We start from the raw sequence: 55,950 nt of genomic DNA on the forward strand, positions 1-55,950 counted from the left end.
CACGACTGAAAATCGCCCTTAAGCACTCTCATGTGTGATGCAGGTGCCATGACACCTGCTCCAAGGCTGCCCCCTCAAGGTGTGTTGCTTTGTCTGCTTCCCTTCCTATGCTTTAACACCTCTCGCCTCTGCTCACTTCTTCAACATCAGGGTCCTGCTCAGGGTATCTATGCCCCCAGCTGCACATGTGGCGCCCACAGAGCACTAACTAGGAGCAAAAGTTATAAATGCAGGACAGGCATGCCATGCAAGCTTTGTACCCAAAAATCCTATAGGGTCCTAGAACACTGTCATTGAACATATGCTAAATATCTACCTCCAGGCTTCTTAAAATGGGGTCCAGGGAAACTTAGACACTTGGAGGTAAATTTTATTTTCTTAATAATACTAAGATTCAGTTTGCCTGTGTCACTCCCATGCATGGACAAGTATAAGTATGTAAGGGAATATTCTACAAATTCTATGTGATGTCATTTCGATAGTTCAAATGCAGAAACAGATATAAGAATCCAGCTATCTTCTATTAATATTACATAGTTGGTAAAACTCTAAATCAGTACTAGTCTTCTTAGTAATTCTTTTTGCTTTGGCAAATAAAGTTGATTTTCATAAAGATGTCATTTCTGTTTGTGTAATTGTTTTATTATTTAATATGAAATGAATTTTAAAGTTTATAGTAAAGCATCTATCAATAGATATAAGCCATACAAACAAAAACTCTTTGAGACTCTTAGTCATTTTTTGCAAGTGTGTATCAGTTCTAAAACCAAAAAGTTTCTTTGTGAAACACAGAGCTGCCCCAACAGTAACTTTTACACAGATGGTCTTATGCACTTATGACCCTTTCCCCAGGGCCCACACAGCAAGCCCATGACTCCCCCAACGCCTAGTTAGGCCCTTTCAGGCCCACCTTCTATCACTCCCTTGGCCACCAGAGCCACAGTCCTGCCTCTTCATCCCTCCCCAGTTCAATGCAACAGCCTCGGTGATGGGCTGGTGCCACTGGCATCAGGCCTCTCCAGCTCAGAGCTGGCATTGTATTTCGAGAGCAAGCCAGACCACATCACCCCCTGCTTAGAAATGCCCTCAAGTGGAGCTGGCACTGTGACATGCCAGGCTCAGCTTGCGGCACCAGCATCCCATTATGGGCGCCAGTTTGTGTTCCAGCAGCTCCACTTCCAACCCAGCTCCCTGTCTGGGAGCTAACGGTCTGGGAAGATAACAGAAGAGGGTTCAAAACCTTGGGCCTCTGCACCCACATGGGATGCCCTGAAGAAACTCCAGTTTCTTGGCTTTGAACAGGCCCAGTTCGGCCATGGCAGTCATTCTGAGAATGAACCAGTGGATGGAAGTTCTGTCTGTCCTTCTCTCTCTGTAACTTGTCTCTCAAATAAAAATAAAACAAACCTTCAACAATTAAAAAAATAATAATAAATAAACACTCTCCACTCTACTGTGGACCACAAAAAGACCCCGTTTCCTGAGCGGCTGACAGTCACCTGAGGATGCAGCTCCGAGCCAACCCACCTCACTTCCCTCACTGACCCACCTGACCCTCCCTGCTCCCAAGGCATTCCAGCACCTTCTCATCGCTGTGCTTCTGCATTCACAGGAAGGCTCTTTCTGGCTTGGTCAACTTCCAGAATCAGCCAGTGCATCTCAGGAGTTTAACACATTCCTATTTAATAAACGTCCGGTAATGGAGCTATCCTCCTGTCTTGGATATTTTGTCCTTGGGTTCCCAATGACATGAAAGGGCAGCAGCCCGCTGAGGCCCAAGGAAGAAATGTCGAGGTCATTTCGACTCCTCTCTTCCCCTCACTTCTGCACACCTTGGTCATGGAGCCTGTTTCCTGACATCTCCCAGAACCATGGTCCTGAGTTCTCACACCCCACTGCCCTAGTCCATCTAATCCTTTATGGGAAAAAACCCTTGAGCAACATCTATTTAACACCAGCACTGGTGTGGCTGCCCAGAGTAAAAGAGCAAAATGACACCCCATCCAGTTTTAACTCATGCAACCACCTGTTGAGGAAAACAGCAAGTGTAAACAACAAGCTGTAAAGCACGAACATAAGCACAAGACTTCCTGCGAGAAAACAGTGCTTCCCAAATCCAGGAGAGGAATGACGGAATCTGCCTCCGAGGGCAAGGAAAGGCCAGAGAGTCCCTCACAGAACTGGGCAATGAAGGACAGCTAAGACTTGCTCCAGGCCAGAAAAGCATCATCACCCATGGCTACCAGGGAGGTCTCCCTTGAACATCACAGCACCCACCTCCAGTACAGTTGCTGCATACACCCCCAAGGACATTAACTGTGTCAGTATACCAGTCCAAGACTCCCATGTCTCCCCTTCCCAAGCTCCCACGTGCACCTGTTCTGGACACAGAAAATGTCAGATCCCTCCAGCAGGAGCATGAAGACCTACTGAGTTCGGCTGCTCTCCATCCTGCAGCCCCATAGCCCTGGTCCAGCCTCACAGCCCTGTGACCAGTCCCCTCTCATCGTCCCTGGGGTCTGGGGTCCAGCTGTGCTCCAACACCATGGGGGAAGAGGATCCTCACCCTACCTGGGGTACAGTCCCATACTTCATTCAGGCTCTTGGCTCCATCCACCAGGCCAGCCCTTCAAGTCATATCTTCAAGCTGGCTCCTGTCACACCCTCCATGATGCTGTCCCAGTCCCAATAGTCCCATTCCATTCTGGTGACAAAAATACCAACATTTCTCAAAGGAAAAGCCTTGTTGTGGCTTCCATCTGGCCTGGGGGCAAGGCATGTGGACCCAGGCAGCACCCCAACCAGAGCCCACAAAATGGTGGCCGGGTCTCGAGCCTTCTCTGAGGAGGCTTTTAAAAGGAAGCCACCATGGCAGGAGATTCCTCTTCAGACCTGACACACTGGAAGAATTCACCCAGGGTGGCGGTATTTTTGCCCCTTGGACTTTAAAATCAACTACATTTCCTTTAAAAACTTTATGGGGGAGGGGAATGGGACGGGGTGGGAATGGATCCTGGCCGCCCCCCATGGGCCTTCGCATCACAGCCCTCCCCTCAGAGACCTAGCAGGGCTCTGTCGCACAGGCAGCTGCTGCTTTTTCTTCTATTTTTAAGACTTGAAAGTGCAGACGACCTCATCTCATTTTCTTCCTCAGCCTTGACTGGAAGTCAGCAGCGGCACAGAAGATTAGTAATCTGTGGAAACCCTCAGAGCCGTCCCATGAGCACCTGCGGTGGCCGCGGTCACGTGAGCAGACTTGTTGTTGTTGTTGTTGTTGTTGTTGTTGTTGTTAAATCCCTAACAGGCTTTTCCCCTTAACATTTCTTGTTGCTCCAAACTCCACAAATCTTTTCATTCCATTTCCTGTCGCCATCGTTGTCATCAGGATCACCACCAGGTGGGATTGAGGAGTGAGAGGTGGCCAAGGTGGGCTGAGGAGAGGGAGATGGACCACCAGATCAGCTCCACTTCTTCTAGAATTAGACCATTCTAGAAGGTCTGCCTGCTGAGGAAAAGGAAACAAAAGGCTGTGCCAGGTTGCCAGGGGCTTAACCTCACCGTCCCAGAGAGGTGGAAAGTGTTACCTCATCCCTCACGTTGTAGACCGAGGAAAAGCGGGTGTGGGGGACGCCCCAGCACCGCAGTGGGAGACCACACGCACTCCCACGGAGGCCATCCGTGCAGCCCAGACGTGAGGGCGCCCTCAGTGGTCACGCGCTGTCCCCGTACGGATGCCTCCCAGCCCGGCCTCAAATTCAAGGTCCTTCCAGCTCCCAGAAGCCACCCCTTGGAGAGGGATGGCCGTCCTTTCCAGACTCCCCGAGAAGACCAACCAAGCAGAAGCTTCGTTCCGGTTCCGCTGCCCCTGGAGGCTGTCAGCGGCGATTTTGGTTCGATTTTGAGGAAGTCACGAACTTCAGCCCACAGAACTTGCATAGACGGGGGAGAGGGTAAGGGTGGGCAGATGGCATTTTTTTTAAGGAACTTAGTAGTTTTTTTTTAATTGTGGAAAAATACACATAATAGAAGTTACCACTTTAGCCCATTGTGACAGTTCAGTAGCATGCCAGAGTTCTCTTCATCTGCAAATTCTGCCCATCAAACGCTAACTCCCCGTACCCATGCCCCTCCCCAAGCAGCCAGCAGCACCATATTCCTTTTTTTTTTCTTTTGCCCCTGAATTTGATTATCTGATGTGCCTCCTAGTGAAATCGCTGTCCATGTCCTTCCAGTTAACTCCTGCTTGCAGGAGGCTGCGCAGTATTTAGCAGTATGCGGAGGCCCCCTTGGGCTGGGCCTGTCCTGCAGACATGAGCTCTTGGGGTGGGGCTGGCCCCAGACATCCATGCCCCTGTGAACACTGACATAGTGGCCGTGGTACCCCTCAAACCTGTTCCCTGCTTTGTAGTTCAGCTGTAGTTGATCCAGGGGTGGGAGTCACAAAGTGCTGACTGCCCTACTTCATATCCCAGAGCAAGTCTAGGCCACATCCCGACCTGGTCACACCAGGCACGCTGGGCATCTTGGGACCCAAGCTGAGGTGTCTAATGACTCAAGGAAGTCCCCCAAGTGGGCTCTGCTGCCATCCGATGAGCACCGAGTCCTCTTCACTGTGAGGCTGCTCCTGAATTTCCTGGCCCGCATACTCAGCCAGGAAACTGGACGTGCACGAAGCAACATCTGGCTCAGAAGACCCTCGCTCGCAGACAGAGGGCTGTTCCACTCCGGCTCGTTTCCCCCAATCTGCAAGTACCACCGCAGAAGTTTCACTTCCACCCAAGCACCTCCTCCACTTCATCTTTCCCTCACATTGACCGCCTGGAGATACAATACACTTTGCTAAGAGCGAGCAAGGCTTGCACCTAAAGGAAACTAAAGATGCTCTCGCCTTATCTTTCTTTCTTCTTCCTTTTTTTTTTTAAAAAAACCTTGTGCACTTGAAGTAGTTGCAGGTGTGATTGGTCACAGGGTTGAGGATGCAACCAGCCCACTCTCCCTCTCTCCCACCCCTTCTTACATACCCCTCCCACCCCCCACCTCAAATCCTGCACAGTATGTGTCACAGCTGGCCAGGGGACAGACACTCACCGGCAGGGTTTGTCCCTTGGTCTTCACAGTGGACACTGGCCCAGCTGCCCACGGCCTTTACCGTGACATGCTCCTGCTGGCAAGAGGCCAGGCCAGTACGATGGCCCTGGCTGGAGTTCAGGGATGGGCAGCGGGTCCCAGCCCCAGCCACGCTGCAGCTAGAAGCTCCATGCCAGTGCTCCACTTCCTGCACGCCAGCCAGCAGCACCTTCAGCTGCAAAGGTGGCTGTGCTTCAGGTTTGAAATTAAAAGGAAAGGAAGAGCAGAGAGACTCGAAGTGTGCGCCGGAGTATGAGTCATCGACTCCAAGCTCAACAACCTCATGCAAAGTGAACTCGGCAAGAGCAGGGCACGAGGTAGCCACAGGAGAAGAGCAAAAATGCATTAACTTCTGTTTCCGAGTTCTGTTCCTGCTTCCAGCTCCCAGGTGCCACTAAAGAGAGGCGAGCACCACTCACTCCCCGACAGAGATGCAGCAGGCAGGAGGGAAGAGCAGCAGGTGAGAGGAGGTCCCCAGGGCTGTGGGCACGGAGGGCTCTGTCCCTTCCTCCTGGGCTGGAGGCCCTGGTACAGGAACACCATGTAGTATGTTACTGGTGTAGTGTATTAAGCCTCCATCTGACTCTGGGGCTCCACTCCCTCCTGCTTTGCACAGCTGCTTCTCTCTCACTCTGCCAAATGCAGGGGGCCCCCAGCGCTCCAGACCACAGCCTGTGGCAGCCCATCTCACTGCCAGCTTCAGCAGGGACAAGCAGCAGAGCCAGAACTCCATGTTCATTTCCTGAACTTGGGGCTGTCCCAGGCTAAGAGGAAAGAGCACCGCAAAACACAGAGCCGCCCTCCTTCCAGCTAACGAGGCCTTCACAGGCGCTCGCCCAGGGACTCCCAGACAGCCAGGTGGGCAGGCTGCATCTGTTAGTGCTGATGAAGGAAAAAGGGCATCTGTTAGCTGGGATTGTGCTTCATCTAATTTAGTTCCCTCCCCAGAGACGTACAGTCTAGACTATTAAACCATATGAACAGAGGAGGGCTCTGGGGCAGAGTGGCTTACACCAGCGCTTGAGATGCCCACATCCCATATGAGAGCACCTGTTCAAATCCTGGCTGCTCCACTTCTGATTCAACTTCCTGCGAGTGCACCTGGGAAGGCAGCAGATGATGACCCAAGGTAGGTTCTTGTCACCTACCCAGATGGAGCTCCTGGTTCCTGGCCTCGGGCTGGCCCAGCCTGGCTGTTACAGCTCACTCGCTCTCTCGCTCTCTCTCTGAAATAAATAAGTAGGTCTTTTTAGAAACACATACAGAATAGAACAACTGAAAAGTTCGGGGTGTGGGGGAGGTATGTCCACTTGTGATGCCATATCCCATCTCAGAGTAGATGGTTCAAGTCCCAGCTTTGCCTGGCAGGCAGCAGAGGACAGCTCCAGCAGCTGAGTTTCTGCCTGCCAGCATTGGATTGGCTCAGCTCCAGCAGGCACAAGCATTTGGATAGTGATTCAGAGAATGGGAGTTTTTTCTCTCACTCATGCACTCTCTCCTTTTCAAATAAATAATAAAGAAAGTCACTTTTTAAAAATCAAAAAATGCCAACAAATCATTAGATGCAAAAAGAACATTGTAACAGAAAGCCAATTTACATGAACCAGTGCACTGGAGCCCTGCTTGCTGTTTGAAGTTTCTGGCACAAAAGGTTTTCTGATAACAACTGCCATTTTTAGCCTCTACAAAATAGCTAGTTCTTTATATTAAAGTCTCATAAGCCACCCCCCAGCTCTACAACATAGGAATAATCACCCTGATTATGTCGCTAGGGCTGAGAAATGGTGCCTGGGGCCAAGTTCCAACTCTGTTCCAGAGTCCAGCTTCCTGTTACGGCACACCCACACCCGGAAGGCAGCCAGTGACAGCCCGGAGCATCGGAATCCCTGCTGCCATGGCGGAGAGCGCAGGGGAGCTCTGCGTTCCTTCTCCGCTTTGGCCTGGCCCAATCCTGGCTGTTGTAGGCATGGTGAGAGAACCTGTAGACAGAAGATTTCTCTGTCTCCCCCCTTTCAAATAATCAAAAATAAATAGTTAAACACACACACACATATAAAACATTGGAATCGGCTCAACTTCCAGACAACTCTCTAGTGGAAACATCCAAAATGCTATGTCTCAAAACCTTGGTGCAGTAGGTTAAGCCTCCACCTGCAGTGCCAGTGGCCTGTATGGGTGGCAGTTTGAGACTTCTCTGCTCCACTTCCAATCCAGCTTCCTGCTGATGTACTTAGGAAAGCAGCAGCAGCAGACCCGAGCCCTTGGCCCCCTCACCCATGTGGAACACCTGAAAAAAGCTCCTGATTTCAGACCAGCCCAGCTCCAGCCACTGAGGTCTTTTGGGGAGTGAACCACTGGATGGAAGATCTTTCACTTTCTCTCTATACCCTTAAATAATACATAAATAATTTTTAAAGATGTATTTATTTTTATTGGCAAGTCAGATTTTACAGAGTGAAGAAAAGATTGAAATATCCTCCATCTGCTGGTTCACTCCCCAAGTATCTGCAATAGTCGGTACAGAGCCAGTCCAAAGCCAGGAGCAAGAATCTTCTTCCGGGTCTCTCATGCGGGTGCAGGGTCCCAAGGCCTTGGGCTATCCTCTACTGCTTTCCCAGGCCACAAGCAGGGAGGGTGGGAAGTGGAGCAACCGGGATACGAACTGGTGCCCATATGGGATCCCAGGCATGCAAAGCAAGGACTTTTAGCCACCAGGCTACCGTGCCAGGGTCCTAAATAATACATAAGTAACTTTATAAAACTGAAAATATTAGACCAAAAAAAAAATAGGTTCATTGTCACCACTGAAAAAATTAAAATCCACATGTCCTTTTATAGAATCTTAGGTAGAGAACTCTCTTCTTGATTTGTCCCAGCTAAAATGACATAGTTGTCATAATTCTAAGAGACAAAAAGAGGTCAATGACTGTTCCGGTCACCTATTGCCCACTTGGACAAGAACCAAAGCCACTGGAAGTCAGCCCGGCTGGAGATTACAGACCCAAAGCGAGACTCTGTCTAGCAGACATGAAGAGAGGGCAGCCTCGCTCGGGGAGTTGGACACCTGCCCACGCACCCCCAGGGCTGTTGGCTCCTGAGAAAAGATCACACAGCAAGCCTGGTCACTGCCCCCTTCCACTCTGCTGGCCCACAGCGCTGGATGGCTATTCCCACACACTCAGGCCCTTGTGGTAAGATGGGGGTCTGCACTTTAGGAACTCAAACAGTAGGGAGCACATGGACCCAGAGCAAGAAAGACACAGACAGAAAACTTGGTCATGACATCAAGGAAGTCCCCCGGAATAAGCCACAGTGTGGAGGACTGGCAGGTGCAAAAGCTCCACCTAGAGGTGGGCACTGGGTCTAGCAGTTAATTTGCCTGCCTGCCTGCCCATCAGAGTGCCTGGCTTTCCTCACCAACTCCAGCTCTTGACTCCAGCTTCCTGCACACGTGGGCCGTGGCAGGCAGTGGTCATGCTGCAAGTGCCTGCGTTCCTGTAGTCCTCTGGGTTTGAGTTAATGGCTTCCTGGACTGGCTCAGCTCTGGCCGTTACAGGCATTTAGGGAGTGTACCCATTTTTGTATGCTTTCTCTGTCAATGTTTTTAAATGTCCTTTATTTGTGTTGGAAATGCAGATTTACAGAAAAGGAAAGACCAAAAGATCTTGGTTCACTGCCCGAGTGACCACAATGGCCAGAGCTGAGCTGATCTAAAGCCAGGAGCCAGTGTACCTTCCAGGTCTCCCATGCAAGTACAGGGTCCCAAGGCTTAGGGCCGTCCTTGACTGCTTTCTCAGGCCACAGGCAGGGAGCTGGATGGAAACTTCAGCAGCTGGGACACGAACTGGTGTCCATATGGGATCCCAGTGCATGTTAGGTGAGGACCTTTAGCCAGTAGGCTACCATGCCGGGCCCAAAAACAATCTTAAAAAAAAAATAAAACACTTTCCTTAAAAAACATTTTCATCTTCTAAATAAAATGATTCTGTCATTTACTACATTGTCTAACATGAAGGTGTTTGTGAAGGAATCAAAACAAAAGTTTTTGCTTTTGTAGGCCATCGCAGAGCTGTCAGTGGCAAAAGTGAGCCTCTGCCCTTTGGAAAGGGCCTGGTTGGGGACAACCTCGGGCCTTGTCAGCCAGGAGGAAGAAAAACAGTGACCTTCCCAGGCACTAGTTACCATACCCCATTCTCCCTCCTACCGTGGCGACTCACATCACTGTGCCGTTGTTTCAGATCTAGTTTACCCAGGGCTCTGCACCTGCCCGCTGCTCACTCCTAACAGCTAGGGCATTCTCTACCTGAGATGATGAGATTGCGTCTCTTCAACCTGCTGCATGCTAAGAAATCTCCAATGGGCTGCTGCCATGTGGGGTCCTTAGGGACTGCATTGACTGTGAGGTTGCTAGCTCTCTAGGCCCTAATGCTCGTTCCCAGGGAACCCCCCCAGGGACGTATAGCAAGGGACACACCAAACTCACCCTGATGCTAGGAAGAGAAAGAACATGAAGACCATGGGAAACAGGGAGGGGAATCCGGGGTTAGGAGCGAGCTGAAGCATGGAGATCAAGTCCCTGCTGTCAGCCCATGGCCAGGCCTAGGTCCGTGGTCCCCTGGGTACACAGGCAATGTCCTGTCTTCAGCAACCAGGGCTCCGAGGTCTCTCTTCACTCTGTTTCCTGCTCAATGTCTTTCCGGTTTTTGATCAGAGCATTGCAGAAGTTTTTCTTGGGCTAATACACTTTGTCCCTGTGCATGGTTGAATTGAGCTCTCCCAAAGAAATGCTCAAGTCTCAGACTCCAACACCTGTGCGTGTGGCCATCTTGGGAAACAGAGTCTTTACAGTGGTTATGCTGAATTAGTGGGACCCTGCAGCCAGACCAGTGCTTTCCTGGGAGGAAGACAAGGGAAGCTACAAGAGGAAGCAGGTGAGGTGTAGCAGCAGCAGGAAGAGCCAGGAAAAAGCCCTAGGAGGAAATGTGGCTCTGGAGACAGCTGGCTTCAGCCTTCTAGCCACAGATGGCAGAGACAGCCTCATTCTCCTATGAACAGACAGCATCCTCCCCCAGAGCACTTTCCCAGCAGCTCCATTCACTCACAGCTCAGCACAGCCCCACCGGACAGCGGGAAGACAGGGAGAAGAGCCGTGGAGGAAAGCCTCCTGCCTAAAGCGCTGCCGGGCAGCCAGCAGACACCTGTCTGAATGGGATGCAGCAGGGTCCACATGGGATGCAGTGGAAGGGATCTCAAAGACCTAAAACTGAAGCGGGCTTCATGATGATGAAGCCTGTCGTGTCATTTCCCATAAGCACCTGCGAAGGGGGAAAGGCCCAGATGTGTATTTTGACTCCATTCTCAAGACAATGAGAAGGAATGATCAGCGTGAGAAGAAAAGCTCAGCTCAGATGAGGAACGCATGCCACCCCCGCTCCGGACCCCCAACAGTGTGAAGCCAGGGTGCCACTGCAGTGAGCAGGCCCAGGTGACACTGGGCGCCACATGATGGCTGTGACTGTCTCCCGGGCAATTCCAGGCCAACCCCATCCCAGCACAGACCATTGGTCAACTGGCTCTATTCCATGGACCCTGCTTACAGCATCTGTGGCTTTCCAGGGAGAGAGAGAGAGAGAGAGAGAGTGTGTGTGTGTGTGTGGCTTGCCAGAGATTGTCTTGTTGAGTGACACAGTCTAGGCTGGAGCACTGCATACAGGAGCCTTTGAGGTGAAGCTGGATTTGGGGGTCATGTGTGGAACAGATGGTGAATTCTCCAGAGTCCCCACAATCTGGGGGTACTTGCGGGAGGCTTTGTGGAGACTCTGCATCCGGCTCCCACAGGAACTTGTTCCTGCCTTAGGAAGATGTGAGTCTTTGGTCTCACAAATCTTGGTTGACCAAGACCTCAACCTGGCCTGTTCACAAGGCGTGCAGCCAGAGCAGTGGGCTGCTCCCCAGTCTCTCTTCCTTGGACAGCTGTGCTAGAACTTCTCTGGTAAACAACTCCAGAAAGCTAAATGTAACACTCATCCTGTTTCTCAGCCACATATAACAAATTTGCTTCCAGCCCAGGTGCTAGCACATATGTGCACGTCGGTTTACACCCATCTGTCCATGGCCTGAGGCACAGTTTCCAGCCCTGTGAATGGACTGAGACCTGACTTGGAGGGTCCAGAGAGATAGACCTGCCTATCAACCAGTCACAATGTCATTGTTGGGTGGGAGTACTGTCGGACCTGCCCTTCTGCCTGCCCCTTTTCCTACTCTGTATAAGCTTGTAACTTCTCCAAATAAAGGAACATCCTTTATCAGTTTGTTTCCAGTGGCTCTGCTACCGAAGCACACCACTGTTGCCTCACCCCTCAGTGGTCTTGGGGCCTGCTGGACAGAAGCAAGATCTTGACTCAAATCCACTCACTTCGATGTGGGTTAACCCTGCACTGCAGTGCCTGGCCCACTCCTTCCTCACCATTCTTCACAGGGCACTGCGTCACATAGACCCTGGTCCCTGTACCAGGCTTGTTCTCACCTTGCAGCCTTCACTCTGGACTCAAACTTTCTGACCTGGAACCCCAAGCTCTCTCCACCACACCACAGAAACAAAGCGAAATTGTTTTGTCTTCAGGAACCAGAGATTATTGCAGTCTTGTTCTGGAATCATAGCAACAAAGCAGCCCCCCTTTTTCTTCTATTTTTTTAGTTTGTTTTTAATATTGTTTACATAGTTGAGAGGTATGCCCACCCATGTGGGCCTCCAGTTAGGCTGGGAAGGGCCAGGTACTGAGGAAGGTGAGTGGGCTAAATGTTTCAGCTGTTTATTTTTTCCTCCTGTGTCCATGGGGGAGGAGGCTGCTCCTCGCTGTCAGTGAGTCAGCACCCAGGGATGGGGGACAGTCATTTGATGACACCTTTGAGATCCCAATATGGGGAAAAGTGTCCTAAGGGTATTACTTGAGTGGCGATGACAGTTCTGAGGAGTTATTGGTTTCATTGCTCTAGGGTTGAGAAAATCTTTCCGAGGTCTTTTGGCTAACAAAGTTCAAATTAGTGCATCCACAGACCCAGGAACATGCTGCAAAGCTTGACTATGTCAGTTGTCCAATCTGTTCTTCAACCATTCTCTGATGATGTTGCCTACCAACCTGAGCTGGTTATCAGGTCCCTCATGTGCATCTAGAAATGCTGTCCACCACACAGGAATCAGCAACTGAGGAGGCCCAGTTCAGATACATACACTCCAAGGTCAGGCTACAAAATATTTTGATTTTTCCTGTGGCCAGGGTCTGAGTCCAGACCCTGAGTCTAGTTGGGGAGTCCTCCAAGAAACCCTGCCTGGGGTGACCTCAAGAGTCTTGACTCTTGTGTATGCCAGCCAGTGCAGGGTCCAGGTGTGGTCTGTCACCTGCACCAACCAGCACACATACCAAGAGATGCAGTTTGGTCAGTTCCGCCCCATACGCATCTCTCAAGCAAACCCACAGGTGCTGCAGCCCATCTCAGCCAGTCTGCTCCGAAGCAGTCCTCACACATACCAGGGTTGTCATAGCCTTGTGGCAACGCCCAATAACTGCCCCCCAGGCCACCTCCAGGCCCAGGTTTCGCGCATGCCAGCCTCAAAGCAACGCTTTTCTAATTTCTGCTTAACGCAAACTTTTTTGTTGCTGTTATCACCTTTTACGTGGTGAATTTTCTAAAATTAGAGGCTAAATAAAAGACAGCAGCACAGTGCCCTAGCTGCACATCAAACATCATTCAGAACGCTTGTCCCATCTACCTACTCAGCAAGGGATAGGAGAGGAGGTGAAACACAGGATTATTAGCTTTTAGCAGCATCCCTAACACCACTAATTAAACCCAAATAGCCCTCTGTGAGAAAAGCGATGTGGAAGCAATGTTCCACTAGCAAGAATTACTGAGATTTGTCCCTTGAGAAAGACACAATCTTAAAAATTAAGGGGATCTCCACATTCTCACATTTAACAACAGGAAACACGACTGCTCTAAAATTTCCCATCAAAACATGGTTTCCTAGCAACAGCCACTGAAAGGTAAGGCTTCTGTAATTTCGATTTTACTGTCTGCCACGCATTTTTTGTGACTTAGATGGGTGACAAACTTGAGTTGAATTTTTTTCTGAGTAGAAAATAAAGATGAGTTACATCTTTTCAGCAACTAAATAGCAACCAATTTATTAAGAGCTGAGGAAAGTGTGATTGCGGAGCCCATTTAAATTCTCTAGCACTTTCTAGTTCTGATCAAAATCTCTGAAAATTCAAAAAGTTAAGAAAGATTGAACCAAACTTTTATAGCAAAGTTATAATGGAGAATTTTAATCTTAAAATAATGTTTCTTTTTTTAGATTTAAAAAAATCTGACTACCAATAACTCGTTTTTTCAGTTTTACCAGAAGTCAATAGTAACTATGGCTGGAATCTGACTTTAAGAGTTTACCTGGGGGGGCCTGGCACGATAGCTTCTTGGTTAAAGTCCTCGCCTTGAACACACCAGGATCCCATATGGGCGCTGGTTCTAATCCCAGCGACCCCACTTCCCATCCAGCTCTCTGCTTGTGGCCTGGGAATGCAGTAAAGGTGGCCCAGGCTTTGGGACCCTGCACCTGTGTGGGAGACCCAGAAGAAACTCCTGGCTCCTGGCTTTGGATTGGCTCAGCTCTGACCATTCCAAGCCACTAGGGGAGTGAACCATCAGATGGAAGATCTTCCTCTCTGTATATCCTCCTCTCTATGTATCCGCCTTTCCAATAAAAATAAATAAATCTTTAAAAAAAAAAAAAAAAGAGTTTCCCTGGGATGGGGGTGGAGGTAGAGGAGTTTACCCAGGAGCCAGCATTTTAAATCATCTTCTATGAGCACAGATTCAAGTCCCAGCTGTTTTGTTTCCATCCAGCTCCTTGCCACTTTACCTGGGAAAGCAGCAGAGGATGCCCTAAGGGAGACGTACACAGAGCCCCAGGCTCCCAGGTGCAGCCTGGCCCTGACCAAATCATGGAGCTCGTTTGGGGAGTGAGCCAGCAGATGACAGATCTCTGTCTCTCCCTAGTTCACTAACCCTGCTTTTTGAATAATAAAGTCATTTAAAAAAAAAGTTTAGTTAAAACCTAGAGAAGCAGAAGCAAAACTAAACAGAAAACATGGTCCCTTTACCCAAGGTATCAGTGGTAGGGACATAGAGCTGGGCCTATGCGTACCTCGGCAGGACGGTTAGAGGCTGTCACCAGTCTTCTGACCAGTAGAACTGTTTATATGCAAATATCTGTTAAAAACCAGCTTCTCAGACCTAAAAGGACAGCAGCCACAGGGAAGGGCAGTTTTCCTTGAAACACTGTTTTCCAAGTGTTCACTCCTTCCCAAGTTCCCACTGGTTCTCCTGAGGTCTCTGCGGTAGGCGGTCACTTCTTGCGCTGTTCCAACCTTGAGCAGCTGGCATTGCTATCTTTCTCCTCCATTCTTCTTTCAGACCATACTGCAGCACCTTCTGTGAGGATGACAGTTTCCTAGATTCAGAGTGGTATTTATTGTGTAATTAAAATATTTTTCTGGTTTTTGTTTTTTTTTAAGGTTTTGAAAGTCAGAGTTACAGATGTGGAAGAAGACAGATTAAGAGCCAGATGTTGCATCTGCTGCTTCACTCCCAGATGTCTGCCAGCGGCCAGGACTGGGCCGGGCCAAACATGAGAGCCAGGGGCTTCACCCAGGGGAGCAGGGACTCAAGCACTTTTGCCCTTTCTTCTGCTTTTCACGGGCCAATAGCAGGGAACTAGATTGGAGGTGGAGCAACTGGGGCATGAACCAGCGCCCCTGTGGGATGCCACTGTCACAAGTAGTGGCTTAACTCACCAAGCCACAAGGCCAACCCCCACAAGATTTTTCTTCTGATAGTCAAACACGATGCACAACAGTGGGGAAACACCTGCTCTTACTGTAACCTCATCTACTTACCTCTGCTATAAAATATACACAAGACAAAAAATAAAAAAACACACACAAAAAAAATAATAGAGCATCAACCAAGCCTAGGGTGTAAATAATTCAAAAGACCAGGCTCTGAAGCTACAACTTGTATTTTTATGTCAGGGTCAGCATCAAAGGCCAGGTGAGAGAGACACGGCATGCAGGCCTTTCCCCAGCTCGGGGATGGTATGGCTGTGGATGGGAGACCCCAGGGCCCTGGCTTTGGCCTGTGTGTGAAAGGTCACCCCAGGAGGTCAGGGAAAGTGGAGCCTGCCAGGCAAACGTAAATCTGCCTGGAGCAGAGCACCCGCAACCCAGGGACATTACAAGTCCCCAAGTCTGTGCTCCAAATTTAAGGGGGAAGCAATGAAAAGCACCCAAGGAAAGAAGCGACCACTAGCCACCAGAGTCAGCCACGGGGGGAATGAACTTAATTCTCAAGAAAGTAAGGCATTGGAATGAACAAAAAGCAATTTACAGTAACCACATATATAAGACAGAGTGGACATACACAAGCAAGCAAGAGCAGAAAATCAAAAATAACTAGAAAGATTAAAAGACAAAGTAGCAAAAAGAATTCCTAAAAATGAGCCACTAAAATTAAAACATGAGTTCAATAACAGATTGGAATTATTTGAACAAATGGATACATGAACTGCAAACCCAAAGAAATTACTCAGAATGTTCATTCCAGAACACCTGAGAGTTACAAAGAACAGAATGAAGAAGTAACATAGAACTGATTGGAATAGGGCCTGGTGTTGCAGGGCAGAGGGTCAAGCTGCCTCTTGCAATGCTGGCAAATTCCTTGCAGCCTCACTTCCGATCCAGCTTTCTGCTGAGGAGCCTGGAAAGTGAAGGATGGCCTAAGTACGTGGGTTCCTGTTACCCATATGAGAGCGCACGGCAGAGTTCATGGCTTGGCTTGGCCTGGCCGAGCCCAGACGGGGTTGTCAAGGTTATTTGAGGAGTAAACCAGAAAAAGGAATATTTTTTCTCCCCACCCCTCTCCTCTTTCACTCTGCCTTCCAAATAAATAAATCTTGGACATATCAAAAAAAGTTAAAGGAAACCCATATCCAAACATATTACAACAAAATGCTAAAGTACCAAAGACAAAAAACTTAAAAAGACCACAGGCCTATCAACAAGCAGTACTAAGCAGAGGTCTAAGAGATATAAGGAAAGAAAAAATTAACTCAAAATGGCACACAGACTTAAGTGTAAAATCATAACCATTTTAGAGAAAAAAAAAAGGAAAAACCAGAAGCTCAGCTAGTCCAAGCTCTTTGACATCAAAATCACACTCCATGAGAGGGAAAATGGATCCATTGAATTTCAGTAAAATTTAAAATATTTTGATTTGCAAAAGATGAAAAAAGCAAACCTTTTTTTTTTTTTTTAACACACTGAGAAAAAAATCTTTGCAAATGTTCCTGGCATGGAACAAGGTTCTAGACTGTATCAACAACTCTCCAAAGTCAAAAGTTGAAGGAGCAAGTGTTTGGCACAGTGGCTAAGACGCCACCTGAGGTGCCAACATACTGAAGTGCTGGGTAAACTCTCGGCTCTTCTTTCCATCTCTTCTCTCTCACATTTATTTTACTTGAAATGCAAAATTACAGAGAGGGAGAGAGAACTCTTCTACCAGCTGGTTTGCTGCCCAGATGGCTGCAACACCAAGGGGGTGCCAGGAGCTTCATCCAGGTCTCCCACGTGGGAGCAGGGGCCCAGGGACGTGGGCCATCTACTGCTTTCCTAGGCGCATTAGCAGGGAGCTGGATGAGAAGTGGAGTAACTGGGACATGAACCAGTGCACACAGGGATGTCATAATCACAGGCTATGGTTTCACCCACGGCAACACAGCACCAGCCCCTCAATCCAATTTCTACCAATCTGCAGCCTGGAAGCCAACGGGTGACTCATGTGCTTGGGTCCTGGTCATGTGTGCTTCCAGACTCTGTGTGTGTGTACATACACATGTGCAAGCCTTTCAAGCAAATACTTCTAAAATGAAAAAAAAAAAAATATATATATATATATATTTGACATGAAGTGACATTTCCCTGAATTGTGTTAGCTTTTTTCACAAACCTAAGACCCTGGACACAGCAAGAGAGCCACACGAGAGGCCTTTATTTCAGCTAGGATGGTAGCATGGAGCTAGGGAGAAGGTGAGAGCAGAGCAGAGCAGAGCAGAGAGAAACAGACTGATGAAGAGCAGAGCTGAGGATGAGGAGGGGAGCAGAGAGAGAGACAAAGAGCAGAGACAGCACAAGGAGAAAGTGAAAAAGGTAAGAAGAGAGAAAAACAGGGAGAAGCTTTTATGGCCTCGGGGTAGGGAGCTAGGGATGTGGGGTCAGGGATTGGCAGATGCAGCTATAGGTGGACACCAGGAATATACACCTCAAGGGATTGGTGGAGTGCACAGTTTAAACCTGAAGGTTACTTAAGCTTTACTGGGCAAGTGGGCTTTAAGGGGGGGAGTGAGAATTAGGAGGTTTACGGTAGTGCTGGGTAACTAGGTATTCAAGCGGACTGAGGCAGCACTGGGTTAGCAGGCATTCAAGGTGGCACTGAGTCCAGGATGGTGGGGTCAGTCCTCAGAGTCCCTCCTTACAAATAGGATATGCAGAAAGCAACATGAATATATGAAAAGATGTTCAACATCTTTGGCAATTATGGAAATGGGAATTATAAGCGAAATGAGATATCACTAAGTACCTCTGCAAACAGCTACAATAAAGCATCGTGAACCCTAGCTTTAGGGGCTGCCTAGGGTGCCTTGTACCTAGGCAAATGTCACACTGCTGAGAGAGAAGCAGCCATAGCTGGTGGGGCATTCTGGGCCTGGTTAATGACAGATTTGTGTTAACTGTACCAATGTGCCAGCAGAGTTGCGTACTTTATTATATTTTTTATTCAAAGATATGCAGGGAACATGGGGAATGCTGGGCTGGGATATGCCACCCTGCTCCCCAGATGGAGGGCATTGCAGATTGCCCGAGGAAGAGCGTCTGAGGACATACTGAAGTAGCACCTGAGACAGGAATGACTTCTGGGAGCTTCCACAGACCCATCCACTACGCTCACAGGTAGGCGAGGAAGCTGAGTGGTTAGAGGGGAAACTGGAGTGCATGCCTTGGTCAGGCCAAGGCACCTGCCCATGTGGGAAACCTGTGCTGGGCTAAATAGCATCATCCGCTGCCCACTGGTATACACAAAGGTTGGTGCTGGGGAGCCTCCCTGTTCAAAAGTGTTGGAGCAAGAAGGGGGCCACATCAGGCTGGGCTACAGCACCTACCAGGATGTGAGAGATCCAGATCTGGGGGCAGATCTATAAAGGACTTGTAGGCTCACCTCTGTGGGACTGCAGCACCCGCTGGTCTTCATGGAGAGCTGGGTGTGATAACAGGCCAAGCCAGGCTGGACTGTGTAGCTCACTTGACAGGAACCCACCTGCTACGGGAACCAGGGCTGGGAAGAGGTCAGGCAGGGTCAGGCTAGGCCTGGCGGCACATGCAAAGGCCAGGACGGAGGGCAGACCATGCCAAACTGAACCATGGCAGCCACCAACACACGTGAGATCCTGGGCCTGACAGGGGAACTTGGGGAACTTCCCTGGTTGGCCACAGCTCCAACTGGGGAGCACAATAGCTAGGGCCAAGGGCAGGCCAGGCAAGGCTGCTGTACTCATCAGCATTTATGTCGGCCAGGTCTGGGAATAGGCCAGCCTGGGCCAGGCCTCAGCACATGCTGGCATACCTGAGAGCCAGGAGAGGGTGTGGGCTGTCCCTGGCTGGTCTAGGCTACAACACCTGCCAGTGAGAGCTGAGACTGCAGGCAGGCCATGCCATGCTGAGTCAAAGCAACTGCCAGCACATGCTAGATTCTGGGCTAGGATCAGGCCTAATAGGACTTTGGGAACCCTCTTGCTAGGCTGCAGCTCCTACTGGGGAGTGTGAGAGCCAGGGCTGGTTGTGGCCTGGTTGGGTAAGGTGGTAGCACCCATCAGCATGTGTGTGGTCTGTGTCTGGGACCAGGTTGGGCCAAGCTAAGCTGCAGCACCCATGGGTGTGCAAAAGAGCCAGATGGGATATAGGACTATCAGGCTAGACCACAGCACACATCAGTACATGCAAAAACTGGGGTTTGGGACAACCTGGAGAGGTTATTGGGGGTTACCCTGACTAGACCATGGCACCTGCTGGTGTGCATGAAGACTGGGCCTGTGGTGGGCTGGACTAAGACACAGAATCCATTAGCATGTACGAGAGCCGGGATGGGGTACAGGCCAGGCCAGGTTGGGGCACAACACTTGCCAGTTCACATAAGGGATGTGGACTGGCCAAGCTGGGCTGGACTGCAGCACCCACTGGTATAAGCTGGGACTGGGATCAAGCCAGAGGCAGGCTGCAGCACTCACCGGCAAATGCCAAGATGGGGCATGCCTTTCCAGACTAAGCAACAGCACCCGCCAACATGCACGAGAGCAGAGACTGGGAGTGGAGTTTCAGGAACTTCCCTGCTGGGCTACTGCAATGTACTGGTGAGCATGAGAGCTTGGACTAGAGGCAGACTGGGCTCAACAGGCAGCTGGATGTTGGCTGGACCTGGGGAGGGCCAGGCTGGGCTGTGGCACCACAGCAACTGATGTGCACAAGAGCCAAAATGGGTACAGATCAAGCAGGCATCACACAGCATTTACCAGCCGAGCCAGGACCGGGTGCAGAAAATTTGGGCTGAACCACAGTGCCCCTTAACAGGCACAGGATCCAGAGCTTGGAGTGGGCCTGACAGGGGAACTGTGGGTACAGTGGGTACAGCTGGGCTGCAGCTCCCATTGGTGGGCATGAAAGCCAGGGCTGGGGCAGGAGCAATACCAGTCCGCATACTTGTGAGCCAGTCTGAGGGTAGGCAGACTGAACCAAGCCACAACACCTATAGTATGTACGAGAGCTGGGTGGGATGTGGGACAGACTGGACTAAATTGCAGCACAAGCTGACACACACAAAAACCAAGGCTAGGGCAGGTCTGGTTGGGGCTATTGGGGTTGCCCCAACTAGGCAATAGCACCCACTATTGAGTGTGAAGACTGGGCCTGTGGTAGGCTGGGCTAGGCTAAGCCAGGCTACAGCACCTGCTGGTTCATGTGAGAGATGGGGCCGGGCACCACACTGACCGGGCAGCTGCATAAGCCAGTAAGTGCATTGACTGGTGCAGGTGATGGGCCAAACCTGATCCTGCACTGGCTGGCACGCGCAGGAGTCCAGTCTGAGGTAATTCCAAGTGAGGTTTCTTGGGGAACTCCCCAACTAGATGGCTGGACTCAAACCCCAGTCACAAGGAAAATCGCAAGCTATATGGCTCAACCTTGGAGTACATATATTGAGTCTGGGCCTCCTCAGTTCCTGTTGCCCATGCAGTGGAAAAACACACACAGATCCATCCACACAAAGGACATGGCAGCCAGCTCATCTGGACCAGCAGTGGATACGGAGTGCCTCATCAGAGGATGGAAGGAGGACACACTGCTCTCCTGGCCAGGCTTTGCAGCAAGTGTCGGCATCTGTGACGGCACCGAGGCAGATGCTGGCATCCAGTGGCATCCAGTGGACCTCTAAGGGATTTTCTCAACCCTGCAGCAACTAAACTGACGTCTCTTAACTATCAGATCCACTCAGAACACTTCCCCACATGGGGGTTTTTAAGGTATCATCAAACAGCCGCTTCCCATCCCCAGGTGCTAATGTAGTTGGACAGCAAGGGGCAACCCTCTCTCCTCTCTACCCCCACCCTCCATACTTACAGAAGAAAAAGAAAAAAATGGAAATATTTGTCCCACCCAACTTCCTCCATGCTTCAATTCTCCCTACCCTAGTCTGAGGCCCACACAGACGTCCATCCCTCTCAACCATGGATACAGTATTAAAAAAATAGAATAAAAATTAAAAAAATAATTACATACACAGAAAAAGATCAACTTTAAAGAACGAATGAACTAAAACAACATTTACAAACAAAACTCACGAGTTTATGCTCAACAGATTGTGCAGAAACCTGAAGAGTATGCTTCACCATAATTACGACAGGCCAGAGATCTGAGCAGCCAGAATGGACAAAGCAGCCAGCTTACACGGGGGCAAGTTAAAACACGTTATCTGCAGAAAAACTAACAATCATAGGGTCTAATTTTAATTTAAAAATTTCATGCTAAACAATGGAATGATTGTAAATAGAAGTTAAAGGAGAGATGACTCAGTGACTTTCAGGCAGACGCCAGCTCTACACTCTGAAGTATGGACGACAAAATTGAACAGCACTTCCCTAAAAAGACTTGAATAGAAAAAAACACAGAACATACACTTTATAAATATTCAATGTTATAAAGTTTTTCTTTTCCTGAAAACAGTCATCTACTGTTTCAATGAAAATGAAATTAAAATCCCAACAGAATTCTTCAGGAAACTTGACAAACAGGTTCCAAAGCTGCAAAGAACAGAGCCAAGGAATTACTGGTGAAGAAAACATGTAGAAGGACTTGATTAAATACAGACTTTTTGTAAAGCCAAAGTAGTATGCATATTTGGTATTGGTTCAGGAATAGACAAAATCCAGCAAAATAGAGCCTATAGGAGAAAAAAACACCACATATAAACATACGGCAGGGGAAGAGGGGAGACAGAGAAAAACATGACAGAGGTCGGATCTGTGACCAATAGAGGATAAATGAACAATTCAACAGTGGGTTTTGGAGTACTGTTATTTTATTTGAAAGGTGAATTACAGAGAAACAGAGTCTTCATCTGTTTGGTTCATTCCCCAAATGGCTAATAGCCAGGGACGGACTAGGCTAAAGCCAGGAACGAGGAGTCTCTGCTGGGCCTCCCAGGTAGGTGCAGGGGCCTCTAGTGCTTTTCCAGGCACATAGCAGGGAGTCGGACTGTGATGCTTACCAGTGTGGCTCAACTGGCTGCCATAGGGTAAGCCCTTAGACCATAGTTTACGTTTGTATGTAAAATGACCCGCAAAACCCAAAAAACTATTTTGGATCCCTGTAACACACATACACACAATCCTACATGGATTAAAGATTTAAATATGAAAAAAACATAGCTTTATAACGTTTAGAATATAAAATACCTTTATTAGTTCAGGATAGGTAAGAATTTTTTAAAATACAAAAAACATAACATATAAAAGAAAGTCTCATATGTTTATCATTAACCTTAGAATTTTCTACCCAAAATGTATAACCTAATTGTAATCAAACAACTAGAACTTCCAGTTCATAGGAAATTTAACTGGTGGACATCATGACGATAGCATCAATAATTAAATTTATCATCTTAAACAACTAAAAACCTATACAAAATATATACAACAAAATTTTCAGACATTTGGAGAACAACCAGTGCAGGACAACGACACTTTTAAAAAAAATAGCCAATTTGAGAGGCAGAGAGACAGTGAGCTTCCATACACTGGTTCGGTCTCAAAGGCCTGCAATGCCTAAGACTGGGCGGAGCCAGAGCTGGGGATGCAATCCAGCTCCATTACCACACAGCCAGGACCTAAGCACTGGAGCTATCACCGCCACCTCCCCCAGGGCACCTCGGCAGGAAGATCCAAACAGGAGCTCTGGCAGGGACTTGAACCCAGGGTCTCCACTAGGACAGCAGCATCTTACCTACGTGCCCGCCCCAGGCAGCAACTCTTCACAACGAAAATCAACAAGGTACAGTCCATCAAACGGAACCTGCAAGCTGCAGCACAAGGCTGGGGCAGGAAATCCAAAAGGAGCCTGGGAATCTCCCTGGGCAGAGAATGCAGGGGAGCTGCGGTCAAATTTGTCAAGCAAAGCAGCACAGGAGAGAGAGCCCCAGGCCTTCTTCCATGGACCCCACGCTGACCACACATGAGGAAACTGCCCACAGCTAGGAAAAACCATGCAAAAGGAACAGGAGGTAAAATGGGAGAGCTCATCTAGAACTCAGAGCAGCTCATGTTCCCAATAGCCAGGGCAGACAGCGTTAATAGGGCAGATTGTTCAGAAGGGTATCACCCCCACATTAAAGGCTGTTCTGGTCCTACCTCAGCTAAGCCTAGAAAAACCAAACTTTTAAAGGATAAAACTCTTTCAATTACCTTATAATTAATTATGTCCTGGAACAAAACTTAAGATGTTTAAAAAAATGCTAAAACACCAACATTACATAGAAAACAAAAAGTACAGGTATGCAAGGTAAAAAAAAACCTCACAATTTAGTAAGAGATTAAGATCAGGAGCTAGTGGGGCCCAGCGGCGTGGCCTAGCGGCTAAAGTCCTCGCCTTGAATGTGTCAGAATCCCATATGGGCGCCGGTTCTAATCCCGGCAGCTCCACTTCCCATCCAGCTCCCTGCTTGTGGCCTGGGAAAGCAGTCGAGGACGACCCAAAGCCTTGGGACCCTGCACCCGCGTGGGAGACCCGGAAGAGGTTCCTAGATCCTGGCTTCGGACTGGCATAGCATTGGCCGTTGCACTCACTTGGGGAGTGAATCATCGAATGGAAGATCTTCCTCTCTGTCTATCCTCTCTGTATATCCGCCTTTCGAATAAAAAAGTAATAAAAATAAATCTTTAAAAAAAAAAATCAGGAGCTAGATGGCAACCAATGCACAGGCACATACCAGAATGATACAGATGATGGAATGAGCCAACAGCTATAGACACACAGTACACCCCAGAAGTCTAAAAGAGAGATGAAACTTTTTTTACTAGGTAAAAAATGCATTGGATTAAAAAAAAAGATGAGATACTTCAAAAAAGAACCAGAAAATTAACCAACTTGAGGATACAGCAATGAAAACAGACATAAAAGGCTTGACAGAGCTGAGCAGAGTATCAGTATGCTGTGAGATGTCGAGCGGCCTAAGGTACAAGTGATCAGAGCCCCGGAAGAGATTGAGAGGAAAGGGACAGAAAAACGTCACTGAAGAAATACTGCTATTTTTTCCAATTTGATGAAAACCATAAACCAAGGTGGCTTAGAAACAGCTACAGAAGAAACATGAGGAAACATACTACACTGAGCACATCATAATCCAACTGCTTAAAGCCACTGACAGGGAAAACAAGCAACCATCAAAAAAAGGTGATACGTATAGAACAAAGATATTCATACTCTTGCTGGAAATCATAACAAAATGCTACTTTAACAGCGATTAAATTGCAAAATTTTAAGTCTTAATACGTATAAAAGCTGATGGTAAAGAAAGGGAACCTGGGGGCCTGGCGAGGTAGCCTAGCCGCCAGGTTCTCGCCTGGCACATGCCTGGATCCCATATAGATGTCAGTGCATGTTCTGGCCGCCCCACTTCCCATCCAGCTCCCTGCCTGTGGCCTGGGAAAGCAGTCAAAGACAGCCCAAGGCCTTGAGACCCTGCAATCACGTGGGAGACCCAGAAGAAGCTCCTGGTTCCTGATCGGCTTAGTTCCAGCCATCGTGGCCACTTGGGGAGTGAATCAGCAGATATAAGATCTTCCTTTCTGTATATCTGACTTTTCAATTAATAATAATAAGAAGAATAATAAAGGTAATCTGTACGTGCTAGTAGGGGTAAACCAGATAACCATCTTACCACCGAATCTGGCACTATCTGGTGCAGATGAAAGTCAGCATTCACAGACAACATTCACAGCAGCATGGTTTCTGAGAGCAAAAACAAAAACGCAGCAAACCTAAATTCCATCAACAGAATGGATAAGTTGTGGTATCTGCATCCTGTGCAGCAAAAATGAGTGATTCTCTAAAATGCTAAATTTCAAAAAGGAATGCCACAGGAATAACTATACATTATACCATTTATATAAAATTCAAAATGTACAAAATTAACATTGCATTTAGGGATACACATACATATTGTGAAAACATGACACATAGCAAAAAAATAAGAAAGTTCAGAACACAATAACTGGAGAGATCACACAGAAGACCTGTAAGATGCAGATGTTGGTGTATTTCTTCAGTTAGCTGACAGATACACACCTATGTACATTTATTATTTTTTACACTTTATATACATGGCTACATATTTCTGCAGTACGAAAGACTTAACTTTAAAAACGTGAAAGATTTTAAATAATGAAGATGACGATTAGGTATTGCAATACAATTAAATTAATGTTAAAAAAAAGGAATTGTCCAATTCCTCGCCTTTCACTGCTTAAGTAAATCGGTCTTCATCTAAGAGAGCTGAAACAACCAGCGGAGTCTTCACCTGCTTTGACACACAATCGCACATCTGCTTTCACGGTACTGTTTCTACATTCATTTTGGATCCTCCATCTTTCACCTGTACTTAGATTTTTCTTTAGATTTCTTGGGACTTCTGCTTCGGTCTCTCTTCCTGCTCCTTTCTCTCTCGCAGGAATCAGTCTGGTACCTGGCCTTGTGCCTGTTCCCGTGGTGGCCATCACGCTCGCGCGATCGGCTCCGACTGCGGGGCTGAGCCCGATCTCTCTTATCACACTTCGGCTTCTCCCAACAGCTTTCTTCTTCTTCATAGTGACCAAATCCCATCTCCCTGTAGATGTCCTGTCAAAGAAATGGAAAGAACATGGAAGCTCATCAGTAGCCATTTGTGGGTACCGCCAACTAAATAAAGCCTAGGAACTCCACCATAAGCTGCTTCAGCAGCTCCAACATAACCACTAATGCCAGAAATGTCATGAATGTGAAAACACCTTCACCCATTCAGGCCTTGGGCTAGGCCTCACCCTGGGTATTTAGTTTAGATCTGTGGGCCTGTGGATCAATAAATGCCTCAGCAGTGAAAGAAAAAAAAAATGGAAAGCAAAAGTAACTCAGAAAAAAAATTTCACTATCCTTTTACCAATCTCACTACTTTCTATCTGCTATGGAAGCTGAGCCAGAAAGATAAGATCAAAAAGGAACTAAAACTAAAGTAGCTGAGCAGAAATTAGAACAAGTCTTTAGTGCCTCACTGCAACTCTAAAAATTATGACAACATGATGTTATGTTCGGGCTTTTAATTGATTGGGATGATAATTTGCTGGCTTTACCTTCAGACCAGAGATGGTCTCACCAAGAAACCACTGAACCCACTAGATAATAAGACGCTGGACTTTATGCTTGGTAAATACTTCCAATGAAAGAACCTCAACTGAATTTGAACTGTGGTAACACAGCGAGATGGAGAAATCCACCATGGGGAGAGGGTTCGGGGAGGGGTGGGGGGAATCCCAGTGCCCATAACACTGTGTCACATAATGAAAAGTAATTAATAATAATAAAAAAAATTATGACAACAGTCGCATCTACACACGTTCCATGGTGCCAGCCAAGGATGACTTTTTAAAACATTTAATAATAGCACCCAGCAAAGTGGTCTAGCAGCTAAAGTCCTCTCCTTGAACGTGCCAGGATCCCATATGAGAATTGGTTGTAATCCCAGTGGCCCCACTTCCCATCCAGTTCTCTGTTTTTCAACTGGGAAAACAGTCAAGGATGGCCCAAGGCCTTGGGACCCTGCATGCGCGTGGAAAACCCAGAAGAGGTTCCAGATTCCTGGCTTCAGATCAGCTCAATTCTGGCCATTGTGGCCACTTGGGGAGTGAATAATCAGACAGAAGATCTTCCTCTCTGTCTCTCCTCCTCTCTGTATATCTGACTTTCCAATAAAAATAAATCTTTAAGAAAAAAATTAATAGCTCCTCTCAAGATCCTCAAATAAATTTCTCATGGATAGACTAGCTTAGAAAATACATTTCTGTAAAAATTATTGACCAATTTCTTAAAAAGTAAGCAATTCAGAAATAATCCATTGTTCAAAGACAATAAAATGGACACATCTCTTCTTAATAACAAAATGTATCAGTATTTTTCCAATGTAGAAGAAGGCTAGTTAACAATTCTACTTCTGTTTATGTCTGAAACCTAAAAGAACAGAGGCAATGCTCTTACTACAAGGTAATTTGTCGGGCCAGAACTGTGGCCTATGCATTAAGCCACCTGCAGTGCCAGCACCCACATGTTCACTGATTCAAGTCCGAGCTGACCCACTCTTGATCTAGTTCCCTAACGCCCTGGGAGGGCAGCAGAAGGCAGCCCACATGCTTGGGGCCCCGGCACACATATGGAAGACAGTGAAGAAGTTCCAGGCTCCTGGCTTCAGGCTGGCCCACCCTGTCCAATGCAGCCATTTGGGGAGTGAACCAATGGATGGCAGTCTTCTTTTTTTCTTTCTCTCTGTCCCCAAACTCCTATAATTCTTTCAAATAAATTTTTTTAATTAATTAATTTATTTTTTAAATGTTTACCTCTGGAATTAAGGCATGAGGTAGAAAATTAAAAAGAGACTTTTAAATTGAATAGTAAGGCTGTTATGCAACAAAAAACAAAAGTTTGAAGAAATAAACTGAAATGTTCTTAAGAAGCCAAACTCACCAGAGTTACACCTGAAATTTAATATATAAAATTCCCTTTAGTGATTATATTTTTGAGACTGAAATCAAAAGGAAAATAAATCAAAAACATAGCCCCCTAATATCTTAAATTTGAAGCTCAGTTTTATTGAAAAGAGAAAAATAATATTGTTCTGTTGTTAAATCAAAATATTAAAAGGCACATTATTTCAAAGAGAAAAATAAAATAGTAAAAATTGTTCTTCAAAACAATGTTCTAATTGACAGTTGCTTTCAAATGCTTTATAAAAAAACTCGGGGCTGTGGCTGGCATGGTGACATAGTGGGCAAAGCTGCCCCCTGCAACACCAGCTTCCTCTACCCCAGTTCACGTCCCAGCTTCTCCACTTCCAATTCAGCTCCACAATGCCTGGGGTAGAGGGCCTCCAAATGCTGAGGTCCCCGACATCCACGTGGGAGACCCAGGTGAAGCTCCTGGCTGCTGGCTTCAGCCTCACTCAGCCAAAAAAGACACAAACCAGCAGGTGAAAGACCTCTCTCTCTCTTGAATTCTGCCTTTCAGATAAATTAAATCTTTAAAAATAAAAATGAATAAAAGCATGAGACAGGGTAGGGCTTTGGGACAGCAGTTAAGACACCACTTAGGAGAAGCAGATCCTGTTCAGGGTTAAGCCCCAGCTCTGCTTGATTCTAGCCTGCTGCTCACGTGGACTCGGAGAAGCAGCTGAGGGTGGCACGTTAGCAGGGACTAAAAGGAAGAGCAGCAGCAGGCACCCAAACCAGCACGCATATGCACTGCGGGTGCCACAGGTGGCAGCTTAACTCACTGAGACACAAGACCCATTCTTACCTTCCTGAGTCCCCTCCTCCTTCTGCCAGCTTAGTGACAGCCCTCTCACTCACAGGGCCCAGGAGGTCAAAGCCAAGCAACGGGCTCAGAGGGAATTCACTTCTCACGTAACTGAGGGTCTACGTGCAGGAGGGGAATGACTTCTTGGCAGCCATTTGCTTTGGTGTATCATCACCGTGGTCCAGAGAGCTTTCAGACCACCTAGTGAGTGACCATCGCTCCTGCCTTTCTTACACACATAAGGAACGGCGTCGGTGGCTTATAGACCGGCAAGCCTCAAGGCTGTACGGCGACAGTGTCAGCTGACCAGAAGAACTTCCCCAGTATAACCACAGTGGGTTCTGGTGGACAGATTCGAGTGCCCACAGGTACGGAAGGCATCCCTGCTTCCTGATGTGGCAGTGTAAGATACACCAGGTTACTTGACAGGCAATTTTCCATAACTTACAATTTCTTAAAAATTAAAGCCCTTCACCCCAGTGCAGCCACCTTACCTTCTGAAGGCAGGCACACACCTGTCCCTGCGCTAACCATCCCTGACCTACGTCGCACCACCAACATGCACCTACAGACGAGTTTCGCGCGTGTCTCCGCACCCAGGACTGGCCTGCAGGTACCTGGTTGGTATTTCTGACTGGCATGTAGTCGTCGTCGTCCTTTTCTTGAGAGCAGTGCCGAGTTTTCTTCTTGTGTTTCTTACTTGTGTGCGAATGACTGGACTTGGAGTCTTCCGCCTCCTCCTCCAGGATGAGGTCGTATTTTGCACTGTGGCAGTTAGTTAAGGACAAACAGAAGTGACACTGGTAAGGCACCACCCACAGCTCTGCTCAACAATGGAAATCAAAAGGTAAAAGTAACTTGTTAAAGCAGAGAGCGCATGTCTAAAATCAAAGGAATGCATAGTTTTTTCATTACACAGCTAGGAAGAAGTGCAAAAGAAAACGAATCCCTTTTTGAAGATTTATCTGTCTCGGGAAGACAGATTTACAGAGAGAAGAAAAGAAAGAGACAAAGATCTCCTATCCACTGATTCACTCTTCAACTGGTCGCCAACAGCAGAGGCTGAGCCAATCTGAAGCCAGGAACCTCTTCTGGGTCGCCCACATGGGTGCAGGGTGCCAAGGCTTTGGCCCATCCTCGACTGCTTTCCCAGTCGACAGTCATGGAGCTGGAAGGGAAGTGGAGCAGCCAGGATATAAACTGCACCCATATGGAATCCTGGTACATGCAAGCAAGGACTTAGCCACTAGGCTACCATGCCAGGCCCCAAGAAGACAATTTTGTAAGTCAAACCCAAAAGCAAGTATCTGTTTATTACTGAACACATTTACTGTATCTCTTCCTTCCTGGCTTACCTACTGTCCTCCCTTGACCAGTACAAGACTTTTAGATGTCAAATTCCTCAAAATCCTTTACATAAAATACAAGCATCTCTTCTTTCCCCCAGTTTCCTTCCCTAGATCTAGTTTGCCAGTTAAACTTCCTTCTCCTGCTTATACTTTTGACCCCTAACATCTGCATTTATGGTAATTTCTCTCTCTCATGACACACAAGGCACACCCACCACACCTTCTTAACTGACTTCAGGCAATGTTTCTGCATTTGGATTAATCTCTGAACTGCCTTCCTTTGCAGTATATAACAGACACAATAAATAAAAGGAACATGAATCTTACATATTATAAACATGTATTCTAGCCCTCTGTTGATCCAACTATAAATACCTCACTAAAATGAGATCTATCAATTACCAAGTTAGACTATCTTACTACATCACCTACATGAACTTCTTAAATATTCTGTAAATCATTTAAGAACAACTAACAATAGTTTTGCACTAAAACACTCTTCTACATCAACTCCAACAGTCTAGAAGCAGCCCTGCTCAATATTAGGCATATGTAGTTGCTCTGCTGTAATAAAGTTTTAAATTCAGTTCCTCAGCCCATTCACAGGCTTAGTAGTCACACATGGGGTGGGCATTTGGTTAAGCTCGTTGGAACACCTGCAGCCTACATCTGAGTGCCAGAGTTCGAGTCCCAGCTCCACTCCTGGTTCTACCTTCCTGCTAAAGCACAGTGTGAGAGGCAGTGAGGGATGCTCAGTTGCTCAGGTCCCTGCCACCCACACAGGAGATACACCGAGTTCCCAGGTCCTGGCTTCCGCCTGGCCTAGTCCTAGCCAGCTCTTATGGGCACCTGGAAAGAGAATAAGTGAATGGGAGATTTCTAGTTCTTTCAAATAAAAGGCACATTTTAAATTTTTTAATTGTATGTTTTTTAAAAACAGCCATCTGTACTTAGTAGTTACGTAGTCTCGGGGGGAGGGGGGTCTTCTGTCTTGCAGGCCCCAAGACCACCAGGGGGCGGAGGGAAAGTGGGGGGGATAACAGAGCTCTCCTGCAGCACAGACACTGGAGACAAACTGGTGGTGAGAGAATTCACAAGCTTATATAGGCAGTACTTCCACTCCACAACACTGTGACTGGCTAACAGCTATGGCTATGAAGTTAAAGGTCAGGAAGCTTTGTCTCATGGCAAACTTGTTGCCTACTAAAAAGCAGGATGAATGTATCACCTGACTTCCTGGTTTTGTTTACAAAGGAAGTCCTAGCACAGCTCATGAAAGGGAGACCAGGGTACAGCCCATCGCTCCTGCTGCATGTCCAGTGACCAGGCACGTGGAGGTCTCAGCCAGGCGAGACTCCTGTCAGGGGTTCCCTTTGGGGACAGAGGGTACCATGTCCCTACGACCTTCCACATGAGCCAGGCAGACAGAGATCCAGAGGCGAGCTCCGACAATGCAGGACAGTGGGATGTATCATATTTCCATCCTTGAAGAAAGTTCTAGTGCAGCTTATTATGCTGGAGATTTATTCTCAAACATGCCTGCTTTCCTCAACTCTTCGTAATCTATAACCTTGAATCTATAATCTTGAAACCTAGGAACACTTTCTACTGCATATTCCTTCTTTTTGACCAAATTACTCCTTCGGGAAAAAGTACTTTTTTGTCTACGCTCTTCAACTGCCCAGTGTTTTAGTTATCCTAGACGCTTCCCTTCTTGCCGACACAATTATGAGTGGCTAAACTAAGTGTAACTCCAAGATTTGGTAAATAATCCTCCAGTGTACTCTCTCCATCCGTTTCACGATTCTGACTGAGTGCCCTGCCCTCTTACGTCAGTCGCCTGATCCTATCTTGGCCTCAGAGTGGCCTGCCCAGGGGTGAAGGCCTCTCCTGGTGCGGCTGCTGTCAGTCCTGCAGACTTTTCAAGCTCGAACACCTCACGGTGCTCCAGACGTTACAGCCAGTCAACACATTCTAACACATGTTAATAGGCCAAACTGATACTCATCTCCCCTGATGAATACCTGAAGGAAAAATGTCTACCAAGCATGGGAAAGAGACTTCTGAAGCATCAACAGAAATCTGGAGACAAAGACACCATTTACCAGAAAGAGTCATAATAGAAATAACCTTTGCCATGTGAGGAGTGATTGATTTATAATGGGGGAAATCAGTGAACAAATTAAAATGACATAATATGAGCAGCATGCTTCATTGCTTTTTGTACTTGTCTCAACTTAAAACTTGGAAGAAATGAAATTAAACGGTCAAATCAATGCATTTCTTTTAAATCCTATGAAAGTCAACTCATAGGAGCCCAATAAATACATGCTGCTAAAACGACAACTACTATAAACCATAGAGAAAAAAGCAACCTAACCTTGTAACAAAAACTACAGTATTTTGTTATCTAGATAAGGAAGTTAAAGGTAAGAGTGGGAGGCACTGATAATTTAGCTCAAGTTATAATAAATTTCTGATTACAAGGATAACACTCCAACTGATACGTGAAAAATGTAACTTGTACCTTTAGATCTTCCAAGAATACACAGGAAAGTACTAACATAAGAGTAAGAAGGCAGAGAAATTTGATTTAATATTTCCCTCAACCTTAACTTTCTCCATATTGCAGAATACAATGGAAGAGCAAAGCAAACGTAAGCTACTGAAAGAAATGACAAGCACAACCTGGATCAGCACCTTGCCCCTCGCCCACTACCCAGCACTCCACACGCAGTGACGCTCAATGAACACTGCCTGGCAGTTCCTGGGAAGGATACTCCTGTTTGGGCTTTACTTTATCTTTCAGAACCAAGTTAGAGGATTTATCCTGTTCCTTTTCATACTCCTTGAAGTCACTCTTAGTGTACTTCCCACCTAATAAGAAAAGAAAAAGAGCTTAGTAAGAACAGTCACTGTTTTATAAAAGGCAAACTACTTTATAAATTGCATGTAACAGAATGCAAAAATGGAGAACAAAACAATCATAGTAATCCAAACTCTGCAACAATTATGCTGGGCAGCCATATGCTGCCATCTAATGACAAATGTGAATATTACAATGGCAAACTTAAATACATTAGATTCAGTGTGGGCACAGCCATTACGTCCAAGGTAACATGAAGTTCAATGGATATGGGATAACCAATAGCCACTGTCAAAAACTGGCCATGTGCAATGTGAGAAAGGCTTCATGGGAGAAAGTAATAGCACGGGGAACCTCAATCCAGTGCAGCGTCTCCTTCCAAAAACCACACTCCTGATGTGCCTTCGCACTCTGTCAGCTCCAGTCTCTGATTATTTTTCTCTAAACTTCTGTACAGCCACAATTCAACACTCCACTAGCAAGCAATGTTCTCTACTATCTTCTGAGAAATGGGGGAGTACAGCAATGAGCACGCCAGTGGAGACCCCACAGCCACAATGGAGGGCCTGGGCTGGACTCCAGCTCTGCTTCGGATGGTGGCATCCTGCGAACGCAGGCTGGGAGGTAGTGGGCTCAAGGACTCGGGTTCCTCCACTCTTACTGAGAGACACCTGCTAAGTGCCAGGTGCTCGGCCTCACCTGGCCAGCCCAGCTAGCGTGGGAACTGGGAGAGCTGCTGCAGATCTAAAGCCCTTCTTTTCCTCTCTTTTACTCTTTCTGTCTCCCTCACTCTGTTTTAAAATGAACAAAGATACAGAAACAAAATCTTTATCATTTAATTTATATGAAAATCATGGAAAATAAAGGAAAATTTTATACAGGAAAAAATAATCATAAAATCTTAAAAAACAATGCATTAGACATTTAAGTTGGGCATGTCACTACCAGGAATTTGATATTCATGTACGCATTTGTAAGAAATGTCATTCATGCAGGCAAAGTATACAGGACTATGTACTTAGAACACAGAGTACGAAGTCAAAAACACCTGAGTGTACATTAACAGAACTGGCTCAACAAATAATCATGTAAATGTTCAGCAGAACGCTGAGAAGCCACGGAAAAGAAAAGGCATTTTATGTGCTGACATGAACCTAATGTTCAGATACATCCGCGAAAATTGTAAAGTTTAGAAGCTGTCTACACAGCCTGTATCAACGGCAACCAGCAGGTGAATGCAGAAGCTCTCTGGGAGGAACAGGTGAGGATGGTGAACAGGATGGACAAGCTCCCCAGGAGAATGGAAGGCAGGAAGCATTTTCCTTTTCTTTTTCTTTTCTCTCTTTAAGATTTTATTTTATTTGAGAGGCAAATTTACAGAGACAGACAGTAGCAATTTCCACCCATGGCTGACTCCCCAAATAGTCACAATGGCCAGAACTGAGCCAGGAGCCTCCTCTGTGTCTCCCATGTGAGTGCTCCAAGAACTCAGCACAATCCCAGGCTGTAGGAAGGGAACTGGGTTGGAAGTGGAGCAGCTGGAACGCGAACAGACACCCATACGGGATACCAGCACCACATGCAGAGGATTACCTTGCTACACTGTGCTGGCCCCTGCATTTTCCTTTTCTTAAAAAGGGAGGAAAAAATATATATATAGATGTACTTTAAAAAGTTTGTGGAAAATGGAATTAAATAAAGTTATTTTGGTGCAAAAAAAATTCACATATACTTTTTCCTCATGCATTTCCTGTGTTCTTGGTGAAGGCTTTGAACACACGCACTCAGAGTATGCGTGCAGACAGCAACAGACGAGGGGCGATGCAAGAGATGCTTATCTACTACCACATAACAGATAAAAGAAAAAATCCTATAGAAGCCTCTCAAATACCGTGAACTACCATAAAGTCACAGTAATTACTCTGGAAACACCATTTCTATAGGAAGATTTTTTTCTACACAAACACAAGAAAACTAGTTGTATTTCATGTTTAAAAAATACAACATGCACATAATCTTCATCTTAAGACTGCAGTTTTGTAAACTCATCAACAGCAGTTAATCAACTAAGATTTCTCCTAATTAAAAGCACCAAGTCAGCCTATGAAACTGTGTCACATAATGCAATGTAATTAATAAAAAACAAATTTTTAAAGGAGAAAAAAAATAACGTGATAAAAAAAGGCACCAAGTCAAAGGCTACATACACAAACACCAAAACAGAATGGATAAAAGGAGTACAAACCCACATACCCTTTCCTTTCCACTTCACCTTCGCAACAGACTGGCTGAAATCCACATGTATTCTTCTGTCATCTATAAGCACATTGTCCATTTTGAAGAAAGCTTTCTCACAATCTTCTTCCTGCAGCAATGATAAACACTCATGCATAAGTCTTTAAGAAAAGCATGTCTATAGCTAGAACAAATACAGAAAATACAGAAAGCTTTACTGTCGCTAAAGTGAATACTTCATACCAGATGCTGCAAAATATTCGGCATCTGTTATTTCAACGTTGGTAACAATCCTGTGATGTACTATTTATCATTTCAGTTTCTCAATTGGAAAATCAGAGTTACAGAAGCTACTGAGGCTCACCCAGCTGACAATAGTCAGAGTCAGGGTTCTGAATCAAGGCAGGTTGTTGGTATTTGGCCTACACACTTCCGGACTGTATGGTTGAATCCAGCCTTTTTACTCAGAACCTAAATACATGCTGAAGCACGAAAGCCGCCTTTATAAATCTGGTGTCTAAATTATACTGAAATTATACACTGGAGCTAATGGGAAGCTATGGCCTTCCCCACCTCCACTTTGTTTGAATATTCATTCATTTCACTGCAGAAATATTAAACCATTAAAACCACCTGAGCGAGACCCCCGGAGCATGCCCCACATCAGGGACCTGGGGCGGGTGGGAGATGGGTGTGGCGTCTCCCTTAAAATCCCCCTTTACCTCAGATACATGAAGGAAACAATGTGGAACTAATAGTCTTACCCATTTTCCTGAGGCCCTTGAACCTGCTTACCCTAATTAACTATGTAAAGATTGTCAAAAATGTAATTTAAAAAATGGAAAAAAAAGGTCACTCTAGAAACCAGAAATAATATTCTATAATTGTATTCATTTCAATATCACATAAAAACAAACTGCACACTAGCAGATATCGCAACGTACCTTTTCAAATTCAATAAACGCGTAACAGAGGGACTCTCCTGTCTTCCAATCCCGGATAACTTCACAACTGAAGGGAAATTTTGAGAAGTGACTTAAACAGTAAGAAAAAAGTCATTCCCACTTTTCCAAAGTGAAGAGCAAAGAAAATCAATTATTAAAAGACAAAGCTAAACTAAAAGAGCTATATTTTTTTTAATTTTTTTTAAACAACTCTAAAAAATAAATGGTTCAAAGCTGGCACAATGGCTCAAATGACTAATCCTCTGCCTACAAGTACTGGGATCCCATATGGGCACTGATTCAAGTCCCAGCTGCTCCACTTCCTATCTGGCTCCCTGCTTGTGACCTGGGAAAGCAGTGGAGAATGGTCCAAGCCCTTGGGACTCTGCATCCATGAGGAAGACAAGCTCCCAGCTCCTGACTTCTGGCTTTGTATCAGCTCAGGTCCTGCAGATGCAATCATTCAAAAAGTCCATCTGAAGATACGAAATTTTTCTTTCTGTCTATAGATCTGCTTTTCAACAAAATAAATCTTAAAAATAAATAAATGGTTCGGGCCTGGCGCAGTGGCCTAGTGGATGAAGTCCTCGCCTTGAATGTACCAGGATCCCATATGGACACTGGTTCTAATCCTGGCAGCTCCACTTCCCATCCAGCTCCCTGCTTGAGGCCTGGGATTCAGTACTGCTTGAAGCCTTGGGACCTTGCACCTGCGTGGGAGACCTGGAGGAGTTTCTTGGCTCGTGGCTTAGGATCGGCGCAGCTCCGACCACTACGGTCATTTGGGAGTGAATTATCAGACGGAAGATCTTCCTCTCTGTCTCTCCTCTTCTTTATATATTTGACTTTACAATAAAAATAAATAAATAAATAAATAAATGGTTCATGAGGCAAGCATCCAGCACAACAGTCAAGGCTTCGAGGGCGTTCTGGGTTCCTGGCTCTGGCTGGGCCTAGTCCCAACTCCAGCGGTCGCTGAGGGAGTGAGTCAACAGGTAGAACTCCTGTCTCTGCCTTCCAAAGTAAATGAAAACTAATATTTAAAAGTAGCTCACCAATCTAGAAATGAAAGTGCTCAGAGTGGACTCTCAGTGCACTATCTAGGTTTACAGTCCTAAATTCCTTAAGCACTGAAGGAAGACTAAAAATTTTTAAATTCATTTTCCTTAGGTAAAAGTATACTGCTTATACAATTTTTATGAATGACAACGCACTTCCAGTCCAAATAAAGATAATGAAGTAGCTATTGTTATTGTAGAATAATGTCGCACAGCCAATACATATATAGCATGCTCAGGAGGTTCACGCTTTGGAATTTTAATTTCTAGCATCAACTAAGCTCAAACTTAACTCTTAAGGACAGCTGCCACACAGAACAAATCCACCATGTAATAATTCAGTGGAAGGGCCAATCCACTTGAGTTCAAAGTCCCTGGCTTGGGAGCCCAACAAAGTCCTAAACATTTGGAGTTTCTTTTTGTTTGTTTGTTTGAAGATTTTTTAGTTATTTAGATGGCAGAGTTACATACAGCAAGAGAGAGATACAGAGAGATCTTCCATCTTCTGGCTAAATCCTCCAGAGGCTGCAAGGGCCAGGACTGGACCAGACTGAAGCCAGGAACCAGGGGCTTCTTCCAAATCTCCCCCATGGGCTCTAAGGTTCAACAACTTGGGCCATATTTAGCTGCTTTCCCAGGAACATCAGCTGGAAGCTGGACTGGAAGTGGAGGAGCTAGGACTCAAACTGGAGCCCATTTGGAATACTGGCACTGTATGCGGTGGCTTAAAAACTATGCTTCAAAACCAGCCTCTAAAACCTTTTACTTTTTAACCACAAAAATCTCGATAATATATTATTTTGTGGGATTTTAGATTAATAATGCAGGAAATATTAACGAACATTAAAGTCATAGAAAATTTAAATGCATTTTGACATAAGAGTTAACTTAGATGAATACCTTAAATATTTGAAAAGTTCATCAAAATTATTACAGAATTATACTACTCATTTCCTCGTTCAAACTGAAAATGTATTGGGAGCAGAACTTATGATTCAATTAATGATTCAATTAATTGGGAGTGGAATAAGCAGAATTAACTCAATTAACAGTTGCTTTTGATTGTTTGAATGATACAATTAGCTAAAATGTTTTTCTTTCCTACAGTCCAAAGACAAATCAACCAAACTAAAGCAATATGGAACAGCACTGCTGCAATTCTGGCATCAACTCCAACCCAACTCCCTGCTAATCCGCCTGGGAAAGCAGAAGATGCTCTAAATCCTTGGGCAGCCCCACCCACATGGCAGGTCTGGATAAAGCTGTAGGCCATTGGACCAGTCCATCTCTAGCCATTGCACATATTCAGGGAATGAACCAGCAGATAAGAGTATCTCTTTTCGTCTTTCCCTTTCTCTGTAACTCTGCCTTTCAAATAAATAAATCTTTAAAATAAAATTTAAGCAGTAAAAAAAAAATTGACCTAGAATTCACAGACTCACCAAAAACGATCATTAGAAATCCACTGGGCCAGGTGCAGTAGCCTAACTGCTAAAGTCCTCTTCTTGCATGTACCAGGACCCCATATGGAAGCTGGTTCATATCCCAGCAACCCTGCTTCCCATTGAGCTACCTGTCTGTGGCCTGGGAAAGCAACTGAGGACAGCCCAAAACCATGGACCCTGTACCCATGTGGGAGACCTGGAAGAAGCTCCTGGCTCCTGGCATTGTGGCCACTTGGAGAGTGAATCAGAAGGTGAAAGATCTTTCTCTGTCTCTCCTACTCTCTGTATATTTGACTTTCCAACAATAATAATAATAATAATATTTTTTAAAAAAGAAAATGATCAATTAGTATTTAGTCTTTTTTAAACTTCTCCTTCCCAATTTCTTGGGATTACCTTCTTATTGGCCCAAATCTTGAGAATATTATTTCCAGATCCTCATCTGTGGTCACTGGATTCAATTTACAAACAAACAGCACATTTTCTGGAGGTTTAATATCTGCATCAGGTAGGTCTCCCACCTAAATTACGAACAACATAAATTAGTTTTTAAATTTCCACTCTAAATATCGTACCCAAGTCTTCAACACTGATTTCGTTTAAACATTTCAATTCCTATCAAAAGTTTCAGACTCAGGAAAGGCGGCGTAAATCAGGCTGTCTCTCTTGCAGACTACTTTGGCTGTGGGTACATAACCTGAATCTAAGAATGCCTAAGTGGGAGAATACAAAATACATCATCTGTGTATTATTCAAAAATATTAATGTCATGAAAAATACACATAATTAAGAAATTGAAGCATGATAATAATCTAACGACTTTCCCTTGTAAGTTATTTATCCCTTTTCCCCAGCAACACAAAATATCTTTAAGCCCACTAGTTTTCTTTTAAGTTTTGTGTTTTTTTCTGGGTCAGTATTCTGACACACAGTGTGTTCATTAAACTGCACTTTTTTCCTTTTTTTTTCTTTTCCGTAAAGTTCTCTTGAATTACAGCCTTTTATATTTGACTCATCCAGACAGGAGATCTTAATACAAACCTTAAAACAGACCACAAATTTGAATTGTATTTAATAAAAAATATGTATAAAATGAAATATACGTATATATTATATATACACTATATGTTATATATGCACAAATATAATTTCATCTACTCATTCATATATTTATTTTAGTATATGAAAAGTATACTTATTTCATAGTAATAAGACATGAAAAAATCCCTAGTAAACCACTAAATCATCTACTGAATATTTGTTCTCCAAATTACTTCATACTATTACTAATCTAGAAATATACTTTACAATGCTAAATTTCCACCAAGATTTAAATCTTCAAATACTACTCTACTACTTTTTCTCAGTATAACAAAAATTATCCTTTAATATACATAAAATTTAATGTAATAAAAATGAGATGAACAGTAATCCACTGAAGTCTAATCTAAACTTTATCTTCTTTCCACTTTATACCAAAGTACTTGGTACTATACTGACAGTAAAAACAGCTTTATTTTCATAATTCCATGCCATTTAAAATGTAATCTAAAAAACTTCCTTTTAACTAAATGTTTAATATTTTAAGTGATCATAGATTCATAAAAAAAATTTCAAAATGATGTATTAAATATATTGCAAGAGGCCAGAGTTATGTCGCAATGTGTTAAAAACGTAGCCTAGGATGCTTCCACCGCACGTAAGCACCAGTTCAAGTCCAGCTGTTTCACTAATCCAGCTCTCTGCTAGGGGAAAAGGGGCCAAGAACTTGGGCCCATGCTACCCACGTAGGAGATCCAGAAAGAATTCCAGGCTCCTGGCTTTGCCCTGACCTAGCCCGATCTTTCTGCAGTCATTAGAAGATGTCCTTCACAGCCTCCCCTCCTCTCTCTAACTCCGCCCTCAAATAAAAAATATTTAAAAGAAATTTTAGGGCCCAGCGGCGTGGTCTAGTGGCTAAAGTCCTCGCCTTGAACGCGCTGGGATCCCATACGGGAGCCGGTGCTAATCCCAGCAGCTCCACTTCACATCCAGCTCTCTGCTTGTGGCCTGGGAAAGCAGTCAAGGACGGCCCTGCACCCGAGTGGGAGACCCAGAAAGAAGTTCCTGGCTCCTGGCTCCGGATCGGCACAGCACCAGCCCGTTGCACTCACTTGGGGAGTGAATCATTGGACGGAAGATCTTCCTCTCTATCTCTCCTCCTCTCTGTATATCTTTGTAACAAAAATAAAATAAATTTTAAAAACAAAATTGAGGCATATATCACTGAACTTGACTTGGAAGAGAAATATTAAAAAAAAAAAGAAATTTAAAAAATATATATACTGAAGAGATACTTGAAAGAAGCTAATAATCTTACCATCTCTAGAAGAATCGCTTGAGTTTTGGCCTCTTTTTCTGCCTTTATTTCTTCAACTTCTTCAGCTGATCTTCCTTTAAAATCGTCAATTTCCTCATCCGCTCCTATTCGACCACTCTGTAGGGCAGAAGTTACTTGATACATAAACTTAAATTAAAAAATCTGAGGAACACAGAAGACATCAGGCTCTATTTTAGTTCCATCAAAAGTGTTTTAAAAGCAGCTAAGACAAACTTCAACCCACTAACAACAACTTTAAATTGACTCTATAACATTAGTTCTTCAGATCAACCAGAAAATCAAAACAAGCATTCATAGAGTGAACTATCTGCCATTCATTGAATGGAGAAGAAAACTCTTGGAATGAAGCACCAATCACAACCAAGACCAACTCGGCTTTGGAGGAATCTGTACTGTTCCACAGAAATCCCTGCAGCTGGCCTGGCTCCAGAACATTCCCAGTTGAAAAGTTCCCTCTTAAGATGATGACTTGTCTTGTCCTTGAAGTTATTCTTACTAGACAGAGATGCTAAAGGAAGCATTTTCCATCCAATCTTCCAGAGCTAACACTGTTTTGTAGAAGAGCAGAATGCCAGTCTTGTGGTGTAGCAGGTAGAGCCACAGCCACAATGCCAGCATTGACTCCAGCTGCTCCACTTCTGGTCCAGCTCCCTGCTAATGCACCTGGGAAGGTACCTGGGCCCCGGCACCAACATGAGACCTGGAGGTTCTGGCTCTGGACTGGCCCCACTCCAGTCATTGTGGACATTTGGGGAGTGAACCAGGAAATAGAAAATCTGTCTCTCTTCCTCTCTCGTAACATAACTTTCAAAGAAATGAATCTTAAAAAAATTTTTTTTAACTAGTAAAATAAAAACATAGTTAGAGGGCCTGGCATGACAGTGTAACGGCTAAAGTCCTTGCCAGGATCCCATATGGGCACCAGTTCTAATCTTGGCAGCTCCCCTTCCCATCCACCTCCCTGCTTCTGGCCTGGGAAAGCAGTAGAGGATGGCCCAAAGACTTGAGACTCTGCACCCATGTCGGAGACCCAGAAGCTCCTGGCTTCTGGCTTGGGATTGGCTCAGCTCCAGCCATTGCGGCTGCCTGGGGAGTGAACCATTAGATGGAAGATCTCCCTCTCTGTCTCTCCTGCTCTCTGTAAATCTTCCTTTCCAATAAAACTAAAATAAATTTTTAAAAAAAAAAAAAGTGAGAAAAACTACCCTCTCTGTGAACAGAAAAAGAACTCTAAACTTGTTTTAGAGCAACTGACCAAGCAAAACAATCATTACATGTAAGTTTTAACAGACTTAAAGGTAAATACATGAAAATCATGAAAATGCATAAACATTTAGTCACAGCAACGCTCTACTTACATCTAATTGTTCTCTTGTGGGTTCTGGTGATCGGTCAGGAATTAATAAATCAGGAGGGTCATCAAATGGATCATCTAAAATCACTGTGTGATTTATCCTTAAAAACAAGTTCAAGTGAAATATTTCATTTATGAACACAAGAATCTATATTTTGTTTTTAAACATGACAGAAAACTTGAGAATCTCAATCAACAACAAAAAAAATCTACATTGCACAAGCACTTATTACTAGCCCACAGTATACGCTGATAATGCATGTTACTGGTTTCATTGATATCATTCACTGGACCAGCGCAAAAGCGTAGTGGTTAAGGTCCTCACCTTGAACCCGGGATCACATATAGGTGCCGATTCTAATCCTGGCAGCCTGGATTCCCATCCAGCTCCCTGCTTTTGGCCTGGGAAAGCTGTTGAGGACGGCCCAAAGCCCTGGGATCCTGCAACCGCATGGGAGACCTGGAAAGAAGTTCCTGGCTCCTGGCTTCGGATTGGCTCAGCTCAGCACCAGCCGTTGCAGCCACTTGGGGAGTGAATCATTGGATGCAAGACCTTCCTTTCTGTCTCTCCTCCTTTCTGTATATCCACCTTTCCAATAAAAATAAATAAATCCTTAAAAAAAAAAAGATATCAGGGCCCAGCAGCGTGGCCTAGCGCCTAAAGTCCTCGCCTTGAATGCGCCAGGATCCCATATGGGCGCTGGTTCTAATCCCAGCAGCTCCACTTCCCATCTAGCTCCCTGCTTGTGGACTGGGAAAGCAGTTGAGGACAGCCCAAAGCTTTGGGACCCTGCACCCAGGTGGGAGACCCAGAAAAGGTTCTTGGATCCTGGCTCCGGATCGGCATAGCATTGGCCGTTGTGGTCACTTGGGGAGTGAATCATTGGACAGAAGATCTGCCTCTCTATCTCTCCTTCTCTCTGTATATCTGACTTTCCAACAAATAAATAAATCTTAAAAAAAAAAGATATCATTCATTACTGTACATTATTGTGAAATCTAACATGTAAATGTTGGTACTTTTCCTTATTCTTTAATGTGCATTTAAAAAGATTAAAGTATTAGTATTTCCTCTCAATAAAGCAATTGCAAATAATTAGAACAAGTAAAAAAAAAGGTTTTTCGTTTTTATTATGAAGACTTTCACCATTTGTTACTAAATTCTATTTTGGCATTTTCTTTTTTTCCTTTTTTTTTTAATATTAAAAGGAAAAAGATTTTATTGGGAAAACAATTGGTTTATTTGTCTTCTTAGTTCATGGTGGGGAAAACAAGAGGGGATGTTGGGAGTCAGCTCCCTTGGGAGGGGGGCTCAAGCTGCCCAGAATCCCTGGTCCCTCCCCACTTTGGGCACTTGGGGGCTATGTGAGGGCAGGGACGGGAAGAAGCAGGCATGATTGATAAAGCTAATAAGCAGACAAAAGGCACTGGTGGGTTATAGCTCAGGAGGCCGCAGCCAGGCCCCAGGAGAAGCAGATCTAGTCTTTTCCCTTCCCTTTCTTGGCTTTGGTCTTGGGGGTGCAGGGCTTGGTCAGGCGGATGGTCTCCTGGCACTGGGCGTTGTGCCGAGCCTTCTTGAGGGTACCTTGGGGGCTTTGGTGCCTGTGCCGCCACCACACACCTCACAACTCTCAAACTTGTACTTGCAGTCAGCTCAGAACTCTTTTTTCCAGCTGCAAGGCAGGCTGCAGAGGATGCGCTGTGCTTGCGCCCCGCAGGTACCTTCGCGCAACCCCACGCTGCAGTCCTTGCTGCTGGGGGTGCAGGGTCCCCAGGTCCACTCAGTGCACTTGCCGCCAGGGCCGCCCTTCTTGACCTTGCCTTTCTTTTTGGCCACTGCGGAGCTGAGCGCCAGCAGGGTGAGGAGGGCAAGGAGGAGGAAGCCTTGGAGCTGCATGTCGCTAGCCACCCAACGCTGCTCGCTCCCTCCCGTGCCGGCCTGTCCTATTCTGGCATTTTCCAGAAACTGGCTCGTGCTTATCAGCTCTGTTCCTTCCACCCATGCCAAACATCACAATATTAAAGCATTCTAGTACAATCAGGAAATCAATTGTAACCACACCTGATATCCTGATATGGCACAAAGTCCTTGTCGACAAAGGTCTCATTAATTTTCTTAATTATGTCCATGCCTTCGGTCACCTCGCCAAACACTGTATGCACGCCATCCAGATAATCTAGATTCTCTCCTGTAGTAATAAGAAACTATACAGAAAGGTACATAATGAAAAAATATACAAACCACACACAGTTTAGTATATACAAGGTTTCAGTCTGTAACTGAACAGACTGACAAAAAACACACAAGACTACATTCACCATGCAAATTTTCACACATTACAAGTAAAAAATTATGAAGTTTATACATAAAATATAATAAACTGCATAAAATATCAATATATACACCAATGTTCCCTAGGCTGTCTAAAATAAGTTGACAAATGACAACTGATTTTTCACACATAATCAATGGGAAACAAAAGCGCCAATCCTAATGGGACTGCTGTGAGGATTAAACAAGACAGTAAAAGAACAATACTCAATTTGATGTTTAAAGGAATCACCAAAGACCAAGAGGAAATGCCACAAATGTCAAAACATTATTTTCTTTGTATGTTTCTGTAGATTCTAAATTTCTCACAAATGGACATGAACTACAATTTTTCAAGAGAAAAATGCATCTTAATAGAAAAAATAATAATAATGTAATATTTTTCTAAAGAACAACTCTGACTGAGGTTCTTTCCTGACTACACAATGTAGGATAACCATGTAGACTCCTTTCAGCCTTCATTCCTAACCAAAGCTCAGCTTCTCCCCCATTTTCTAACCTGGGATCCATGCTGATCACTGCCATTGTTCACCATGGACACCGTGCCTTTCTTCTTGTGTTTAATTCTTGGGACTTTCTCTGCTTCAAAAAAGCTTGCTTGATCACCATACAGCTGACTGAAAATAAACACAATCAGGTTATAAACTATCAGCACCCTCAAACAAAATGCACCAAGAACTGTTAACAAATAATACTACGACTCAAAGCATTTCTATTTATTGCTATATTAAGGCAAGTTACGAGGAAAACATATCTATACTTGAACCACATTTACGCACGCAAAGATGGTATGATGGCTATATGGCCTAAAGGTTAAAATACTGATCAAAGGCCTAACTCCTGTATCAGGAGTGCCTGGGTTCAATACCTGCTTCCAGTTCCCACATCAGCTTCTTGCTACTGGGTGGCAGCAAGAAGGCTCAAATAATCAGTTTGTCAAATACATGGGAGACCTGGGCTGAGTTCCTGGCCCGCAGATTATGAGCCTGGCCCAGTCTCAGTCACTGTGGCATTTGACAAGTGAACTAGAAAACAGAGATTCCCTCTCTCTCTCCCTCTGAATAAATTACAGCTATAAAAACTTTACCAAGAAAAAAAAAGTGAGGGGCAGGCATGTGGTCTAACAGCTAAGACCCAGGTCAAGATGCCCACCCTCCACATCTGAGTGTCTGGGTTCAAGCCCAGCTTCCTGCCTGTCAGGCCCTGAGAAGCAGTGGTGACGGCACAAGAAATCGGACCCTTGCCCCCCACGCAGGTCTGGGCTCCTGACTGAGGCCTGGCCCTGGTCCCGGCTAACACAGGCATCTGGGGAATGAACTAGGACACGAAAGATCTTTATCCATCTGCCTGTCTTCAAAACAAATAAAAATTAAAGTTAAATATAATTACAATAAAAGAACTTACCCAAAAATAGACTCTCCTCCACGACCAGTGCCTGTAGGATCACCAGTTTGTATGATAAAATCCCTCTGTAAAATACAAGTTCTTTGTTAAGTCAGTTTGTTAAATAGTTCCAATAACAAAGGACATAACTACCATACCCCAACTCACCTGCACATTGTGAATAAGGCAGTAATTATAATACTTGATTTTGCACAACTTCAAGAAATTCAAGCAAGCTGAAAGAAAATAAATGCTAAATTATCACAGTAATCCACATTTAAACAGATAAAAGCAGTTACTATAATTTCTAAATTACTAAAAAAGAAAAAAACACAGTCAAATGTTCAAAGCCATAAAAAAAGAAGTAAAGGCCCAAAAAAGGCAACATATTGTACATTATTGTTTTCTTTTTCTCAGGATGTTTTGGGCATCTGAGTAATACAGGAAATTGACATTTATCTAGGATATATAATCATTTACTGATGAATTAGACCTACTATGAGGCAATTACAGAAAACACAATGGAAAAGGATACAGTAGAACAAAGTGGAACAGATTCTATAAATCAGACAATCAAATCTTTAGAGACTTCTAAAAAATTATTAAAAAGTACTTCACAAAACCCATATACTTAGCATAAAACAAGCTTTCTCATAGAAATTCACTCACTTTTCCAGCATTTACTGTCTACTTTCTGAATTCTTATCACTGCCAGTTCATGTGCCATTTAACCCCTCTGGCTGACCTCAACATATTTATCATAGCCAAGCTGTGTAGAGACCTGCTAACGAGACGCTGACTAGAAAGCAGACACAGAACACGCAGGAGGCAGTTCCTGCCCTAACGCAGCTTCTGGAAAGGGGAGCCTCACCCCAACAGGTACAGTCCTGGGCGTGCTGAGGTTACCACCTATGCTACCTAAACAGCAACATGTAGAAAGAGCTTTAGCAAGAGCTAGACTTTCTGGCTGGGGAAATTAGAAGACCTAGTGGAAGCTAAATGTAAGAATTAAAACAGGGTTATAGCAAAATATCATGACACCCCACAAGTATCAATCATTTTTACATGTCAATATTGGCAGAGACTAAAAGGTAAAAATTACACACTGAAAGACATGAAATTCAAGCCCAGAAGTGGGAATTTAAATTGGGTAGATTGGGGGGAAGTGACACTACAACAGACTAGCTTAAGTTTTATAATATCCTGGTATTACAGAGTAACAGAAGGTAAAAACACAGGAAAAAGAAAAGCTTGCTGTTGCCGGAGTCCAGCTCCAGCTGAGTTCAGAACTCGCGAAGGGTGCGTGGATGAGGCGCAAAGAAAGAAAGAGACGGACCACTAGGACTTCATCATCATAATGGACGACACACAAAAGCTGTCCGCTTTATTTATACAAAATCAGTCAAACTCTGGCTCAGACTTTTTACGTCATGGTCAAGTGGGTGTTTCTAAAGATAACTCTGCCATTTGTTTCACCTAAGGCTAGGATGTTATTCACCTGGCGCCTGGCTAGGAAAAAGTTCTCAATAGATGGTGCATATCAATCACTAACACATTCCTACCACAATTCTCATTCTACAGCTTGGTCTTGAGACAGTCAAGGAAGGAAGGGAACTAAAAGATCAAAGAAAGAGGGAAAGAATAGATTCCCACTACACCTGAAGACAGAACACCCTTGATTAGCATAGGATCAAAAGGGGAGTTAGCACCCTTGATTAGCATATGATCAATGGGGGGGGGGAACCCTAAGCCCTATGGCTAAAACAGTATCAGCAACATCAACTTCCAAGCTCACATCGTAGTAAACATTAATTCCACAGAGGCAGACAATGCCTAAATAGATTACAGAAATCTCAATGGGGTTGTCCGGTGGTGTCCATGCAAAGGGAGGTGGAGCTGCATTCAGGTGTTGTAGTGACATCCGCCGGGCCTTGCCACACAGCGGGAAGTTCCTTGCAGCCTTGCCTGCAATGGAACAGTACTCTTCACACCTTCCTGTCTTCCACATCCATCACATGGACCCCAGCATGCTGTAGAATGTTGAATATTAGATTCTCAGTTGTGTTTATTGCATGTGTTTCTGGGCTTACTGTTAAACAGATAGTAATTCTTTTATTAAACAAACAAAATAGGGGCTTGCACTGTGGCGTAGTAGGCAAAGCCTACGCAGTTTATATCCTGGATGCCCCACTTCTGATCCAGCTCCCTGCTTATAGCTCATATCCTTGGGCAGCACCCACAAGGGAGATCCAGAGGAGGCTCCTGGCTCCTGAACAGCTCAGCTCCAACCACTGTAGCCACCTGGGGAGTGAACCAGTAGATGGAAGAGCTATCTCCCCTTCTCTCTGTAAATCTGCTTTTCCAAGAAAAATAATTAAGATTTTCCTTTAAAAATCTATTTACTTACCTGAAAGGCAGGCAACAGAGAAAGTGTGTAAGACTAGTTCTCTCTACAGTTCACTTCCCAAACGTTCAGGGCTGAGCTGGCCTCAAGCTAGGAGCACAGACTCCATCCCGGTCTCCCACAATGGTGGCAGGAGTCTGAGCCCTGGGGCGACCCTCTGCTGCTTTCTCAGCAGGCTAGCAGGAAGCTGGGTCACAGAGGAGAGCAGCTGGGACTCAAACCAGTACTCTGACATGGGATGCAGCATCACAGCCAATGGCTTAACCCTCCGCACCACAATATCAACCCCACTGAGTCCTTATTTTTAATGCCACTACACTGTAAGTAATTCCAGTACAGTCAGATGATGCTATAACTAAGATGGGTTACGTGTGGACAACTGTTAGATGAAGCTAAATATGGGTCCATAGGGACTCACTGATAGGACTCTACTTCTGTTTCACCTTTCCTATAAAAATGAAAAGGAAGAGAGGTGGTAGGCCTGTATAAACTTGCTATAGATTGATAAATAGGTATGTGTGCTTGCTAAGTAGATACCTAGTCACACGCTCAAATATGCAATGAGTAGACTTGTTTCTGGCAGCTTCTCTTTGTAGAACCACTGACTGATAAAATTCCCCATAACATTCTTTGAATCCTTGGTTCAGCCCCAGCTTATCTTGTAACATGAGGTAATCAATGTTGTGTTTTTTTTTATGCCAACTGAGCAGGTTCCCACAAACCACAGAGTCCCACAAACAGAACACGCTGATGGGCACCAATCAACGAAAGGAACCTCTAGTGCGTGCCCTCCAAGTGGCAGGCCTGGCACTAGCCACTCCAGATAAAGAGATAATGAAGGTACAGTCCCTTCTCTGCCTGGAGCCTCGGCTCTTGAGACAAGGCAAGACTTGCAAGTAAACCAAGAATAACAAGCAAAGTTAAGGTAAAACACGCTCCATGTGAGCTACAAAAAGGCCTGAGACACCGCAGAAAATCCAACAGCAGAGGGACCAGGGAGAGCTGCACATTCGAGAGGTACAATTACACTATGCACAAAGTCACACAACAGTGAGACCAGGACAAGGCCTACGGAAGAGTCTGCTGCGTCCTGGGCAGGGTGAGGGTGTGGAGGGGATGGTGGCTGCGCATGGGAGCACCATGCAGCGCCCTCACAGCTCCGCTATCTCGACTCTGCATTCCGCGGGGGGCAGAACCCTGACCGCAACTAACTACTCGTCCACTCTCTCCCTACTCAAGTCCTTGCTACCCACCTTGTGGCACACTATCCAAACCAAGCTTCAACCGTCGGACCAGACTCACAGATTGCCACTACACCTCACTTAGCATTTCTTGCAACTTTATCGAACTACTGGTGGTTTCCAGAAAATTCCAAACAAACGGCTAAGACAAAAATCCTACTCTCACTTCTCTTGGAAAGCACTGGCACAAATGTCCCGCAGCCCACCAGCTCCGTGTCTTACTACCCTGACCCCCCCAACCCTCAAACTCCACCAGGGGGAAAAAAAAAACATGATTTCCCTCTTCCGGTTTCCATGGCAACCTACACACTCGACCACAACACTTAACCAAGTTAAAAAATGGGCTCCCGCTTTGATTTCCCCTAATGGAAAAATCAGAAAACGCCTGCCCATCCCTGGGTGCCAGCCCAGCGCCCTGTAGGCTCTGTCCACACCTCCCAGCCACCTCCGTCTAGGTACAATGTCCACACTCGTTTAGCCCATCACCTCCCATCCGCTTCACTGAGATTCGCTGATTATCTACCGAGCACTCGCTATGGTGGTTCCTCTCGTGAGTAAAGAAAGCCACAGAAGCCATGGCATTGCACGAGACAGCCGGCATCCTACACTCCTCCATCCGACCGGCGGCCCGATCAAGATAGCCAGTTCAAGCCAAGTCTCCTCACGAAAAAAAAATAAATGAATAACAATAAAACTTTTCTAACCAAAGCCCCCCCTCGCTCCCCTCTAAGAAATCAGACCGGCCGCGGGCACCAGCCCCGACGTGGGAGTTCGGCACTGCTGAAGAGACAGGAAAGCAAGGGAGCCGAGCAGGCTCGGGGGTGCCGGAGGCAGCCGAGAGGAGCATGGGCCTCACCGCGCGGCCGCTCCTCCGTGTACAGGTCGATGACAACGTCGCCCAGAGTGGTCTCCAGCAGAACCGCCATGGCGCCGGCTCCTCCTTGGCTACCAGCGGGGAAGTCGCTGACAGGCGCAGCCCGTTGCCGTCCGCGCCACGCGTCACCCCGGCGCGACGCTCGCTAGCCGGGCCACGCCCCTTTCGGGCGGCTCCTTCCGGCCGCCGGCGCGCGTCCCTCACCGGTCCTCCCGTTTGGGAAATGCCGGCGGGCTGACGCGAGGCGACGCGTGGGGAAGTTTGCTGCCCAGGAGGACGCTCCCTGGAGCCGGAGCCCCTCTGACTCGCTCCAGGACTGTGTGGCTCTCCCGCTGGCCGCCTTCTTGGCCTGCGGGCGATCCGAGATTACTATGGCAACGTTCGATGAGGTTTTGTGGTCCAGACTTTGACGCGATGGGCTAGGAAGCCCCGAATCTGCCGCCGGCGGCATCGGTGCTCTACCCTGGAGGGCCTCTATCGAGGATTGCAGATCTTTAAAATTTAAATTCTTCACGCAGAGCTTATTCCCCAAACACCCCTGGCAAAGCCTGTTATTTAATATGACTTTACACTTAGTTATTACCGTCAACCTCATATCCCAAGTTCTTCATCCCCATCTCCCAACTCCACAAGCCACTTGGGCCTCTTTGCTAATTCCCTGGGCACCACCTCAGGGTCTTTTCTCTACTGTCCCCTCCGGTTTAAACTTACTATTTGCACGTCTTGGGTGAAGCTTTCCCTGACAACCATAATTAAAATCAGCCCCACACGTGCACTCCTATTTATCTTCATACAACTTCATACTGAGTCCTCACGCAAACCAGTGGGAGCTGCAGCCTAGTTGGGGCAATTCCCCATAACCCCTACCAGGCCTGCCCCCTACCCTGGTTCCCATGCTTGCCAGTATGTACCACAGACTTGTTCAGTCTGTCCCACATCCCATTCAGCTATCCTACATGTCAATGGGCATTGAAGTCTAATGCTACCCAACCAGCCCTACTTTCCAGCCCGTGCACACGTGCTGGTGGGTGCCGTTCTGTCTAGCCACTCCTGCCCCAGTCCTGGTTTTCATGCTCTCCAGTGGGAGGGTAGCCCAAGAGGGGGGTATCCACTATTTCCCTACTGGGCCACTCCTACTCTCCAGGTGGTTCTGCTGTTTAATTTGACAGAATTAGCCCCCCAGTGCCAGCCTCTGCCAGCTGATGCTGCAGCAAAGCCCAATCAACCTTCACCCACTCTGATTTATGCTTGCATCAGTAGGAACGGTCAGCCCAGCTCGTCTTTCCCCTGATCTAGCTCACATGAGGCCCGCAGGTGTTGTAGCCCTGCCCAGTGTGGTCTGCCCCCATCCCAGCTCACGTTCTCCAGTGGGAGTAGTGGTCCAGCAGGGGAGCAGGAGCTTATTCAGGATCTTTCCCACAGGTGCAAGGGTCCCAAGGCATTAGACCATTCTACTACCTTTTCTGGCCACAGGCAGGAAGCTGGATGGGAAATGGAGAAGCTGGGACATAAACCAGTGCCCATGTAAGATCCCCATGTGTGCAAGGTGAGAATTTAGCCACTAAGATATCACACCCAGTCATGAAAAAAATATATTAAAAAGGGAGCGGTGGAGCCCAGCATGGTGGCATAGCAGCTAAAGCCCTTGCTTTGAACTCACCGGGATCCCATGGGGCACTGGTTCTAATCCCGGCAGCTCTCCTTCCCATCCAGCTCCCTGCTTGTGGCCTGGGAAAGCAGTGGAGGATGACCCAAAGCCTTGGGACCGCGCACCTGCGTGGGAGACCTGGTAGGAGCTCCTGGCTTCAGGTGGGCTCAGCTCCAACCATTGTGGCCACTTGGAGAATGAACCATCAGATGGAAGATCTTCCTCTCTTTCTCTCCTCCTCTCTGTATATCTGCCTTTCCAAGAAAAATAAATAAATATTAAAAAAAAGAAAAAGGTGTGACCAGTGCAGTAACATAGTGGCACTCTCTCCCAGAAGCTAAAAACTTACAGGACATAGCCTGTACTTCTGTCAAGTCTGCCTTGAACTGTGGAAAAAGATGAGTCCAGATTTTGATTGTGAAAATGAAGAACCTAAGTGTTTTCTGCTTTTGTGATTTCTGCCTTGCTTGCTTGGCTGGGGTTGTGTGAACTCCAGACCTGGCAGTCCACGTGACACCTGGCAGGTCACATAGGCAGAGCACTCCTCAAGAAGAAGACCCCTGGTGTGCTTGTTAGATAAGACTTGCTCACTACCCTATAGCCCACCAGTTTGTACTATTTGAAAGTTGTGTTAGAGTCCGGGCCAGAGCTCCCCGCCCGGACATTAGGGTGTGGGCTAGTCAACCCCCAGAAAACAACAAAGAGTCTTGCTGGTAATGCAAAAAGCAAACAGAGTTTATTGTGCCAGCATGCTGAGGTCAGATCGTACTTGGGGCACACAGGCCAGCCAAGTGGATCGGACCCCGACTTAACATAAGGCTGGAGATTATATACCCCGTCTTGGCTGTAACATAGATCAAAGTCAACTCAAAAGTAACAAATTTAGGTGCAAGCCGTCTGTTCCATTCTCACACTCATTATTTACATTCCCACACTTATTGTTTATGCTCCCACACTTATTATTTACGGCTCATCCCATCCTGGCACCCTTATCTTTATGGCTCCTCCAGTCTCTGGGGCCGGGGAACTGTGCCCCTGCCTTCCTGCACCCGGGTTAGATGGTAGATAAGTTCACAGAGAAACAAGGGAGACAGATTGATCACTAAAGCGGAGCTTTCCCACAGTGCAGGCGCCTTCTGACCTAGCGAAGTAGTGGCTTCTCACCCAAAAGGGCCTAATATCACCTAACACTAATATTCTTAACATTTTAACATACTAACATTATACCAATACTCTAACAGTTGCTTGCTCCAAACCCACCAATAGGAGACTGTCAACCTGCTCTTTTTAAAAGCTAACAGTTAAATTGACCAATCATGACTATGGAATTTTGTGGAATTGTTCTAAAATGTATAAAAGCCCTGTGCTGTCCAACCTCGACCTTTCTGCTACTTCTGCCACCCCTTCTTCTGCTCCTTCTGCTTCTGCTGCTGTTGCTGCTACCACTGCTGGGTGGGAGATGCCTGGGAGCCTAGGCTGGCCTGAATAAACTGCCCTTATGCGTTTGCATCGACTTCAGCCTCCTGATGATTCCTAGACATCTCAAGATCTGGGTACAACGAAACTAAGGAAGATGACAAAGAAGGAACTTCCGGAAGTCAAGGTTTGGGATCCAAGTGCATTATTGGAGGAGAGAATAAAGATCTATTTTTTATGTGTCTTACATGCTTTATTTTCTACAGTATTAAGAATTTTCTCTTTTTTCAGTGTTAAGAATTTTCAAAGGATGTCTGTTATGTAGGAGATTGTATTAAAAGGGTTAAAAGATCTAATGAGCACAAAATGACCCTCAGTTGCTTTGTTAGGCCAACGGAAGTCACTTCGATGAGTTTTGTGATCCAAGAAGCCAAGCTGACGTGAGCTGACTTGAAACAACATCAAAGGACATACTGTATTGACACCGATGGCTTTTTTCCGTCATATAAGCAACTGTTGAGCTAGCTCTGTTTGTTCTCCAGATGAGTGTGAACTCAGCTGCACCAAGCAGAGTTGGCTAATGGATGACAAGTGAGTGGAACCCTGAACTGAAGTTCCTTTGAAGTTTTTCTATAACCTATCTGAGCTATGGTGTGGGGGTTTTTTGTTTTTGTTTTGAACCAATTTAACATGAAATTCCAAGATGTTCATATGCATATAGTAAAAAAAAATGGCTTAAAGAGAAGCATGTCATACAAAATTGTAAACTTGCAGCTAATTAGCCATTATTCATTCCATAGTCCTGTGCTAAGGGCAGGACGAGTTCCTCAAGGTTTGGCCACCCTCTTCACGGGGCTGAGGCAAGAGCGAAAGTGCAGATGGTCACCCCACTGGAAGGGCTAGGGGAATGCAGATGGCTTCACCTGGATCCACCTTTTCATATACATGCATTTGGAAACCTTACAGATATATTTATTTTATTTTTAAAAAAAGATTTAATTTATGTTTGGGCCTGTGACACAGCAGGCTGATCCTCCACCTGCAGCACCAGTGTTCCTGCTAGCTCCACTTCCCATCTAGCCCCTGCTTATGATCTAACAAAGCAGCAGAGAATGGCTCAAGGCCTTGGGCCCCTGCATGCATAAGGAAGACACAGAGACGCTCTTGGCTCTTGGCTTAAGAGCAGTTTAGCTCTGGCCATTGCAGCTACTTGGGGAGTGAATCAGCAGATAAAAAATCTCTCTCTCTCTCTCTCCTTCTCTCTGTAAATCTGCCTTTCAAATAAATAAATAAATATTATTTTTGAAAAAGGAGAGAAATTGCGCCCAGTGTGATAGCCTAGTAGCTAAATCCTCACCTTGCAAGTGCCAGGATCCTATATGGGTGCTGGTTCTATTCTGGTTGCTCCATTTCACATCCAATTCCCTGCTTGTGGCCTGGGAAAACAGTAGAAAGAAAATGGTTTATGGCCTTGGGACCCTGCACCCATGTGGGAGACTCAAAAGAAGCTCCTAGTTCCTGGCTTCAGATTGGCTCAGCTTGGCCTTTGTGGCCCTAGGGAGTGAGCCTGCAGTTGGAAGATCTTTCTCTCTACGTCTCCTCCTTTCCAGGGGGGAGAGAGAGAGAGAGAAAGAGACAGGTTGAAAGTGAAAGAGATTTGTTTTTCTTTTTCATCTGAAATTTTGATTTCAAAGAAAGACTAAAAATACTTCTTACTGTCAGGATGGCCAGCTGTTCTTCTCAGTTAGTATGCAATTGTATTCACGGAAGTGCCTGGATTTGGTAGTGTTCTTTGCTCTAAAGGATTTGAAAAATTTAAAAACAAACAGCAACAGCAAAGCAGCAGCATCTAATCCATTTACAGGCAACTCGTTAGAAACCCAAGGAGATGATTTCTGGCTCAGAGCAGCTTCTTCACACCCTCCAGGGATGTGCTGAACAGGAAACATTTCAAGCCTCGTTGATTCTCAGCCATGGGGCACAATTCAGTCACAGCAGGAACTCCAGGACTGCTGGGGCCCTAACAACAGCCCAGGAAAATGAACTGGGGAGAAACCTGTCGTTCTGGGAAGACACTTTAGTATTTTTTAAAGCTGCCCAGATATTCTCACATGCAACCAAAGGCAAAAACTACAAATTTTAAAGAATGTTTTCTAAATATCTTTAATGCTTAACATCTAATAGTGTTGTAAAATATTACTAGTGTTTTCATTTTACGTGTGCCACTCATATGTGCATCTACTAACTGACAAATATTTAGCAATCCAAGGTACATGAGACAATCAAGATTGAGGCAAAGTTTCACATCTCAGAGGCAGGGTTGTGCCTCAACAGGGTTTGGAGGATAGAGTTGCGTGCGCTCCAGCTAAGAACCATGTCTTGCAGGTCTTGTGGCTGCCTGCATCAGCTGGGCAGGAAACTGTACCAGCCAAAGTGGTGTTTTCATGGTTGTGGTACAGGTAAAGCAGGATGTTTTGTTCTGAGGAAGTTTTCAAGACAGCCGGTATGAGAAGATCCTATAAAGGAGGTCTCAAAAATACCTTAGTTGGATGTACACATTAGTTTGAACCAAAGAAGTCCTTTATTCTTTCTGTAAGTCACCCCCAAATGGGACGACCTTACCGTCCTTCCCGTGAGAGTGAGTC

The 55,950-nt window shown here is 45.7% G+C and overlaps 1 protein-coding gene and 1 pseudogene across 2 annotated transcripts; both read right to left on the reverse strand.

Moving 5' to 3' along the window:
* Positions 1 to 24,643: 24,643 nt before the first annotated feature.
* PPIL4 (peptidylprolyl isomerase like 4) lies at positions 24,644 to 50,375 on the reverse strand. 2 transcript variants are annotated; one of them, XM_040965265.1, is made up of 14 exons: positions 50,224 to 50,316; positions 45,891 to 45,958; positions 45,744 to 45,808; positions 44,839 to 44,956; positions 44,070 to 44,212; positions 42,012 to 42,108; positions 40,633 to 40,749; positions 38,670 to 38,794; positions 35,771 to 35,837; positions 34,845 to 34,956; positions 32,506 to 32,602; positions 28,994 to 29,141; positions 25,525 to 25,676; positions 24,644 to 24,791 (listed from the first exon to the last, which is right to left on the reverse strand). In XM_040965265.1, exons 1-14 carry the CDS (start codon positions 50,291 to 50,293, stop codon positions 24,755 to 24,757), a joined length of 1,416 nt encoding a protein of 471 aa, XP_040821199.1. In that variant the 5' UTR covers positions 50,294 to 50,316; the 3' UTR covers positions 24,644 to 24,754. The 2 variants fall into 2 exon arrangements, with proteins under 2 accessions (XP_040821199.1, XP_040821198.1); XM_040965264.1 differs by lacking the exon at positions 24,644 to 24,791 and having other exon boundaries at positions 24,935 to 25,676; positions 50,224 to 50,375.
* LOC121146030 lies at positions 43,223 to 44,061 on the reverse strand (annotated as a pseudogene).
* Positions 50,376 to 55,950: the final 5,575 nt, after the last annotated feature.

Source organism: Ochotona curzoniae, unplaced genomic scaffold (assembly GCF_017591425.1).
Source record: "Ochotona curzoniae isolate NIBS_2020 unplaced genomic scaffold, NIBS_Ocur_1.0 scaffold_3890, whole genome shotgun sequence".
Classification (NCBI taxonomy): Eukaryota; Metazoa; Chordata; class Mammalia; order Lagomorpha; family Ochotonidae; genus Ochotona; species Ochotona curzoniae.

Excerpts from the sequence above, each read along its gene's own strand:
- PPIL4 (XM_040965264.1), bottom strand. The coding sequence starts at position 50,293 with ATGGCGGTTCTGCTGGAGACCACTCTGGGCGACGTTGTCATCGACCTG. Across the intron at positions 40,750-42,011 it reads CCACAAGAGAACAATTAGAT|AGTGGTCGAATAGGAGCGGA; the intron begins GTAAGTAGAGCG and ends TCTGCCCTACAG. Across the intron at positions 29,142-32,505 it reads AAAGTAAAGCCCAAACAGGA|TGCAAAATACGACCTCATCC; the intron begins GTATCCTTCCCA and ends TAACTGCCACAG.